Genomic DNA, 72,089 nt, shown 5'->3' with positions numbered 1-72,089 from the left:
TAATGGAAATACATACTTGTGATTAATAATGGTGAACACCTTAGCGTCCTGAAGTGCATGAGTGTGTGTGGTAAAAACTGTATGCGTTCCCTCTCTCAAGCCTGCTCACTCTACGTGAATGAAACACCGACTTAAAAACCCTATGTGCACATACTGCCCCCAAGTGGTAACAGCCCAAAATACATTCACATCAACACACAAGCTCCTACTCAGTTAGTTCCATTCCTCAATTCTGATTGGTCAGCAGGTGTGTCATAGGCCTATTCATGATACGGCACTGCTATGACCGCTTCACTCAATGGTTTTGTGTATCATTGAACCCCCTTAGCAACCACCCTTAACAACATAAACACAGCTGCAACTTAATATACATAAATTAATATTTTTTATTTTAATATTTTTATTGTGTGGTAACCATTTTATAAAAGCAAAAAGGTACTTGAGGTTGCAGGCAACGCCCTTCAGCCGTGATTTATTCACGATACAGCACTGCCTCTCGTACCTTATTGCTTAAATACAACAGGCTTTCAATGAAGCAACTCAACATTCCTTCGTTAATAGTTCTAAAGTGACGTTTTGGAATTAGTAACAAAGCTTATGCTCAGCTGACCAACCGTCAAACTTTGATTTGAGTCTGTGGCGGAAGGAATAGTTTGCAAAAAAGAGGACTTTTAAATTCACTCCGTTGTTATTTTATGTATTTACACACTCATGCTGTCGAACTGTTGTATAAATGCAATATCACACTCATAGACTTGAGATAGTCTGTATATTGGCACTCTATGGCGAATCACAACCATGCCGATATACAGCCATATCTCAAGTCTACGAGTGTGATATTGGTCATATATATAGATAGATATATACAGTGGGGCAAAAAAGTATTTAGTCAGCCACCAATTGTGCAAGTTTTCCCACTTAAAAAGATGAGAGAGGCCTGTAATTTTCATCATAGGTATACCTAAACAATGAGAGACAAAATGAGAAAAAAAAATCCAGAAAAAAAATAAATAAATTTATATGTGTGTTTGTGTGTGTGTGTGTGTGTGTGTGTGTGTGTGTGTGTGTGTGTGTATACGTAGTACTCTCTTTAATTGTAAATGAGAGAGACAGAGACAAGAGTTAGTGGTTGTCCAAGCGGTCCTCTTTGTTGTCTTTAATAACATTGTACTGATACTTTGAAACACGGTAATAATACATAAAGATACTTAAATCACAGTAAATCAATCAATCTATAAATAACCTCCTTATACACATCTGGACATACTCATAAAACCAAATAAGTTGTCGTCCCGACATCAATACTCTCAAAGTCATAAACTTCTATATTGTTTCACTTCACACTCATGTAAAGGTACCACGGCATATGTGATGTTTTCAATACATATTCTCTCTCTCTCTCTCTTTTTTTTTTTTTTACATTCATACATTCAATCACATATCATGTTCCTGTTTCAAGGACAATCCTTGTTGGCTGATAATAAACTTTTCTGAATTCAAGTTCAATGAGCTAGTACCCTAAACAGTCCCAGAAACAAGGCATGAATGAATGTTCATTAAGAATCAAGACTACACAGGAAACAATTAAGTTCAAGTGCAGAAAGTACTCCAATCAATCAATCAATCAATTTAACAGTCCATGTTTTTTTTTCCAGCCCAACAACTGTTCATTCTGTAAGAGTTTCACAGTCCCTTAGTTGGCAACAGTTAATGGCTATCAGTCAAGGCAGTTAGTATCAATATGATGGCAGTTTGCCATCTGAGACCTGGTCAAGTGAAAGTTCATTGAGATTCTTTAAATGGCTGGATAATAGATAAGTGAGGGCTGAGAATAATGGATCGGCATTGGCACCCAAGAATTCTATTTAAATATTTGGTGTCCATTTGTGTATGGGCTGTGGGTTAAAGTCATTTCTTGCATTCTGTACATTGGCATGTAGGTTTTCCAAACTTTTCATGTGAACCTCTTTGGTGGTCCTCTTGTTGGACTCAAGATGGTTCCATTACAGAATTCCTCGGCACAGGTAAGGGATGTTCCTCAACAGTTAAGTGTTGTCTTGGTGAGTGCCGTTCAGTTAAACTTTGTTCTTTGACAGGTAAGTGTTGTTCATGTAAACTTTATTCTTTAACAGGTAAGTGTTGTGTTGTTCAGGTAAGCAATGTTCCTCAGCAGGTAAGTGTCGGTCTGTAACAGGTAAGTGTCTTTCTCCAGCAGGTAAGTGTCGTTCTTCAGCAGGTAATTTTAACATGTTCTAGTTCAACTTGTTCCCGTTCAGCTTGATGTGGCAACACTGTCAACTCAACTGTTCGTTCCAACTTCGCTAATAATTGCTCACCAGGAGGTAACGGGTGTGGTGTGGTTTTATTTTGCATCTGGTTATGACTGTTTAAGTCACCATGTGACTTTTTCTGTTGGTTAATACTCTGCAGTTTCTTTTCTTTGTGCTCTCTGTTTTTCGTTGTTCTCCAGAAGGTCGTAAAAGGAATTCTTGAGAAGTCTTTGATGTTCTGGCGATAATAACTTAGTAGACCTAGAATTTTCTGTAGATCTTCCACAGTGTTTGGTCTCTTCTCTATGTGCAGTTACAGCGACAGTGTCTTCAGGGACCATTTTACTGCCTTCTGCAGAAACAATGCGGCCTAAGTAGCGAACCTCATTCTTGAACATCTCACACTTTCGTGGCTTCAGCTTTATTCCATGGGCTTGTAGACATTGCAATACCTTTTTTTTATAGCTTCAAGATGTCTATCAAATGTCTTTGTGAAAAACAGGATGTCATCTAAGTAGGGCACACAAATTTAATCTCTTAGTCCTTCTAAGCACTCATCCATGGAACGCTGAAATGATGCAGTCGTGTTCATGAGGCCAAAGGGGATACGAACCCACTCGTATAAGCCCCATGGTGTACTGAATGCGGTTAAGTGTCTGCTCTCTGAGGACATAAAACCCTGATGGTAAGCTTTGCCCTGATCTAATACAGAAAACCAGACATTACCACCTCTCTGGATAGGCTGGCGATCAGATAGTGTCTTCCTATTGAGGTCTCTAGAGTCAATGCACAACCTAAGGCTGCCATCTTTCTTATGAACACATATGATTGGTGTAGAGTAGGGTGAAATGGTTTTTCTCAATCCAGCCCTGGGCAATCAAGTCATGCAGGTAGTCCTTCATTTCCTGATACAGTAGCTTGGGGACTGAATCGTACATACGGACATCAGGAGTATCGTCAGTGAGAAATACTTGAGCTGGAGACCTTTGATGCACCCAATATCGTCATCTGACCTCGAAAATGTATTGCACTCTTCACGTAGTAACTGTTTTATTTTGTTTTGCTGGTGCATAGGTAAGTGGCTTACATCAACAGTTGGGTCCCACAATTCTTCACTGTTAATTTCATTAGAATCTGTGGTTTTCTGAATCTCACTGATCATGGCTGTTGTTGCACAATGTGATACTGCAGCTGGTAGTACAGATTTTATTAATTACATTGTCACAAGCTCAGTTTTTCCTACAAGCCTTATATCATGGTCTCTGACGTTCTGTACACTGATCTTGACCACTGGACGACATCCTTTTTTGAGAGTTAGTAGGGTTTCCAGAGGTTCCAGACCATCTGGACACTGTTGATTTAAGTGTGATTCAAACAAGAAAAGTGTCTTGCTTCATGTATGGCACTTTAACTTGACATTGTACCTGCATTATTGTACGTTTTGGTATGTTCACAGGGTCTTTCATCGACTTCACCAAATATTCACTAGGATTTTCAGTAGTCACAAGATTAATGAAGGTCTGTATTTTATTTTTCTTCATGCCAGGGAAGGCATACTTGACAATCTTGTGCAGACGTCCTTTACTCACTTCAGTGTTTTCACTTGCTTCACTCTGTCTCATCACTTGTTCAATCACATCTGGAGCTTCTGTTGCCTCAGAGATGTCCTTCAGTTTCATTTCAGGTATGTACTTGTTTCTCCATCATTCATCTACAATATATACTTTGGATCCTGTGTCCCATAATGCCTCAGTTTTTTGTCCTTGTAAGTAGCAGGTTACCAGACATTGTTTGCCAACGAGAGAAGTTGCTTAATTGATCATTAATGTTGAGAAGCTCAGCCATGCCTCTAGCTCTTCTAGTTCTTTTCTTAATAGAAGATTACTGAGAAGATTTACTAAAGTCAGGCAGGTTGTGTTTCCAATGTTCTCTGCAGAAATGTTTAAGATCTGGCAGAGTTCTATGAGCATTCCTTGTGTTAATGTACACAGTCATTCACCTATTTCTTCCTGAAGGCTCTGAAGTGTATCCATCTTTATCTGCAGTGGCTTGACAGTATGATAAAAGTGGATGTTTACTCACTGACTTGACTTTGCTGTCTCTAGTAGTCACTGTACCTCAAGTGCGTGCTCTGCTCAATCAGTTTTGTAAAACCACTTCACTCAGCTGCTTCACACTGCTGCTTGTCTTGTAGGTAAGTATGAATGTTACAGGATGGGGCTCTGCTGGTCAAGAAGATGAACCACCCTATACACATCCCAGCGGTGCCTCAAAAATTGGTAGTACTCTCTTTTATTGTAAATGAGAGAGACAGAGACAAGAGTTTGTGGTTACCCAAGCGGTCCTCTTTGTTGTCTTAAATAACATTTTACTGATACTTTAAAACATGGTAATAATAAATAAAGATACTTAAATCACAGTAAATAGATAAATAACCTCCTTATACACATCTGGACATACTCATAACAACTCGGTAAAGTATTTCAGGTAAGTATAGTACATTAGCGACTCAGTTAAATGATACATGAATAGACTTTCCTCTTAAAATTACACAATTACACAAATGATGAACTGTAACAAATTATTTAAACATTAAAACATGTGAATTAAAGTTTAGTATCAATTTTAATAAATTTAACTATCCTTTAATTGTAAATTAGATGGACCATATAAACATTTTGGATTTATGCTGTTTTTATGTTCCCCATTTACAATCCATCCTGTAGTTACATGTAATCACACTGATCTGTAAACATCTATAATAACAAACATTCTAGTTTCAGCCTCCAGTGTTTGTTTCATGATGAAAGAAACAATGATTACAATATTACAAACATTTAGTATCACAGAATTGGCAGCTATTACGACATTACTGATAAAATAACAAATAATCCAGATATCCATATGAAAATATTTCAAGCTCTTTAAAAGTAAAAGTATTAAATGTTTCTCACCTGTGAGGATAAAAGAGACATAGAACGATTCAAAGATCCTACAGCATTTAGTCAGAAATTAGGGTCTACAATGAGTGTAATTAAAGTGTCATAGAGAACAAGAGAAGAACTCTGTTTATAGCCAAACTCTTAAATGTTTATGACATTAGTGACAGACGGACATTAATTAAGAGTTTTATGACTTTTCTAAAATGCCTTTCAGGCTGATTAGGTTCACTCAAGCACTTCTCTATTTCACACGGTCTTTCATCGCACCACAAAAGCGTTATATGACTCTAACTTTCGTTATGTGTTCATTATATGGGTTCTTACAACACAAATTGAGAACATCAACTTCAACTCTGAATTGACGCACTCTGAGTGTAGGTTGACTCTTAGTTTAGCGCTTACACAACAAATATGAAAGGACGTTATCAATAGAGCTCTGAAATTATGATTGACTATAGCAACAGCTCCCAGTTTTGTGAATGTTACATTGTGTTTTCTTTGTTTCTTTTTAGTTTGACTATTCACCTCTGTCCGGAGAAATATAATACAGATGGTGGTTAGTAAGATACATGCATACAATGTATGCAGTACATAATTGTGCATGAATCTATTAATCATTTTGAGTCTAAAATCATCCCATAGAAAGGTTAAGGTTAAGTTTTTTTTTTTTTTTTTTTAATGTGTGATTAAAGATTATGTATTTGTTACAGTTTGTTATTTGCCTAATAAATGAGAATAATCATAAATAATAATCATAATAAAATTACAAATTCACTCATCTACACTCTAATTGGTTAATTGGATAATTGATTAGCAGTGTTTGTTTGGTACACCCCCCTGGATTTGCTCAATTGCCCATATAGTTAATCTGCCTATGACTCTTGCAATTCTACACAAGATTCTCTTCTTAAAATTGTAGTGGATTTTTATATACCATCATTAATACTGATACCAGGCTATAGTTAATAAAAAAAAGTAATATGATTATGAGTTACATAATCATTATAGATTATAGTGGGCATATTAACATTTAACATTATTAATGTCACGAGGAGGAGTCAGAGACGTGCGGATCCATTTGCAAGGCTTTATTGAGAAGTGTCAACATGCAGGAATAATCACCAGAAAACAGGAACAACGTAGGTAATCCGGGAAACAGTTCAATAGACAGGCAATGGTCGCAATGGCAGGTAGCAGGAATCGTCAACGGGGTACACAGTCCAGAGTCATACACAGAGAATCCAACACAGAGATAAATGCTTAGAATTACGACCATGGGAACAATAAGACTTCGCAAGGTGGCTGTGTGTGTGAGTGGCTTAAATGCAGACAGTGTGATGAGTTGCAGCTGTGACCAGTAATCAGTAAATCAGTAGTGAATGCAGTGATTAGAGCAGTGGCTTGTGGGAAATGAAGTCCATGATGTGTGGTGCAAGAGTTCATAATGACAGGATAGACCAGATACATGACAATTAACATGTATTATTAGAATATATTTGAAATTTGTGGGCAATACATTATACATATAAATTCATTTGGTATATATTCATTATATATTAATCTTATATTTTAAATAAGAAGTTAATTATTTTACATTTTGTATATTTGAAATAATTAATAAATTATTTGTCATGTCATGTTAGAAAATAGAAAAGGGTCCTGTCCAAACTGTTGAATGAAAATTAGAGTTTGTACTCATGGAATTTACTCTAAACAGTAGTCAAAGTAGAAAAAATAAAGTAGTCAAACCAGTTCATTAGAAAGGGGTGCCCCAAAACTTCAGTATAGTCAATATAGTGTATTTAATAAGGGTCCTGCTATGGTGGGGAATTGCGTGTATCTCACAGTTTTGACAGCTTTCAATGAGGGAAATTCCTGCAAACATTTATTCAAAATAGTGGGGTACAATGAGGCTAAAAGCACACCTTCACTGCGCCTAAAATGTATACTTGCAGAAAAATATATATATGTGTATTGAACATTTATGGAACAACAGATTTTGTGTGAAAATAAATCGTACAATTTGTTTATTTTGTTTAAAAATCTTATAAATGTATGAGGAGGCAAGGGGTCATAGTTTTTCCTTGTTTCATTGTTTTGTTTAATTTGATACTTTGGACTGCTCACTTGGATTTTGAGCGACGCCTGTCTATTGGATTACTCTTTTGTCTTGCCCTCGTGTTACTGTTTGTTTGGATATTGACCTTGCCTGTCTGACCGCGATCTGTCTAATAAAGCTTGCGATTGGATCTACCACGCTGTCGTCGAGTCCTGCATTACAATCAGTTTACAGGAAAGTAATATAACATTGTACCCTGTCTAGGTGAGATGAGTAATTCAGACCAACTAAATTTTATTAGTCATTTTTAAAACCGTTTGAGTGATTCATTTGTACCGCATAAGCCTAGGTCATTTGGGAAATGACTAAGAAAACTAAACTACACTAGACTTGTAACCTACATCATTTTACTCAGAACTGCCAAATTTGTGAAATCTACATAATCTGCAATATACAAGGAGGACAGATCTAGCTAAAACTGAAACGGAATCCTGATAAATTAAGTGAATTTCCAGAAGTGGAGTAAAAGTCTGAACACAAAAAAACATCTTCACCCAGGCTACTGGCTTTTGCTGTTGGACCAGTGGATGTTTCTTACGTTAAGAATTTTATATCAAAAAACATCAGTTTAGAAGTTACCAGCTATTATCTGTCCCGTTTCTAACCCCTTCATCTGAACGCTATATGTTTAAATTGGTGTGGCGGATTGTAGACTTGCCAGTAAACGTCCCTCACAGATCAAAACATAAATATTCAGTACACATCAAATAATCTGTAAAAACAAAGCATGTAGCGACTACTGTACATGATAGAAACAGTTGGACAATCCGGCACCGAAATGTGCCTTAATGTAAATGAATCCATGGTAAATCAAAGAACCACATTCTAACTGATGTGGCCTGGAACTGCATTAAAAATAAAATTAATCAAATAAAATACAATTTATCATTTGGTGTCTGTGCAGACCTGCATTTGCCGCAGTTACGACTTGCTCATTTATTTGAAAGACATGAAAGAGGGATCAAATAAACAAAAAATACAGTTTAGGTTTACAGTTACGTACACCTTACAGAATCTGCAAAATGTTAATTGTTTTACTAAAATAAGAGAGATCATTCAAAATGCATGTTATAGTTACCTGAATATTTCACATAAAAGATGTTTACATTAAATCCACAAGAGAAAATAATAGTTTTAATTAATTTTTAATTTATAAAAGATAACATGCATTTGATTCTTAATACTGTGTTTTTACCTGAATGATCCACAGCTGTGTTTTTTTTTTGTTTAGTGATAGTTGAGTCCCTTGTTTGTCCTGAACAGTTAAACTGCTTTCTTTAAAAAGCAGGTTTAAACTTCTTTTTAAATCTTGACTAGAATGTTGTATAAGACAACGAGTAAGAGTAAGTAAGTAATTTCTGAGGATATGAAGGGTACGAAACCCCTGCGATTGTGGACAGGTATTTCATGGTACTGTATATGAATGTAAATTTGAAGGGTATGAAACCCCTGCGATCGCGGACAGGTATCTGGAATTATATAGTATAAAAAGTATTTGACACAAAACACCTGCGATCATGGAGGTATCTGAAGCAAATGGCTTTTCCCAAACTGCGCATGATCGGTGAGGTATGCAAATTCTCAAACAGACCACGCCTGCCTGGTGATGCAGTATCGATTAGACTGTTCTGAAACCCCTGGAAGTGCATCCCCTTCAAAATCGCTCTAAAGGAACCTACGGATGATGTCACGGACTCTCCGTCCATATTTTTTTTTTTACAGTCTATGGCAGAGACAGATAGACCGCGGGAATCCCCCCACCCTCTGAATATTGTGTGTTATAACAGGTGTAAATGATGTTTGTTTTTACTTGGAAAACTTTTTTACTTGTTAAAAAAGTCACCGCTTGCCACTGACACTTACATGTTTTGTGTCACTTCCTTTCATGAAACAAATAAGAGCACACATTACATTTTTTTTTTGACAAAAACCACATCAGTTGTGTTGAGCAAACTTTCTTCCACAGCAACCAATGTGGCGCTGACGACATTAAGTGGGTCGACCAAACTGTAAGCAAAAAAGCCCAGAAAGTAAGATCAGATTCAAACAAACTCACTTCAGGCTTACCATCATCCCACCATCATCTATTAGACTTGCCTGATCATTAACAGAATTATATTGATCATTATTACAATACAAAGTAAGTATGTAGCCTACATATGAATTATCAAAACTTATGAGCAAAATGCCTGCAGAATGCCAAATCTGTCCCCCATATCCTTTTATTTGGAATGTCTCAACTTTCTAACTTGCTCAATTCTGCTTTGGTAAATTTAGATTATTTCCCACTATTCGGGTTAATAGTTGTTAATAATTACATGGGATCAGCACTGCACAGTTAAAAAACGAGGCAATTTTATTCTTAATACGAATTTTTATTGTTGTCAGTCACTTTAACATTGTAAATGGTTCAAACATTAACACTGCACTGCGCTTACATACAGGTAAAAAAAAAAAAAAAAAAAAAAAACTTGTCACCGTACACCTTGTCTCACAGCAGCTTTTAGACATTTTTCTGATTTTTGTTATAAGTCAGAAATGACAAGCAGGCAGCTTCTCGCAATATAAAGTCAATGGAGAGCATTGGACTGTTTCTTCCGCTGGGCGTGGTTTTCAGATTATGACGCATGTCGCTCTGTCTCTATACAGTGATTGATTGATTGAATAGATATTTTGATCAGGTGTAGGCCTATCTAATAAAGTGAGCTGTGACTGTGTGTTATTCAGGGTGAATCAGACACAAGTTAAAGTGCAACACAGATGAGAAGTGAACATAAAAGTAATAGTAAGTTTGTTCAAGCTTACATTTTTTTAGGATATGAAAATGGTAAGTTTAGTTAGACATTCAATAATTTCCCTCTAGTGGACAAAAATGATAACTGCATCTTTTTCCATTTCGGTGTATTACAACAAACACAAAACACTATTACTGATGCTTTTATTTTCTAGTGTCTTAAATTCTATTTTATGAAGTGTCAAATTAAATCAATTTTCAGAATTTGTAAATTGTGTATCTTTGTTTTGGCTGTTGAACAGAAAGAATGAATGGAAATAAAATCCTTATAGGGTATTTCCCTGTCAAGCAAACTACATTTCAGAAACTTCCCCATCTCAAATGTTTGATTTCATCAGTAATTCATTCTGATAAAAAGATAAACATGTATGATAATAGCCAAAATGTTAAATGTCACGGACGTATATAATCACTGAGTAATCCACTATTCTGGTTAAAAGAGGTCAAAATGTAATTTTCCACCTGAGATTTAGAACCAAATTACAGGAGGGTGAAATGACTTGAGCATATTTTTACACATAGATTGGTAGGTCTGTTAGTAAAATCTGTTGACTTTTGCAATCTTTGTTGCGTTATATGCTGGTGATGACAATTCAGAAACACAAAGCTTTTTCCCCACAATGTTTGCATGTAACCTGAGAATTTTTAAAGATATATATTATATGCCTATTAACATTTCTATATGATCAAATCTGCATCAGCTCTTCATTCCTTTAAAAAAAAAGTTTTATGAAGCTGATTATATGACACTGATCCTGTAATATGATTCAGAAACATCAGATGTGTGTGATGAGAGTCTCGTTATGCTATGTGTCCCTTATGATTCACATTCCGCTTCAGAGCTCTGATTTCTCTTCCGGTTTGAAAGTCTATTTGCGCCACTGACAGATGAATCCAGAATGAGTTTCTGGTAAGAACACAAATCATTCTCTTCATTTACTGTGAATCTGGAAAAACAGAGAGGAGATATGTGTGAACTGAAAGCTAAAGCACATGAGAAAGCTGAGAATCAAAGTGACTATTCTTGTCAGAAACAGCATCAATACACAAAAGCACAGGCTGTTTTAGGAGATTAAATACTGAGCAAGGGTTAAGAGTGAATCATTAACACAGAATTGACTGGAAATGAAAGAGATCTGGGCCCGTATTCATAAAGAATCTTAGTGCAAAGAGTTGCTCCTAGTGACAAAATTCTAAGAGAATTCTTAGAAAAGTGGGCATTTTCCCTTAAAATTAAAGAAAAGATCCTAGTAAAGAAAAAAGTAATTCAGAAAGAATCTTAACCCATAAAAGAGGTCTTAAGGTCCAAATTGTTAGGAGTAGGGAAGAGGACTTTTAAGAGGCTTAAGAGTTTCTTTAGCAGTGGATAACACTGACAAAACATGAGGAGGGCAATGGAATATTTGCACACAATGCATGACAGTGATTTCATTGATGCTACACATGAGATTGTGCAGAGATAATGTTTGTGACTGATTTTGTTAGAGACATGCTAACATCTCTGACATAGTGCAGAAATGGAAGAAATCACTACATTTATTACATGAACTTATTTGGCAACTGGAAACAATGCAACTATGCAGCAGTAATAATTTGGGTATGTTCACAACCTTCTATAAGCAAAGAGATCACACAAACAATTACAGCACTTTCACAACCTTAATGTGCTGCTGTTCATTACCTATCAAATACATTAAATACAACATTAACAGCATGGTAAAAAAAAAATATATATATAAACATATAAAATATATAAACTTATATAATATGTGTGTTGCGGTAAAACAGGAAAAATGATGCCTATAATTTCAAAGTGAAGGCTTAAACTAGACCCTACACTTAAAAGTACTCTTTTATTTCCTTCTTGGACAACCAACCAATCACAGTCTTTAAAATGCTGTGTCATCGCTAGCAACGGGATCGACCCCGCCTCCACACTAAGATAAAAGTTTTTGTCTTTTCTTTGCTCAGAGTTGCTCTTAGATTGATCCTGAATCACTCTTAAGCTAAAACTCCTACGTAGGAGTTTTTAAGCTAAAATAAAAGCTTTCTGAGAGGATTCTTAGAATCTTCATGAATACGGGCCCTGGATTTTATTGAACCATTCGAACCTTCAGAATACTTTAAAGAACACCAGAACTAATTGATAATCAGCAAACTTTTTCACATCTTACATTTCACTTCAATAATGTTTAAAATTTAAATGTGATTTTAATCAAATTAACTCTGTTACTTTATTAAATAATACAAATAACATCCATATCAGCTGATGAAGTGAGATCTGTACATGTGTTTCATTGCTGTTGCTGTAAAATTTATTTCATTTTTTTTTTCACATTTGTGTAGTATTTTTACAATACATATCATTTGAAAGCAGGAGCCTTATTGTAAATTGCTACTGAACAATAGGTCTATAAAGTTGACTTTTAAAAGTTTATATAAAAAATATTCTGTAGCCGTGAGTTAAACTCATAGACCTAAATATACTGTATCTACTCTAACAATACAATACTTTTATTTGTAGCGCTATTTAACACTAATAACTTTTTAATAAAAAATTGTATGTTTTTGACACTTGGTTACATCAGCCACAAAATATCACTTTTAATTCAGTGTTAGAAATGCCAATGAAGAGGAGTCGGACTATAAAGTATAAAATACTTTAACTTTTACCTCCAAACTCTCTTTGCTGAAGTGTGTCAGAATGTGAGATGTTATCATGGATATTAAGGATTCTCATGACTGTAATACACTTTGTTTGTTTAATATAATGGTTTTTAAATCAGTATAAATTAAAGATGGGGTGTAGTAATTATTCTAAGGACCCAGCATAATGGTGAAATTGATGAAAATCATGTTAATGTATATTACTGATTTATTCACCACATTTTACTGATTTCATTTAATCTCTTCTAAAGTAGATGAATGTTGTGAGCTGTAATACTGCTGATCTCCAATCTTCACAGTTTCAGACTGAAATATCAGTGACTCCACCAACCAAACAATCAAACTCCGTTTTCCAGTATAACCTGCATCATATAAAGTCATGAATGTGGGAATGAGCGTTCAATGAAAAGGATTTTATTTATTTATTTTAAAATGGACGAACAAATGAATCATCAGCATCAGTCAGTTTGTTTACATAAGAATCACTTTCTGTGTCCAAAACCAGGAGTTTTCTGTTTCAGAGACTCTGTATCTCTGTATACTCTGTATACATTTCACAGAAAGTCATGTTAAAATGTACTGTGTGTAATTGGAGAGGCTATTCACACTGAAGCCAAAAACCAATGGATTCTATTTACACTGTTAAAAAAGCAGGATTTTCTGCTATTTATGCTACTTTTGGCAATTATAATTACATTATAAAACAGTACGTAGTAATAATGTTTTGTGCGTGTTTTATAAAATATATTCAAATTATTAAATGGATGCCATCCCACTGGGACAATATAAGCCCTCTCTACTTACACTAACCCTACACTTATTTTCAACTTTTCAATTATTTCAGTTATTTTTATATGTGAAAAACTTACTTTGAGTAGCAGTTTTGTGGGTTATGTTGTGAAAACCTGGCAACCTTGACTTGGGCCATTGTAAGACTGTTGTCGTTTGTAGTGTTGACCAGCCCAATCACATGTTGGCGGGCTATTTGCACTTAGTGTAGACACTTCAAATAAATAGGTACATAAAATGTAAAATTTAAAGTTTTACATGATCACTCATTCTAAATACTGCTCAGAAATGAATCACATTAATCACACTTTAGATGTTTATCTTCAGGTTTATACATCAGCAGTAACTCTAATTGTGGATAAGATCCAAACTGTATTCTTTAACTGCAATTTGAATTAATCTCAGATTTAACATCTTATGCACAGAAATGATTACATCATTTTTCAGAGGCTGTTTATTAAATTCTTCAAACAGTAGATTATGGACATTTGCTTGATATAAAACACCATCATCATCCAACCCGGTATCACGTCAAAGCGTGTAATAGACACGTTGGTCCATTCGAGGAAACGTGTGAGTGTCACGTTTTGCCTCCTCTAAACGTGAAAATAACACGCATGTACAAAATGGAGTGATCAATGGAGCACCACCAGGGACAAAGCTAACTTTTGCGTCCCATATAAAGAAAGTTCAAGATAAATGTAAAAAAGGAATAAATATTTTAAGATGTTTAGCAGGGGTAGACTGGGGTGCAACCCGCCAGGCATTACAAAGAGTATATTGCGCAATGAGAAGACCAATTATTGATTATGGTAATATTGCTTAAAGTTCAGCATCAGAATCTTTGTTAAAAAAAAGTTAGTTTCATTCAGTCTCAAGCATTAAGGATAGGAAGCGGGGCATTTTGCACATCGCCAGTCTCAGCAATGCAGGTGGAAATGGCAGAGATGCCATTAAAATTTAGGACACTTAAGCTAAAGATGACACACTGTATTGGAATTCTGTAAGGGGGCATGGAGACACCCATCCAGTCAAAGAAGTACTCCAAAAGTGTTGGGAACATGAGCACACTAAGTACAGGAGTTTTGGGTGGAATGCAGATATGGAGGCCAAGGAAATAGGAATTGATTGTATTAAAACAAGCCCAACTGTAGTAATACCTGTTATACCTCCTTGGTTGTTTCAAATGCCGGTAGTAGATCTACAGTTGCATAGTAAAATCAATGATAAGAATAGGTGTATGACTAAAGAGGAAATAGTTGATCAATATTTGCAACAAAAATATTTCAATTGTACTCCAAATATATACAGATGGGTCAAAAAAATCCAGATAACGGGGACACAGGAGCAGCAATATACATTCCATATTTCAAACATAGTGTTGTTAAGAGGTTAAGTAATAATGTATCCGTATTTACAACAGAAATGATGGCAATTTTAATGGCAATGCAGTGGGTGGAGGAAATTCAGCCCATAAGTGTGGTTGTATGTTCAGACTCATATTCAGCCTTAAACAGTTTAAAAAGTGGGTCTTCTGCATCAAGACAGGATATTCTGTATGAAATTTTGCTGAATATATATAGAATCAATCAAATGGGAGTAAGTGTAGAATTTATATGGATCCCTGTAAGGATAGAAGGGAATGAGGAGGTGGATAAGTTGGCCAAAACCGCATTGAGGAAAGAGGAAAACTAAGAGACCTGGAAATGAATGTCATCTCAGTCAAAGATATATTCCAGAATGCACAGAAACAGTCAAAGGTATAGAGTAAGATTCATTGAGTCACGAATCCATGTGTCTTTTATTGTAAACCGTATTTCATTCATTAAAATGTGAAAGCACCCAGAACAATCTGCCAAACTATGTATTGACTATTGACAGTAAAGTGCAGGAAGTGTTTCAGCAAATATACATGGATATTATTACAGGGCTGTGATTATAAACAGATATTCTTTGTTTGAAATTCTGAAGCTCAGATAGTGAAGCTAGTGATTCGGGCTGATGCAGGAAGGACGCTGATGCAGAGGATAGGAGACAACAATCTTGTGTCTTGTGTTTCCTGAAAGAAAAAACTGGTTGTATAAAACACAAAATGTGATATTTGGTCTAATTCGCTTATGCCATTTTGTGTATTACTACTTAAGCAAACATAAACATGAAACATAATTGAGTCAACAATCAAAAGTAAAAGTGCTAAAAGTAAAATTGGATTCTGGGGGTAATGTGCTTTACAAAACCTGTTTTTGCAAAGGAAATTCACAAGGGCACTTTTAGGGGGGGAAAGAAGGGGAATGGGGCAATGGGACTTCCTATGGTTATAATTCAATAACTTCCAGTTAGAAGCTGCTATATGACAAATTCTGTTTTTCTGGTATTTCCTGAGACCTAGTGGAACCAAACAATATAAGTTGCAAACATTTCACTAAATACATTCTCATGAATTTTCTCATGTATTTCTCATGTACATTCTCTCACATTTCTAGAGGATGTGGGTTAGTGTGAGTTTTGACACAAACATTTCCCGCCACAGTCATGGGTTGCTGAGACCTGTTAAAAGTGGGTCGACCAAAAAGCAAAAAAGTCCAGACAGTAAGGTCATATTATCTGACTCAACGTCAGATCATCATCATATATTAAACTTGCCGGATCATTAATAGAATAATATTGATTATTTTTACAATAAGTTGTAAGTGAAGTATTAAAGTAGCCGAATTATCAAAACTTGGATATGAGTAAAATGCCTGCAGAATGCCAAATCTGTCCCCTATCGCTTGTCAGTATTGTGTCCTGTTATGTCATGTTTTCCTAGTGTTTTCCCCCTGTGTTTCTAGTGTATTTGTTTTGTTCCTAGTCTCCCCCTTTTAGTTTAGTTTAGTTTGGTTCAGTCTTGCCCATACTTGTACTTCCCCTTGTTATCTTGTTAATGTGACCAGTCCCCGTTGCCTTTGTATAAATAGTGCTCTTTTCCTCACTCCCCTTGTTGGTGATTAATGTGGTTTATGTTTCTTTGTATTGCTGCTTTAGTTTCATGTTCCCGTTTTGCCATTTATACTCCGGTTTCCTTCAAGTTTCTCCTGGCTCCACTCCATGACAGTTCTGACATTTTTTTTTATTTTGGATGTCTTAACTTTAAAACTTGCACAATTCTGCTTTGACAATTGGAATCAGCTCTGCACAGTTAAAAAATGAGGCAGTTTTATTCTTAAGAATATTTATTGTGGTCAGCCACTTTAACATTGTAAATGGTTCGAACATTAACACTGCACTGTGCTTACATGCAGGTAAATAAAGTTAAAATGTGTTGTACCTAAAAGTTAAATAAAAAAGTGTAGCCTACAGTAATTAAAATATATATATACAAAAAGTTACTCAAATAAAGATTAAATATTTAATTCAGTGATTCTTCTGAGTGCCACAATCACAATCCAACGCTCTCCATTGACTTTGTTATTTTTTTATTGATTTATAACAAAAAAAAAAAAAAAAAAAAAAAAAAAACAGAACAATGTCTAAAAGCTGCTGTAAACAAGCTAAAAACACAGAACTATATTTTTATAAGCTGTCGACCTAAAAAAACGAGTGTTTAAGGACACAAGTTGTAGATGTCGTGGTATTTCACGTTGGGCCATTCAGATAATTTCTCCAACAAAAGGAAGGTATGGAAAAGGAGCACTGACGTAGTTCCTCAATATATCTCCTCCTTTTCCTTTGTCATAATCCTTTGACATGGTTAAATAATGAATGTTTACTGTCACCGCTAGATTTTTGTTATAAGCCAGAAATGACCAGGAGTCAGCGTCTGGCAATACAAAGTCAATGAAGAGTGTTGGAGTGTTTTCCTCCGGTGGGCGTGGTTTTAAGATTGACGCGTGTCGCCCTGCTGCCATGTGATTGGCTGATTAGATATTTTGATCAGGTGTATCATATTAAGTGACCTGTGAGTGTTATTTAGAGTGGATCAGACACAAGTTAAAGTGCAACAGAGATGAGAAGTGAACATAAAAAAATAGTAAGTTTGTTCAAGCTTGCTTTTTTAATGATATGAAAATTATAAGTTTAGTTAGTTTGTCATTTAATAGTTTCCCTCTAGTGGACAAAGATGATACAACTGTTTCTGTTTCGGTGTATTACAAGAAATGCAAAACACTATTACTGACGCTTTTATTTTCTAGTGTCTTAAATTCTGTTTAATGCAAGTGATGCTATGAAGTGTAAAATTAACTAAATCTTTAAAATTTGGTTTCAAATAATGTTGTAGTTGTGTATCTTTGTTTTGGCTGAAAAAAATTAATAGAAATAAAATCCTTATCGGGTATTTCCCTGTCAAGTCAAATAAATTTCAGAAACGTACCCAGCTCAAATGTTTGATATCAGTAACTTATTCTTTAAAAAGATAAGCATGTACGATGAAAGCCAAAATGTTAAAGTCCCCCTGAAATCAAAATTAAAGTTTTTTGGCTTTTAGTATGAATATATTAGCCTTAAGATTATCTATAAGCTAGTGTCAAAGACTATAGAATACCCAAGACATGTCACTCGTGTAGTTTTGAATGGGGAAAAATGCAAAGGTCATCATGGCCGCAAAGCCCCGCCTTCTTAGTGAAAGAGCCAATCGTTGATGAGTAAAGTCAGCGTGTCGCTGCAGCTGCAGTTAGAAGTCCCGGTTGCTATAGAAACAGTCGGCGCTCTGACGATGCGTTCACACCGGACGCGACTTGCGCGGAAAAAACGCTATATTAGTTTTATTGAGTTTTACTATTTTAGTTTTGGAGAATTTGATGTTTCCCCATTCAAAGAGATAGGAGCTGCACTTGAGGGGGCAGCCGTGGCCTAATGGTTAGAGATTCGGACTTGTAACCCAAAGGTTGCAGGTTCGAGTCTCAGGTCCGGCAGGGATTGTAGGTGGGGGGAGTGAATGTACAGCACTCTCTCCACGACTGAGGTGAGTCCCTTGAGCAAGGCACCGATCCCCCAACTGCTCCCCGGGCGCCGCAGCAATGGCTGCCCACTGCTCCGGGTGTGTGTTCACGGTGTGTGTGTGTTCACTACTGTGTGTGTGCACTTGGATGGGTTAAATCCCCCCCCCCCCCTTTGTATGCCCGAAAGGCGTTTCAAAGATGGCCGCCGAGTGACATGACTTGTCTTAAAAGGACTTTGCTAGTGTGCTTCAAAACAACGACAAAATTCGCTTTTACAAGATATGGGCATTCAAAACTTACTAACGTTCTGTCCAATCAGATGCTCTCTAGAGTCCGTGGCGTCCCGCCCCCTACAGAGAGACGCAATAACACGAAGCAGATCATATGCGCGAATGGCTATTCAAAATAAGTGGGCGGGGATGGGCGATATGTTTTTGTTTCAGTTAAAAGTACATCACCACATAGAATAACGCTGCTTGTTTCAAGGCACTTCAGTGGACTTTTAAATATGTCACAGACTTATAGACCTTTTTCATGAGTAAATGATGAGCGCCGCCATTACGAATTCTAACGTCAGATTGAATGCTTTTCTGTTCCGGTTTCCATAGGAACCCATTCAAATAGCATCCAACTGTTTTTAATGTAGCTACCTTCCGCTGCTTCGTGTCATCTACACACTTATTAAAGTGAGGCACTGACAAATGTCGACATTTGTCAAAAACAAATTGCGACATTGCCAAGTGATGGCGCCATGGAGCCTATGTGCTTTTTAAAAACATTTTAATAGGTTTAACATTAGTTTATTAGCTCGGAATATACCCTAATTTGACTAGAAACAATGCAGACCGGAAAATGCAAAGCATTTTTTTTTCAGTTAAGAGTCGGACTTACTTTCGTGTTCAGGAAAAAGGTCTTATGTCATTGAGTAATCCACTATTGTGTAAAAGAGGTCAAAATGACAACTTCCACCTGCAATTTACAGGAGGTTGAAAATGACTTGAGTTCTGTTATTATTACACAGAGATTGGTAGGTCTGTTAGTAAAATCTGTTGCAGTCTTTATTGCGTCTTATACCAATGATGACCATTCAGAAACAGGGAAAGATACTTTTCAAGCTTTCCCCACAATGTTTGCAAGCCTGTAACACAAGAAGTATAAATATATATTATTTTATTTTATCAAATCCGTGTCATCAGCTCTTCATTCCTCTCAAAGACCAGTATAATGAAGCCATTCAGCTTCAGATCTCTGATTTCTCTTCTGGTTTGAAAATCTATTTGCGCCATCTAGTGGACAATAATAACTAGTTAATATCCAATGTATTGTGATAAATATGACACATATTTACTGAAAAGTATTTGATTTACAATGCCTTAAATTCTCTTTTTGTATCAGTACATGACAATCGTTCATGTTAATTTAATGAATGTCATTCAGTTATCTATTTGACTTCTTTCTGTAGATTTTAAATGAGGAAAACATAATAAGACACAGTTTATGACTGAACTGTTTTTGCATATATTGTTCAATCAGGAGATGGTGGAGATTTGCTTGATATGAAACATCATCCTCATCATCATCATCATCATCAGCTGACAGATGAATCCAGAAAGAGTCTCTGGTAAGAACAGAAATCATTCTCTTCATTTAATATGAATCTGGAAAATCTGTGAAATGAGAGATAAAGCACATGAGAAAGCTGTTTTAGGAGATGAAATACTGAGTAAAGGTTCGGAGTGAATCATTAACACAGAATTGACTGGAATTGAAAGAGATCTGGATTCTGATCGAACCATTCAATCCTTCAGAATACTTTTAAAGAACAGCAGAACTAATTGATTAATAGCAGCAGTTTGACTTACATTTCACATGTTTTTCACATCTTACGTTTCACTTCATTAATGTTTAAAATTAAAATGTGTGTTTAGTGTTTTTTTTAAAGAAACTCTGTTACTTTATTAGATAATACAGATAACATCCATATCAGCTGATGAAGTGAGATGTGTACATGTGTTTCATTGCTTTTGCTGTGAAAAACTTTGGTTTATTTAATTTATTTTTTCACATTTGTGTAGTACTTTTTACAATGCGTATCATTTCAAAGCAGGAGCCTTATTGTAAATAGTTACTGAACAATAGCTCTATAAAGTTGACTTTTAAAGATTTATATAAAAATATTCTGCAGCTGTGAGTTGAACTCATAGACTTAAATATACTGTATCTACTCTAACAATACAATACTTTTATTTATAGCACTATTTAACACTAATTACTTTATAATAAAAAAAATGTATGTTTTTGACATGTTTAGCTTTAATTCAGTGTCAGAAATGCTAATGAAGAGGAGTCGGACTATAGAGTAAAAAATACTTTAACTTTTACCTCCAAATTTTCTTTGCTGAAGTGTGTCAGAATTTTATTATGGATATTAAAGATTCTCATGACCGTAATATACTTTGTTTAAGAAATATAATGGTTTTTAAAATTAAAATCAGTAAAAATGAGAGATGGGTGTAGTAATTAATCTAAGGACACAGTATAATAATGGTAAAATAGATTTTTATTAATCTTTTCTAAAGTAAATGCTGTGATGTAGATGTGATGTTGTGAGCTGTAATATTGCTGATCTCCAGTATAGAGCGACACTTCAGATTCTGAAATAGACTGAAATATCAGTGACTCCACCAATCAAACAATCAAACTCAGTTTCTCAGTTTAATCTGCATCATATACAGTCATGGACGTGGGAATATGAGTGATGAATCAAAATGGATTTGTTTATTTATATTTAAATAGACTAACAAATAAATCATCAGCATCAGTCTGTTTGTTTACAAAAGAACCACTTTCTGTGTCCAAAACCAGGAGATGTCTGTCTCAGGAACTCTGTATCTGTTGCTTGGTTAAACTACATATTTTACAGAAAGTCATGTTAAAATGAGAAGCTATTCACACTGAGGTCAAAACCAATGGATTCTCTTTACATTGTTAAAATTGCAGGATTTTCTGCTATTTATGCTACTTTTAGCAATTATAATTACATTATAAAACAGTATGTAATAGTAATGTTTTGTGTGTGTATTATAAAATAAATTCAAATTATTAAATAGATGCAATCCCATTGGGACAATATAAGTCCTCTCTACCTACACTAACCCTATCTAACACTTATTTTCAACTTTTCAATTATTTCCTTTATTTTTATATTTAAAAAAATGCCTTCCAACAGGATGAGATTTGAAAGGGAGAAAAAAAATGGCAAAAGGTGGATTCGAACTCGAGTCGATCACATTAAAAAAATGACTACAGCACACAGTTTACCATCTAAACCACTGCGGCCAGAGTTGCCAAGTCCACGAATTTCCTGCAGAATTGGGCTGTTGTTGGTTGTTTGCAAATTGTTGTTCATGACTGCGGGTTGAAGTGGCCCAAATTACGTAATATTCAGCCCCTGAAATGCTAATGCCAATGGGAGACCACATTCAAAACGCGATTGGGTACTTTTGGGCTTACTTTGAGTAGCAGTTGAGTTGATTTCTTTGTGAAAACCTGGCAACCTTGACTGGGGCCATTGTAAGACTGTTGTCTTTTGTAGTGTTGACCAGCCCAATCACATGTTGTTTGCAATTACTGTTGACACTTCAAATGAATAAATAGGTAAATAAAATGTAACATTAAAATTTTTACATGATCACTCATTCTAAATACTGCTCAGAAATGAATCACATTAATCACACTTTAGATGTTTATTTTCAAGTTTATACATCAGCAGTAACTCTAATTGTGGATAAAATCCAAACTGTATTCTTTAACTGCAATTTGAATTAATCTCAGATTGAACATCTTATGCACAGAAATAATTACATCATCTTTCAGCAGCTGTTCATTAAATTCTGGACATTTGCTTGATTTAAAACACCATCATCATCTGATGAATATGATTGAGCTATTGCTGTTTTCTTAAAGTACCTGAATAAAATTACTAAAAATAAAGATTAAAACCTTCAAAATATTACAAATTCAGCATAACCAGTCTATTTAAGCAGGATGTTTAGACAACAAGCAGATATTATTTTTAGACATTGCATATTATTTCAGCATAATACATTTTATTTTATAATTTCAGTATCCCAGGAAAAGTTAGAGATTTGCCACTGATGTGATACCCAAAGGTACAAAAACTACACTTTTGTACTTTATTTACCTTAAATGCTACATTTTATTATCTTAAATGTACATATTAGTATTTTATAAGTTACATATTGCTACTGTTTCAAAGAGTAATGCCACAGATACAGCTTTTGTAACTGTTTTCAATTAAGTTACGCAAAACAACATTTTTTAATAACTAAATATGGAAAGTGTCCAGATGAAATATACTAAACTACTCCAAATATAACAACAGATTTCTGTCTTTTTTGTCGCTCTACAGGTACAAAGTTGTCTTCAAATGTATGTAAAACAGTTAAAATATAGAGTCATATTTTGATAAATATAAATATATATATATACATAAATACTAAATAAACGCAAAACATCCCAGTCATAAATATGAGGCGGTGCAAGACTATTGTCTGTTTGATTGTGATCAGATGAGTCTGTAAAAGAGTCCAGGAGCTCAACAGACTGATGTTCATGTCTTCATGTGAGACTAGAAATCACAAATGTAAATCAGATTATCCTTATTGTTTTGGATTTATGTGGTTTTATGTTTTCAGTCTAGAAATAATACATACGTAACACTTACAGTCTGGTTTTATTTTCCCCATGCTTTCCCATCTAATAAGTCTCTGTGTGATTTTCTCTTGTGATTCACTCATTAGTCTCTCGTTTCTGCCCTCCATTTTTCTCTCTGTCCTGTTGGTTTTTGCACTCCATTTTAGGCAGTAACTCTGACATCAAAGTCAAGGTACAGTAAGTTCCGGGCCAAGTTGACGCCAGCGACAGATTCAAACTTTAATTTCAAGTAATGGCATGTTAAACAAACGAACGCCAAATACAAGCAATATATACAGCACTCCTATGTAAATAGCTTACCTTCACTTCTGCTGTTTGATGGCAGCCAGAGAGAAGATCCAGCGTCGCCCTGCCCACACTCACTCAAAAACGCGGGCTGACGCATGTGCAATTTAAAGCAAAAAAACAACAAAAAACTCACGGTTTGGGGGTATATTTCACTGCATTTTTCTATGCGATGGTTCTTACTGTTGACGAATGGGTAGCATGTAGAATTTACCCATTACTTTAGAATTCTTTGGCTGGCTGCAATAGTCATGTAAATTTTATATGGTTTCCACAGATTATATTTACCACTCTCCAAAATCACTTTTTTCAGTGTACTGAGCAAAGGTTTGGAGAGAATCATAAACACAGAATTGACTGGAGATGAAAGAAATCTGGATTCTGATCAAACCATTCAAACCTGCAGAATACATGAAAACAGAACTGATCGATTAGAGTCGCATTTCACATCTTTGTGTTTCACTTCAATGTTTTTCTTTGTGATTTCTCAGAAACTCTTGTTACTTTATTAAATGAATCCAGCAGATAACATCCATATCAGCTGATGAAGTGAAATCTGTACTTGTGTAGGGATGGAACAATGGTTCTATAAGAGGTTTGCAGGGATTCATATAGTTCACAGACACAGAAGTGCCAGGGAGCCCTGAAAATTCTAGTATAACAGACCTTGTGTAAGTTATATTGGACAAAAAATATTAAACAAAAATAAAATTTGTTTTTAATTGTTGTTTGGTTTTCTGTACCAAGCTGGATGGTGCAACCTCAAAGTCCAAGGCCCCGGGGCACCTGGTAGTGAATGGCTCTTTGTAGTGAAGGGCTCCTAGTAGTGAAGCAATTCCAAGATGGCGACGGCCGATTCCCACCCACTATGAGCTTCAAAATCGCTCTTCAGAAACCTACTGGTGACGTCACGGACACTACGTCCACTACAGTGCTTCAAAGAGGAAAAAGATGACATGCAAAATTAAATAAGTTCACTAAATTATTATTATTATTATTATTATTATTATTATTATTATTGTTATTGTTATTGTTGTTGTTAAAAATCTGGAATAGAAGCATTTCGACCTAGTTGTCTCAGACGTTTGGCTTTTGGAAATTGTTATAGATTTAAAATCATAGATGCACAAAAAAATACATACCTTGGCCAATGACGTGATGCTAATTTATCCTAAAATAAGAAATGCAATGCATGCAGACAGAAAACACCTGAATATAACTCTTCTGTGATGAACTAGTTTAAAACACTATTTGTAGTTAAAAATGATAATAATAAAACAGTATCATGCTGCTTTAATATAAAATTCAAAGTCAAAGTGAAAGTAACAGCTGTGGCTCGATCCGCTGTCGCCATCTAGTGTTTAAAACTGGCACCTACATCAGAAAAAGATCCCATGAACAGGGCTCACAGAACTTTTCTCAATTAACATTTTAAATTGTATACATTTCTAAAATTAAAAAAATAGATTAATATATGTCTGTTTATTTAACGTCCCTATGTGTTCCATGTTTACCACACGATGGCGCGTCTATACTGGTAACATCCTCAATAGAAATCTGAAAACATGTAAATATTTGTTCGACGTTTGTTTTGAACTGACTCATTCATGGCTCATTGATGTGATTCATTTTATCCTTAAAAGTTGACTTCTTCCGTAATGAGCTTTTTTTTACTATTAGTAGTAAAATAATAAATAGCTGTTTTAACTATTCTAAAGTTATCAACAATTCAGCATGTTAAAACTAAATAAAGATAAAGTGAAACAACATCATCTTAAGATAAACAGAGAAAAATGTCATTTTAATAATTATTTCCGATAAACTTCCTCTCTACCACACGGTGGCGCATCATAATCAATAACATACTGCACACATTTTGACGGCACATGATAAAAATGATTCCACATCAGTTTTTTTTTTTTTTTTTTTTTATCATTTTATTGATAAAACGTTTATTGATACAATATTTTCTCCAGAAATCATGGGGAATTAGGATGTTCAGTTTCATACATCAGCAGTTAATCTAATGAAGGACAACAGTGTAGCCATAATATTTTACACACATTCATAATTATTTTTTTCATATAGTATAAATAAGACAGATGCAGTAATAACAGTGATTACAGTAAAACTGCAGCGACACCGACTGCTGCTCTAAAAAGAGAAAACATTCTGTCAGAACTGTCAGTATAACATCAGATTTCTACATCAGTTTGAATTATTAATATCTCACCTCATCTGTGAATGTCTCTCTTTGAATCATCAGAATGAATCCCTGCAGGTCTGTCTGAATCATGGCAAACTAGAAATCACAAACATCTGATATCTGTCTTAATTTACAATGAGTTCAGGATTCAGATAACAGAGTTGAGGATGAAATAAAGACATGTAACAGTGCTTTATCATAAAGATCATGAACACTCACAGTTTGGTGTGATTTTATGAATGCTGCTCCGTCTGACTCGTCTCTTGCTCTGTTTCTCTCTTGGTTCAGTACATTGTCTCTCGTCCTCTTTGCTGCTCATTTTCTTGATTCCTGCAGTTTCCACTGATGTTCTGTCACCCATTTCTGTTGTAAAATCTGCAATTTAGAGTTAAAGTGGAGTTTGACATGTATCAGTGATTTTGGTGTTAGTTTCACTAATACAAACATCAATTTACAAATGAGTTTAAATTATTTGTAAAACAAATAAAGATGCAAATGCTTTAATGACCTTGTGATGAGCTGGAAAGAGTCTGCTGCTGTTGTGTTTGAGATTGACATCTTTACAGCTTTACAGTGACACCCTAAAGCGATTTCTTTTGAACTAATTTGCCTATATTTGCACGATGAACGGTCAAATGAGTTATGATGTTGACTTACGTTGTTGAAAGCAACTAATAGCTGCAGGGCACTTCCTGTGGAGCTTAGATGCCTTCAACAGCATACATTGTTTGTTTGAAATGTAATTATAAGTTCGAAAGTCACCCTGGGAATTCTTGTCCCTTATTTGATTATCTATTTATTTAAATTAAGCTAGATTTGTTTATATATTTGTGCATTTGTTTGTATACTCAACGTGTTTAGGCTACAGTTTTTCATAGATACCATTAAGTTGGATTTAGCTGATAATGCTGGTTTAGTCATTTAAATATTGATTTAGTTCACACATGAATGTTCTGTTAAGAGAAGATGTTCTTAAGCAGAGATTGTGCTGTCATTGTCTGTAGATTGTTGACTGACACACATTGCATGAAACCTCAAATATTTTGGCACATATTCATGAGACGAAGCTCATAGTGAACACCTCTGGCAGTTTTGACAGACGCTGTAAATAAAATGTACATGAAGTCACTTGATTGCTTATGTATTTTGTCATGTGATCTGAATAGGAGCCAGTGGATAGAGTTTCAAGAGAAAGAGAAAGTACAACGTGAAAATAAACACAAACAAGCAGTTTATGTATCAAGATTTTTTATTTATTTTTTTCTGAACATTTTAATCAGGTTTAATCCCGTCTTTCCTGGAGCACTACATATTTATTACAGTCAAATTTATTTCATTACAAAATAGGAAAAGTGCTGGCAATTGCAAAATTACAGAGATGAAAACTCTGATTTGATTTGAAATCTTTATATCTCCAATAAGGATCTGTCTCTGAGTTGTTTTCGGTGATGTTTTGATATATTCCTGTGGTCTTTGTTCCTTTGTTAGATATAATTTTCATAAATGAGATTATTATATTACATAGTTTGATATTATCACTGTTACATTTTCTCTGTTTGTTTGCATTTATGTTGACTTTTTTTTTTTGCTTGCTTTTGTGGAATTGTTTTGTTTTATTTTTTGAAGTATTATTATTTTTTTTATATTTTTAAATATATTTTTAATATATTTATCTTTGAATATATTTTGGAATCTTTTTATCTTTATATTATTTATTTTTATATATTTTTGTTATTTTTAATTGTTTGTATTTTTTCAAATATGTTTGGTTATATTTTGTATTATTAATTTTTTTTATTCTTTAATATTATTGGTTATATTTTTGTATCATTATTTTTTGTAATTTTTTTATGTTTTTGGGTATACTTTTTGTATCTTTTTAGTATTTCTTTTTTTTTTTTTTCATTTTCATTCCATTTTTTGTATACCTCTGTATACTTATGGATTTATGGATACATTAATAGCTCAGTCAATTATGATTATAATTATGATATACTTTATGTCCTATTGTCTCTTATGATGCTTATGGTGATCAAATTTTCTTTGCACATTGCAGTTATTTACACCTTTTTGGACTCTAAATCAAATATTTTTGTAAGAAATCCATGTTCTTATTTTGGTTTTGAACACATCTATGAACTTGACAGTTATTGATATAGCTTATAATAATTTGAATATATATGTAATAATGCTAAAATAAAAACAATAGAAAGTATACACTGATCAATTGTTATACGTTGTGCTGGTCAGACGAGACGGGAGACTGTATCCAAACAAATATAATCTTTTAATTAATATAAATCTTCAGAATGAACGGGAAACTTCCACACACACACTTTGACAAACTTTATCGACAGACAAAGGACTTCAACTCAAAGACAGACTTATAAAGGCAAACTAATAATTAAACACAGGTGACGGGGATAACGGGGTAATGAGGGCAAAACCAATAATCACAGAACAATGCAAAGGACAAGACAGACAAGAACACATGTAACATTAATATTCTCAATTCAACGACTGAACATGATGAAGAGTGTTCTGCTGTTTGGATCAAAGGAACCGCAGCTTTCTAAAGAGAAAACAGACACAACTTTTAATAAAACATCAGATTTCTGCATCAATGGATATTCTGTTCATCTGCATATTATCAGTAAATATTTCACCTCATCTGGGAATGTCTGTCCTGGTCTGTCTGAATCATGACAAACTATAAAACCAAAAACAGGCATTGCAAGTTAAAACTGATAAATCTTTATTCATTTAAAGAAGGATAGTACGTTGTAGGGGTGTAACATGTCCTTGATTTCTATAGTATTCGTGTTAAAAACATGTTAAACTGTTAAAAATCATCATAAGCATAATGCTGTTAAGAATTCTGTCTGGGAAAGAGACGTGCACTATTTTATCAGATTTGTAAGGGAAATAATTTATAAACCTACGCAAACATGAGAGACCACATTATTATATTTCTCAAATATGCTGTTCATCGCGGTTTCTAAATAAAAGTTTTGATGTCCACATATTCAAGAAATTACAGTGCCTAACCCAAACCCTAAGCTTTTCTATCATCAAGAAATAAAGATAAAGTGGACATTTGACATTTGAATTCAATTTTATTGAGTCAATATTAAAAAAGGAGATCACGCAGTAAAATGTAAAAACAATCACCAGGTCTTCAGTCATTTGTACAATAGTTCAATTGTTCATAATACATTGTGCATTTTAACAGTTTTGTTCAAATTAACCCTGATTACTTGCTTTTTTTTTTTTTACACAATTTATATTAACTAATTGCCTCATTTCTATTATGTATTTTAAGTCATTTTTAAGGCTATTGTTTACTATTGTATTACTACAAAAGATTAAATTATGATTATCTGTACTGGACACATTACTCGATTACCAAATAATTGTTAGTGACAGCCCTAGTACTTTGCTATTAGGATGAAACACAGCTGGTGATGAAATATTATTTTATACATAATAAATACTCACAGTTTGGTGGTCCACTATGAATGCTGTTCCGTCGAACTCGACTCGGTGTCTGTTTCTCTCCCGATTCATTAGATTGTTTCTTGTCTTCTTCCGTTGTCATTTTTAATGTTTAATTCTCCTGTGGCTGGTGATGCTCCACAGAACATGCACCATGCATTTATTTCTCTTCCTCCTGTTTTTGCATGTTATCTGTGGCCAAAAATTGGTGAAAAGCAATTTAGAATTGAAGTTTGGCATTTGTTAATAACTGTTTTTCAGTACAGTTTTGCAGTTTCATTTGAATAAAATATAATAAAGACATTACAGTTTTGTTTAGGTTTAAAAACGATGAAGATGAAATAAAAAAAATGTTTTAATCACCTGATATTAAGCTGAAGTGTCGATGTTTACTCCAGCAGAGTGAGTTGAGTCTGAAGTTAGTCATAATCATGACTAAACACATAAGACATAAACACACGGTCAGTTACTCTTCTGTACTGAGCGTTCTGTCTTAGATCATCGTCTTATCATCTAACACATTTGCTTATCGAGCAGCTGCACGTTTTGCTGAAATGTTTCTCCACCCTGCTACCGTCAGGATATACTATCCACATTTTTCTGTACAAGCAAGGTTCTCATTTCTATTGGTTGACCAATGTGTGTTTTTCAGCAACTGATACCAGATCCTAATATATCCACCAGTGACTGATTTAATGCTGATATTGTCATTTAATGGTGCCAATCAATACACAAATGACTGAAATTAAATTTACACACAGCAAACAGTCTTGGCCCAAATGTGGCCCCAAGATGGCACTGCTGGCCTCCTGTTGGTTATGGCATGTTCCCTTTCAGCCAGAGCTGGGCTATGTGTGGCAATGATGGGAGGAGTGAGGCCCACATCAGGCTTGTGACATGACAGCATTTTATGTGACCCATGATAAACAAGTTAAAATATTGCATGGTAATGGTTAAATGATCACAGAAATTATAGTGAAATGTAGGATTGTTTGAATTTATTTGAAATGGCGAGTCAAAACCGAATGAAACATTATCTTTTTATAATTAAGCATATTAGTCAATCAATCAACCACATTGAACTGAACTTAATTATAATTAAATTATATTTTATATTATTATTCTCAGTACAAATAATCTTAGAATTCTTACACACAGAGAGAGAGAGAGGTCATTTAACTACAGTATTATAATGTGATATTTATTTGGTTTACCATGGGGCACATACTTTTATTAGTATGCTGTCATGCACAAGCATTAAATAAAATGAATTATAATAATAAATTATAAAAGTGTTTTATTTTTTATTTAAATCCAAGATATTCATGTCATGTTTTGTGAGGAAAACAGATCCGAATTCAAAGCATTCATCCCGATATGCATCTCCTTCCTCGGTAGCTTTAGTAACTATTTAAAAATTTGCCGTTAAGATGTTTTACGACAAGTTTTACAGCTTCATTGGCTCTCGCCGGTTTCGTCACAGATTGCGACATGCAGTGTTTCTGGTTTTGAATGAGAAACGTGCACATTTACAGAGTGTATCGGGATAGTATTTTCAACATTTAACAGCTTAAATTATGCCCTGCCTCTCACACTAAACTAACTAAACTAACATTTTTAATGCAATACATTTTTTATTGCAAAGTTTTACCATTTGTGGATTTAAAGGCAGATTTTCTATTCAGTTTAATGTGCTTTATTGGCGTAGTTTGTGTGTGGCACTTTTCATTTTTCAAATGTTCAGACAACATTTACTATGTGAGTACTTTATTAAATGAATCCAGTCGATAAAATCTATATCAGCTGATGAAGTGAAATCTGTATTTTTCTTGAGCAAGGGCGACAGCGCACCACATTAAAAGAAATAAACATTAATGTTTCCATAACCACTGCATATTCATTCATGCATTCTAAGTTTTTGTTACAAGGAGTTGTGAACATTTTCTTAGAGACCAGGAGACGTTTTGGATATCTGGAAGCAGAAGTTTCTCTTTTTGAGATCCTAGCTGTTCATCGCTGCAGTCATCAAAAGTCGTCTGAGTAATTAAATTGACATTACAGTTTATATACCTTTCCAGTGGAGGGATACATAGAGGTGGCTAAACAAAGCATGCAAATGTGGTACAGATAATCAGCCTCGTAAAAGGATTTTTCCCGGCCTTGATCTATTTAGACTACAAGTGTCATTCAAATGCAAAGGTGCTAAACAAAAGGACACAGTTGTACTTTGAGCTTAGAATTCACACTTAACTTGGGAAACCTGCCAGAGGTTACAAAAGGTTTCTGTTTCAGGGCCTGGGCTGTCTGCTCTTAGAAATCACAATATACATAACTTTTTCCGTTCATGCTGTTATAACCCATGTTTAATCTTTGATCAATTTGAACAGATTCTAAAATTTGTAATCCTTCAAAGGCAAGCAACACAGTCTCCAAAACTCAGAGTAATTACCTTTATGTAAATGAGTCACTTTTTGGGACACAAAATACACTCACAACTAATAGTGTACTGAAAGTGCAGCATCTTAAATTCTTCCTCTTCTCAAATTCCCTTCCCTTTTCAACAATGAATACACACTAGGATGACCATGTTAGGTTTTTTCTTTTTCTTTCTACAGTCTGTTCCATTCATTCAGGTGTAACTGAATAACTAAATTATTTGGTTTAAGGGCTCTGATAATCTTTCCTCTTAGCACTGATAATATTCAAAGCTGAAGTGATTGTAACTTTCTCTATTTAAATGTTCAGGTTAAATCCTGCATTTTTATTAGTTCTAAGATTGAATTATGGCAACATTAATGGAGTCACATTAACTCTATTTATCAGATTAATAAACATAGTCAGAAAAATAATCAGATCTTTTGAACAGGTCTCTGGTCTAAAGGCTTGTTAGTTTGCAGTGATAATCTAGTTTCGCCACCTGGTGGTCTTTTGCATGAAAAGTACTTTGACACTTATTTTATTTTTTACCGCTGTTTTCTTTTTCTTTCTTTCTTTCTTTCTTTCTTTCTTTCTTTCTTTCTTTCTTTCTTTCTTTCTTTATGGGGTTTGAATCAACTTTGTATTCGTTCTTATTAATCTAAAGATAATATTTTTATAATGTTTGTTGAAAATTGACATTTTCAGGCTGACCAATACTGTACTTGACTACATTTATTAATGTCATTTAAATGACTGTTAAAAATTGGTAATGAACAATAAAAAAAATGAACAGAGTTCAGGCCACCAAGAGGTGTGTATTTAGAGCCATTGTTTTGGTGGATTGGATTACATTGTCTTGAACTCTGATCTAAACTGATTTTGCACACAGTGACAACTCTTGAATGTTTTTTTTTTTTTTAAATGAACAAAGCAACCAAAAAGCATTGAGATTGTGTTTCTAAGCGAGCTAAACAAAGTCCCCAGTGAAGGTCAAAGGTGGTTTGCGTTTCATACTCTCTTTACTGTAAACCAACTCGTGAAACTGTAACAAAGTAACAAAAATAATGTAAAGATATTTTGTCTAACAGAAACACACTGCATAACACATTCAAGTACTTAAGCCATACCTTTCAACAAAATGTAAAACATGTAAAGCAAATACAATATATTGTCAAGTTTTTAACCTTTGATTGGTATTTTAACCATGGCATTTGTAAACAGTTCTCAAACTACTGTTAAATGTTACAGTTCTAAGAGTGGCTACTAGATGTCGGTATTTAACGATAAACTAAAACATAAGGCCAGAATAGTTTCAGTGATCAACGGAATTCAAATGAATTGTGAACAAAGAAATGAGTCTGGTTCATCGTGAATGGAAGCCTATATCTTAAAGTGATCATGTCTCTTCAGAAGACTTTGATTAAAACACTTGATTGGATTTATTTTTCTTTTTTATAGTTTTCTGTGAGTAGACTTTTTAAATGGAGGTATGGATTTTATAAAAAATAAAATAAAGCCATCCTTCCATTTAAAATGTCTACTCACAGAAAACCAAGTCCAAACCCGCATACAACTTTTTTTTGGGGTGATCTGTCCATTTATTTTTTAATTAGTTCTGCATCTCAGGCTCTTTTTCTGTCCCCTTCATCCTCTTTGCTTGCCATTTTCCTCTTTCTCTCTTGTCCTGCTGTTTAATTCGTGATTGATCTGCTGACATAAAGGAATTTCTCTATATTTCTGTTTTTGTATTTTATGGGGCACATACAGTACACAAAAAATCTATGTATATATCTATCATTGGAGTCTGTGTACAAAACAGATTTACATTCATTTATTAAAAAAAAAAAATTAGTAAAAAAAAAAAAAAGCTTTTTACAACAAAATGAAAATGTTTGTGATGAGCTGAAATCAGAAAATCTCTGATGTTGTTGGGTCAGAGGTTCACACCATTTATCTTAGAAAACCGGTTTGTGCACACTATGCTGCTGTCACTTCACGGGATATTTCCCAGTACTGTAAACTATAGGAATTGGCAGAAAAAGTTATGGCTGTGCAGTTAATTGAATTTCAGTTTCAATTTTGATTTCTGCTTCAAATGATCATGAAAATGCAGTAATCGAGATGAAACGGTTATTGCACCCCCTTTCCAGCGGTGCACTTTCACTCCTCCATAAAAGCCTAATTTCACACGCAAATCAGTTTAAATGATCAAAAAGTTGATAATGAAAATACGCATGTATCAGTATATCGGATCCGTGTGGCTCTTAAAGCAGCAACACATAATATCCCTTCTGTCATCTCTGTGCCTAATATGAATAAAACGTAAAAATACAAAGAGAAAAATCCCTCACTGCTCTTGAATGAAGGAGGTTTGTAGTTGTAAGAAGAAACAAAGCATGTTTAACTATTACAGTGAAGATGATGTTTTATTTTACATTCAAATAATTACATTCCATTTCTGTAGTATTGTTAGGCTACTTTAGACTTGCATAAAAGTATTCAGAATTGTTTTTTTTTTCTCTTGCTGTATTGCTATCTTTAAATTAATCATTATATAAAGTTTTGGATCCTGTCATAATTGTTTAAATAATTGTGATTACAATATTGACCAAAATAATCGTGATTATGATTTTTGCCTAAATTGAGCAGCCCTAGAGAAAGTTTTCATTTGGTTGACCTATGTTATTTTTAATGATAATATTAAATGTTATTAAATCTTATCTTGTAAATCCAAATTTGTAAAATTTAGCAGATTATGATAAAAAGAGATACAGTTTTAGTATTACACCAGATATTAGTGTAAATTGCAGGATTCAGTATTGAGCTTTTCTTGCAGCAGTCTGTCATCATGTGAGTGTTAAACAAACCTATAGATCTGTCTGTCTGTCTGTCTATCTATCTATCTAATCTTCTCTCAATAATTTAATATTGTACTAAATAACCCAATAAAAGTGTTCCATCTTCATGAATCGTGACAAGGTTATTTACTACATACAGCAGATTCCTTAGTGAATGGGTGACACAAAAAAGCAGAAAGTGAAATATATGTACAACTGAACAGCCCTTCTCTCTTGTACTGAAAGCATCATCAGAAACGGTGCTGTGTGAAATGTTTGAGTCATTGATGAGAGCAATAAGAGTTCAGGAAAGCAGCTCTTGCTGAGTGTGTTTGTGCTCAGATGAGCTTCCAGATGACAGGAGGTGAACAGACTGTAGGAGGAGGATGATGATGATGATGATGATGATGATGATGATGATGATTAGATCTCCAGCAGCTGCTGATGGACATCAGTAAAGAAGGGATTGACGCGAATCTCACCTCACTGTTAACATCAGAATGAAGCTTACAGGCCCGTCTGGATCACACTAGAAATATACAATTACATTATTAATTTTGTTCTTAATTTAAAAAATCTTGTCAATTACACAATCACACGGCTGTGAAAAGATAAGGCAGGTGCAGAAAGTCAATCAGATTAATCTTTTTAAATCTAACAAAACTAAAATATAATAAATAAAATTATACAATGAACAAACACTTACGATTCGGCTTTCTTCTCTTCATACTGTCACGTGTAACAGGCTTTCCGCTGCTTTTCTTTTGTGATTCAATGGTTTGTTTCTCATTTTTGGCCTCCATTTCTCTCTCCGTCTTGTTGGTTTTTGCTTGTCTGTGATTTCTGATGGAGCAGGAGTTTTCTGTCTGTGTGTTTTCTTTTCTACACTCCATTTGTATCTGCAATCACACAAATACAGTTAAAATAAAGCCAGCAGTGTTAAAGTGATGATATATCAAATGACATCAAATCGATTCCTAATCAATTAAACATGAACTCGGTGCAGTTACCAAATGTCTTATTAAAACCAGATAATTCTAACTTAAACTAGAGAAAAAAATATTATGTCTGAACTGATAACAGATAACACAAATTCAACAGAAAAAAATAAAATAAAAGCCTTTCCAGGTGTTTTACTCATGTTACGGTAATAAAATGTATTTTGTCCTCAATTAAATAATTTAATACACAAAAAAACTAGATCATGATTGGTTTTCCATGTTTAATTAGTCAGAATCCTCGCATCAGGACACATTCATTACTTGCATCACCATTTATTTTATAATAAAAGTCATTTTCTTTCCAGTTTCCATTATATTGTGCAATAAAAAAAATATAATACACACACATATATATATATATATATATATATATATATATATATATATATATACACACACACACACACACACACACACACACACACACACACATTTTACATTCCTGATAATTAATAAATAATTCAGTGTAGAATCAACTGTTCAAATTACATTTTGACTACACATGGGTGTATCACATATATTCCTTGCAAACAAGTGATGAATTTTTGGCTATCAGCCCACATAAGCTATAACAAAAGACCATTTTGTAAAAGCAATCAGTCTCATGAGGGACCCTGCTAAAAATGCTTCCAATATTCAGAACAAATATTACATCTTAATCATAATTCTTAATCAAATATTTCATTAAATAGTGGGCTATATTTTTTTTTGATACTGAAAAAGGTAAAATCTGTTCACCATTTCAGCAGCCTGTTACTATTTAGCTATTTTTGTTGTCAGGATTTAAATGATAATATTTGTAATAGTTTTGCACTGACGAACCTTAAAATATAGTGCTTTATTTTGTTTAGATACAATCAAATATAAATTATGGCCTAATCTTGTCTTAGTTTAAGCCCTGTCTGTGAAACCAGGCCCAGTGCTGAGAACTGATATATTGTTGATTTAATGATAACATACAAATGACTTAAATATCATTTGTACAGACAGTTCAATTTAACTGTAATTTGATTACAAAGTTCTTTTGAATATTGGTGATCAAACAATACAGATACAGTAGCTACATGCAAACATGGAATTTGCTTTCCTTCTTGTGGCAAAACTAAATTAGTTAATTCCTGTCAGGAATGAAAAACACTGTTTAATATAAAATGTACATTAAAAAGCATTAAAGTTGTGCTGCCCTAGTTTAGAAGCACTCCTTTTTCATTTTTGTTCGCCAGGTATTCCACATAAAATAAGTCTAATAACTATAAAATAACAAAAAATTAAATATTATTTTTTAATCACCTTGTGTTGAGATGAAGAGAAGAAACATCCATCACAACTCTGAGATCTCTGCCGATGTTTGCCGTCTGAGGTTCGGAAAGGGGGTTTGTATAACCTCATGAGAAGATGCCCATTATGAAAGTATAGGGTGTTGGTTCTAATACAGAAAAAAATAATATTCTCCAAAAAAAACTAAAAAGGATGTGATCTTCGTACTAGCGAGGCTCCTCTTCTATTTTGCAAACAGCAAAGGGTTTCTGTTTTTAAGAACAGGAAATGGAGTAGGTGTGGTTTTATTGGTTTGTCAGCTCTGTGATCATACATCTTACTGCAGAGCAACAACTTCCTCCTTGTGTCATAGGGAAATAACATGCAGAATACCTTGACATATAAAACCTACAATGACAAAAACTGATACAAAAACCAGATTTAGACATCCTCTGACTGAAATAAAATGAACACTGGCATTCTAGTTATGTTGCTGGCATGTGGAAGGGATGAAAGCACTTTTAGTCAGACAGATGGGCAGTTATTAACGATTTCAGTTATTTCAAAAGTCCTTACAGCCTTTGCAGCAAAATAACCAAAACCATAGGATAAGTTACGTTTTATGATGTACGGAAATCACATACTTTTTTCTCCCATGCAAATGCACACACATAGTCTACAGTACTAACACTAGGTAAAACTTGAATTTGCTAAAAAAAACTTACTTATTTTTCGTTCTAATAAATAGCAAAGGTTATACACTATAAATACACTGATTAAAAGTATATTTCTACTTCAGTAGTACTTAAGTGCAATTGCAAAATACCACTGATATTTGAATACATTTTTAGTGTATCATAATAAAGTGTACTACCGCAAAAATATATGAAGGACTTTATTAGTGTATTTCTTAAGAGTGCTTTGAATGATTAAAAAAATTAGTTCAGTGTTAGTACACTTATATAGTTATCCTAAATTTAAATTAAATTGATTATATTTAAAATATATCAATTTAATAGATATAAGTGCATTTTCCCAACTGTGCTACTAAAGTACACTTAATATAATTTGATATAAATTGATTTTAAGTGTACTCGAATAAATTACCAGAAGTGTTTCTGTAACAATAGTGCACTGAGACGGCAAGATGTGATGAATCCAAGTGCAGTTTTATTTACAAGTGTGTAATCCAAACACTGACATAATCCAAAAACAGAAGAAGACTTGACTTGGCTTGAACAGACTTGATGTAGACTTGACATGAAACAGACAGCAGTTTTACAACATTAATACGCGACAGGGGACCATAGAAACACAAGGCCTATTTATACAAGACAATGAGGGTCACATGACACAAACAACCAATGAGAAACAAGGAACAAGACTATTGCAACCAAAGACAACCAATGAGAACATGACACATGGATCTAAAGGACTAATGGTAGGAATACATGAGGGCAAGGGAAGCAAGACTCAACAGCATGAAACAAGTACAAATAAAAGATATGAAAAAATGAAAACCCAAGACAAATCAAAACCCCATGTTACGGTTTCATAATTGCATTACTTAAACCTGTGCTACGATCACTTTGCATAACATTTTTGTGGATTTTTATGTCACTAATTTCTGTTTGGATTTTTATTAAAAGTAGTAAAGTAAAAGCCTATAGGTTACCGTGCCCAGGCTATAAATGTGCTAAAAAACATATGATTGGATTATTCATTCATATGTGTTTAGATGTGTACCAAAACAGTATATTTTTTTATTCTAAAGTACTTGAAGTGCTATATTTTAATGTGGAAAAAAGTGCTACTATAATGACATAGTAATAGTGATCTTGATTGTACTGTTTAAAGACACCATAAATCTGTAGTTTATGTATTAATATATATAGTATCATATAAAGGGAATGTTAACAATTACAGTACATTACAATACATTTGAAATGGATTATTTAATCTATAAAAATATGTGGGCAATATGTTATAAATACATTTTGTGTATGTGTGTGTGTGTGTGTGTGTGTGTGTGTGTGTGTGTGTGTGTGTGTGTGTGAATATAAAACAATTTTTTAAATATATAAAAAAATAGTTTTAGGCCCTTTTTTTTTTTTTTTTTTTTTTGCCACGCCTGCCAAGGGCCGGTCACGTGATAAAATTTACTGGCCAAAACCTTTTTTTTTACCGGCCTGATTACTTTACCCAGTCAGGATACATTTTTCTGTAATTACCTGTAAAAAAAAAACTCCAAATGAATGTATAAACAACAAAAAAAGTATATTTTAAATATGTGTTTAATGGCATCATTTTACTAAGTAGCCAATACCAATACTGCTACTGGTGTCTCTATTAAGTGCATTTTTTCCTCAGTTTTACCTATTAATTATAGCCATTAAACATTACAGTCTAATTAAAAGCATTTTTTTTTTTACATTTAGGCTCTGAAATATATAAACAATAAATATAAAACAACTTTTAGTTTAAGTGATGTGTGGGTTGTGTTTCCAAACACAATCATTCCAAATTGTTCTGATTTGAATGCTTTTATCAGTTTTGATATGATTTACAGTTTGGCCTGTATCGCTGAATGTGTGAAATGTGGCTTCAGTATTGAACAATGCTTGTTAGTAATGCTTCCACTCTTCTTTTGCTGTTTTTGTGAACTTTCCAACTGCTTATGGTGGCCACAGAAAATCTGCCAAATTAGGTTGAACTCTGTGCAACAAGTGAACAATTTAAAATTATGGAGTTAAAACAATGACAGCCGTGTTGCAGTTGTGCTTAACTTTTACTTTTTTGTGTGTTTAGGGTTTTGCATCACAAGTTCATAACATTCCAAATTGTGTTTTAGTGAGTGAGAATGTGTTTAGGGTTTTGCAAAAAGAGTTTTCCAAAAATAAAGAGAGGTTTATTTGACAAACTGGTTTCGGCTATTGAGACTTTGGTTCAGAGAATGGGTTTCTTAGCACATGTGGACAAACTGTAAATTGATGTTATGTAAAATAGTCATGTAATAGTTATATGTACATTTAATACACTTAATATAAATACACTAATTAGCACTAACACTTAAATTGATTGTAAGTGTAGTCAGATAAAATTCATTTCTTCAAAGTGTGCTACGATTGCTTTAGTGGGTTTTTATATATACTATCATTAAGTTGTGTTTGGATTTTTATTAAAAATACAGTAGAAATGTATCAAGTAAAACCCTATAGGTTACTGTATAATATAAATGAACTATTAGCACATGATTGGGTTATTCATTCATATGTGTTTAGATCAGTGTTGGGGAAAGTTACTTGCACAAGCAATGCATTACAATATTGCTTTACTCCCTAAAATAGTAATTAATTACTTTAGTTACCTTTTATATAAAATAATGCATTACATAAATATTGTGTTACTTTTTGCTAGTTTGTTTTTACTATAAAATGTTGTATTTTTGGCAAATGTTAAAGTGCTTTACACCTAAACAAAATAAATAAAACCTCAGGTGAAAGGAAATGTAAATTCATGTCTGTAGAGCAGAGTGCAGAAGAAGAAAGTTCAACACTCCTCAGCAATAAATAAAAACGAAAAAAAAAAAAATTAATAAAATGGTTGCTCAACATATTTGATTAATACAGTTTGCATCATATTCTGAGTTTGCTTTTCATTTACTGATTTTGATGTTGATGTTTAGTCTAGAACTACAATGACATATTCATAAAGCACTCACGCCTCTGCATTTCTGATTTTTCTCAACATGACAACACATGAGCTGTCAGTCATGGGAAAATTTCTAAGGATGAGTCACTTGTAATGCTTTACAAGGGAATATTATTAACATATTAAAGGGGTGCTATATGCTTTTTCACTTTTTGAACTTTAGCCAGTGTGTGGTGTGTACGTTTGGGCATAAAAAACATCTACAAAGTTACAAATCCAAGTCCACTCCAAAGGAAGATATTTAGTTTTTAAAAAGTCCCTTTTCAAGAACTACAACGAACGGCTCATTTGGACTACAGCCTTTACATCAATACTGTAGCGGTTTATTAACTCACCTTTCAAGCATCAAAGGTGTATATGACTTACTTCTTTCAGACGAATGCAATCGGAGTTACATTAAAAAATAATCCTAGCTCTCCCCAAACTTTAGAACTGAACGGTATAGACGAGTGTTTCTCTCCATCAGTCCGAAACAATGCGATCCATAATAAAAAAAAGTGCCTCACATGGCTCCAGGGCGGTCGGTAAAAGCCTCCTTTAGCGATCCGATGTGTTTTTGTAAGAAAAATATCCATATTTAAAACGTAAGAATCTAGTTTGCTGCTTTGGGAAGGGGCTCAGCAGGGCGGAATGCCGTCTACACTGTTTGCCAATCGCAACGCAGTGGGACTGCTAACCAATCACAACACATTTGGTTTTTCGGAAGGTGGAACCAGATACTAATCGAGCCGTTTGTGTAGTTTCGCTTAACTTGTGAATTGTTAAGTCCCACAAAAAAAGTGCATCAGTTGCTTTTATTAGGGTTCGTGTGCTCATGAAAAACCTGAAAAGCTTTGAAATTTTAAAACGGCAATTCCCAGGCCTGGAAAAGTTTTGGAAAAATCATGGAATTTTTTTCCACAAGTCTCTGTATAATAGTTATACATTATATTGCCAAAATTATTGGGAACACCCTCTTCTAATCAATAGTTTGGACAGGACCCTTTTCTATTCTAACATGACAATGTCTCTGTGTATAAGACAAGGTTCACCTTGGAGTGACTTTACATTTAGACCTTGAGCCAAAAACTCATCACTAAACACCAATGACTTGTATGGGTAGTCATTTTAGACACTTTCAGAATTGGTGCAACAGAGATGGAAATTTTACATGAATACAAGATACATGAATCAAATTTTCATCTTTGTTTTCACAATTTTGGAAGTTCTTTCTCTGTTCTAAAGAAGGGGGTGTATGGACAAGTCATTGTTGTCTGGTGATGAGTTTTCGTCTGCATTTAAAGTCACTTTAGATAATTGCAGAAAAATATCTATGTTTGTTTTGAACATTTATGGAGCAAAAATATTTTTATTGTGTGAAAATAATTCATGCAATTTGTTTATTTTTTTTTAAAAATCTTATAAATGTGCGAGGAGGCAAGGGGTCCTTTAGTTTTACCCCATACGGCGTTAAAGGGACACAGTATTACAAATACTTTAGCTAAAATAGTGTTCTTTTTTTAATCACTTTAGCAAATTTTGTACTATTTTCTGCTTATTAAAATATTATATATATATACATAAAAAAAAAATCAAATAAGGAAACAAAATCATTTTAAAAAGTAACAATTCTGAAAGCATTGAAGGAGATCCCATAATAATTTAATATAGATTTACAGCAGTGACAACAAATTATATTTTATTATATAATATGATTAATAGCGTGTTTATAAATATGATGGCTTCATTCTAAACATTGTGATTATCTTTAAGATAGACACCCAACATAATATTTTATTTACATTTTAATATTTATATTTTATTTCATTTATCTGAATCTAACAATGTCATGTCAACATTTTATTTATTTATTCATCATTTATTTAACCAGGCAAGTTAATTAAGAATTAATATCTCCTGAGAAACATACAAACATAGCCTATATCACAATATATAATACACAAAAGAAAAAAGGTCAAAGCGCCTACTATTTTTTTTATTATTTACATACTCGAAAATTAGTCTCTAATTTCAATCATTTTGGCAGCAACTTCAAAAGTGGAACGACCATAAATAGTTTTCTTTCTAGGAATAGCCAAGGAAATATGCAACTAGTATAACTAGTTATGATATGATCTAGTTGTATATATGTATTAAAATGAGGTTTCAGCAACTTTTAAAGATATTCAGGTAATAAGCCAAGCAGAATTTTCTGTCTTGTATGCAGTCATGTTGCATTCAAAATCATTAAGAAGACCTTTGTCTCAAGATATATTAAATACTTTTAGTGATTCTCGTTTGCTACTTAAATCTACAACATTTTTAAAAACATAAAATATTAGATGAAGTAAGCACAGAATCGGCTTTGTGCTGCTGCCTGCGATCACGCCAAGGATCAGACAAATTTGCACATACATTTTGAAAAGCAAATGTTTTGAAAAGTGCTACCATCTAGTGGTTTACAGGAAATTAATATCCTGGAGAACCCACGGGGTCAAATTTGGCCGCTGTTAATTGCTGCTACCCAAAATGAACAAACAAAAACAAATTTGTCAAATTTAACTTCAAAAGCCCAGAGTGCCACTTGTGGCCCCTGCATAGAGACACCTAGTGGATGAATATTGAACTCACAAGTGCCAGAGTGGTAGTAACAAGATGGCTGACCACATGCTGTTTTGTTGAGCTGGAAACCTACCCAAACAAAATCGTCTTCTCAGCAAACCAGCGGTTGGTAAAATGGTGTATTTTTTGTTAATCTATTTAATATTAGCTTGCAGAATGCCTAGAAGTATGTTTTATATTCTTTTTGGATAAATGAGGGACTCTGAGCTAGTTCAAAAAACGATGGGCCAAAAATGACCCTCTGGGTGTATGGGTTAAAAAAATGTCGGGTCAAAAATGACCCATTGGTTCTTTAAGTGACTTTGATGAAAAATGGTGACAGTCCTGTATTTGGATAAAGCCTTGAAATAATTTAATTTGTATAATATATTTTAATAAGTTACCTCAGTAGTACAGGGCCAGAGACTAATAAAGTAGTATATCATTTCAGGGAGTATGGCCGCTCCGATGTGCTGTGTGCAAAGACCTCAAAACTGAAATGCACTGTGAAAAATGTGTAGTTCTAACATGCAACAAATAAAGCAAAAAAAAAAAAAGCATTGTTAAATAGCTGTGTGGTTGACTGATTATTTTCCTAAATTTAAAATAGTTTGCATTGACACTCTTTGTTCTTGTGATTCTTTAATATGCTACGCCTATACAGCCCAACGGGTCAAATTTGGCCCTTATCCTAAATTAGGGAATAAAGGGTTCAAATTGAAAAAGTGGATATTTTGGTGTTCAGTGACCTTATAGCAGTAATTTAATGCATACTTCATAATTTTCCAAAGAAGAAAATGGTTCTTGGGTAATCCAGGGTTAAAGGCACCTTTTACCACGTCCGGTGCGCCTTAAATCCACATTGTACTGTGTAGGTTAGATGAGTAAGTAAATGCACACAAACTAGATTAAATTAGTCATACCTCCAAAATGTGTTTTCTCATGTGCAGTTAGTCATTTGGGGATTCTCTAACCAGTAAACTCACCACATATGATCTGTGATCGAAGTTTTACATTCTGCTGTGTCTTCTTTGTCTCTGTGGTCACATACAAACTCGACTTGGTGCTTTTCTTTGCCTTGTGAAGTTTTTCCATTCACAGAAAGCTTTGCTTAGCAATTGTACCAAGTATAAAGGGTCGTCCAAGCAATAATTAATTCTAATTAATAATAATAATAATTAATTTGTGGAGCTTTCACACACTTACATTCTCCTTTCACATCCATGCATGCATACATTTTGTCCTCTTACATTCATACATTTCAACACACACACTTAAAATATGTATTAAAAACATAAACATGAGAGCAAAAGTATTTAGAGGAGTACATGACTCTGTCCAGCAAAATGTAGAACAAGTTCTGTGTCACTTTGTCACTTCCTCTCATGGTACACAGTGAACGCGTTTCATCTGACAAAAACGAAAGCTGGTGCAGAAGATGAGAAAACTCTCTTTCCACTGCAACCAGTGAGGCTCAGGAGACGTGGGCCGACCAAACTGTAAGCAAAAAAGCCCAAACAGTAAGATCAGATTATCAGACAACAGACTCACTTCAGCCCACCATCATATATTAAACTTGCCTCATCATTAACTGAACAATATTGATTATTATTACAATACAAAGTAAGTAAAATAATAATAAGTAGCCTACATATGAATTATCAAAATTTAGGGTTGAGCAAAATGCCTGCAGAATGCCAAATCTGTCCTCTGTAGACCTGCCTTTTATGTGGGATGTCTCAACATTCAAACTTGCACAATTCTGCTTTGATAAATTTAGATTATTTCCCACTATTTGAGTTAATAGTTGTTAATAATTACATGGGATCAGCTCTGACACAGTTCATACTTAAAGGGATGGTTCGGAGTAGAATTGACTTCATTGCTATGCACTCCGAAGCCCATCTAAATACCCCATCCGAAGTTTTTTTTACCTTAGTCGAACATTTATGGAGATATTAGAGTTTTTCTAATTGTTTGTTACAGGAGTGAATGGTACATGTGATGTATCTGGTAAATTGCACCACTAAACGTGCATGTAATCTTACCAAACTTGTACAGTAGTGTAAATAGGTTATGTACTCACAAAACGCTGCATCAGAACATTTGTAAGTCCACCATGAGTGTTTTAAAAACACGTTTTTACCCGAGAACTACTAGTCTCAGAAACTACAAGTCGACGTCACTTCCCTGGTTTGATAAAAGCATGTAAAAGTCCTCCTACAAGTTGACATGCAGACAGATGTAGGAGGACTTTTACGTGCTTTTTTCAAACCAGGGAAGTGACGTCGACGTGTCGCCATTTGTAGTTTTTGAGACTAATAGGGATCGGCTAAAATGTGATTTTAAAACACTCATGGTGGACTTACAAATGTTCTGATGCAGCGTTTTGTGAGAACATCACCTATTTACACTACTGTACAAGTTTGGTAAGATTACTTGCACGTTTAGTGGTGCAATTTACCAGATACATCACATGTACCATTCACTCCTTTAACAAGCAATTCGAAAAACTCTAATATCTTCATAAATGTTCGACTAAGGTAAAAAAAACTTCGGATGGGGTATTTAGATGGGCTTCGGAGTGCATAGCATTAAAGTCAATTCTACTCCGAACCATCCCTTTAATAAGAATATTTATTGTTGTAAGCCACGTTAACATTGTAAATGGTTCGAACATTAACGCTGCACTGTGCTTACATACAGGTAAATAAAAAAAGTGTTAAATTAAAATGTGTTGCACCTAAAAAGGTAAATAAAAAAACGTACTGTACTTATATATAAAAAAAGTTCCTCAAATAAAGATTCAATGAAAATGTATTGTTTTAAAATGACTTTATATTTAATTCAGTGATTCTTCTGAGTACCACAATGACAATCCAACTGCTCTCCATTGACTTTATATTGAACGTTTACTGTCGCCGTTAAATATCCCTCCAGTTGACAAAGTTCTCAGAGTAATATGACATGTTGCACTCTACTTTTGTGTCCTTAAACGCTCGTTTATTAGGTCGAGAGCTTATAATATATCTGTGTTTTTTTGGCTTGTTTACTGTACACCTTGTCACAGAATCTTTTAGACATTCCAGAAGACATTAACCTGTATTATATTCTAGTCGCGCAGATGGGGAAAGTTAAGAGTGTGCTACAATGTACCCCGCTGTTATTAAACTATGCTATTGTATGACATTAGCGATGCAATTTTCAGTTTACTTTTATGGATTTTAATGAGAAACCACAAGAAACAGGTGAAATTATTATTTCAGGAAATGTAAAGCATTTTGGCTGGTTTATGTGTGTGGTGTTCTATGAGAGCTGTGTGTGGAGGGAGTGGAGGGTTTTTCTGAATGTGTTTCATCTATTTGTCCACATTGTTTTGAACTACTGTACAGCTGTGTGTTGCGATCAGGGCCGTTCCTGGCATGGTTGTGATCCGTTCATTGTCATGCTCCAAAATTAGATTATTTAGATTATTTAGATTGATAATTTAATTTTGGAATATGTTCATTGTAACATTCCAAAATTAGATTATTGCCCTATGGGGCATGTTGTCACATTTCTTGAAAATTGTCTATTACTTCAAAATTTTATTGTTTTTGTTTTTTGTTTTGTTAAAAAAATTGTTTTCCTTCTAGGAACAGTAATTTAAAACAAAAAGCAACTGTGTAAATTTAGAACCCACCCCAATGTAGACCTTAAAAAAAATTATATATATATAGACCTAAAAAAAAATTATATATATATATATATATATATATTAGATACATAATAATAAAAATAAATTGAAAGTTAAAAAAAAAAAAAAAGGTAATGCTGTTTCAAAGGGCACATGCTTTTACTGGCAATGAGCAGCATTGGACCCGATCGATCAGTGTTTGTCTAAAGTGTGTTTACAAGCAGGTCATTGACTACCAAAATGATTTAGTTATTTTTGCTTTGTTTCTTGATCACTGACTGGAACAACAATGTTAATAACCCCTGATTTTTTAGCTAACTGATCTGAGCTCGTTCTGTGGATAAGACAATTTTCTCCTTCTCACAAATTATTATAAAACCTCTTGTTTAATCTTTTCTTATGTTTGGTTTCTGTTTGGTTTCTGTTCTGGTATGTCTGCTTTTTTTGGAGGTTACTGTGCTGAAGAGTAGAGCCTACAGTATGGTTTTCCCTACACACACTAAAACTATAGACTGCCTGATTTAAACAGCAATAATTGTAGTTGTCGATGCAGTAGTTCTTTTGGTTATATGTGTTGTTACTAAGTAGACATCTAAAGCACTTAATTTATTGGATTAATACTTGGTCTTTTTATGGCAATTGGTTTGCATGGTTTTAACAAATAAGTCAGATCAGTTTGCTGTTCAAGTAAATACCACTGAGAAATTCCAAGTTGCAATTTTGTTACATTAGTTAGCTCAACTTAAATAATAAGGTGTTTGGATTACACACCTATTATATAACTTAAAATGAATTAGTTTTAATTAGAATTATTTTTAAGGCGATCGGTTTGCATGCATTTTAAAGTAAGGTTAATTAATTAGATTTACAGTATGCATGAATATACTTGTATGATACTTCAAATCTCCTCATGCCTCTTAAAAGAAAGACAGTCATACAGGTTTGGAACCACATGAGGGGGATTTAAATCACAGATTAGCAGTTTACTTTAACACTTGCTTCCTTGCAATCACTCTTATTAAATTGAGGACAAGCAATAAATGCAATAAACCTGTTAGCAAATGCAAAATCAAACAAGCAACTCAACATTTTATAGGCATTTTGCCAAGAAAAACAGTTTTCAAGGACACTAGAGATTTTGCTGGATCAGTGTTTGTATTTTTGTGTTTTCAGCCAGATAAAGGTTATTTACCTGTGCTCCTCCTGGCTGCTGATTGGCTAGAACCAGGAAATTAAAATATTGATAAACCATATAAATGTATTCTGAAAAAATCAGGCATATTCTGTGGACAGGCTGTAGTCGGCTCAGGTTTTCTGTTCTGGAATTAAAGAAATTGTTTCTTTGAGCAGTTTTACTGACCCTGGATCAGTTTTTGCTGTAGAAGTCTAGTAGAATTAATTTTACCTGTATTTTACTCCATCAGGCCAGCGCTGCAGCCATGCATTACTTTATTTCTTTACTGTTAGTCATTAATGGGCTGCATGTGAGCATTCAGTCGGTTACAGTAAGAGTTTCTAAGCCAAGAAATTACACATCAGAGCTGACTGTGTCCAATGGGATGGACTGGGGGACGTGGGGCTCTAAGGAAATCTGTCCAACTGGAATGTATGCTGCTGGGTTTAGTCTAAAGGTAAGTCTGGCATTGAATCATAACAGTAACGTGTAAATACTAAAGGACCCAAAGATGAAAGTTACTATGGGATGGTTAGAGTTAATGGTAATACTTTATTTTAAGGTTACACATGTTACTGACTATTATAATAATTAATTATGCATAATCACATGCAAATAACTCTAAGACAAAACCAAACCCTAAAGTATGTACATGTAGTTAATTTATATTACCCATAGGGAAGAGTGGGGACAGTTGCAACATGGCTTATTTCTTAAATCAGGAATAAGATACAGAGATGATATTCATACTGCACATGTTTTATCGGCCCATTATACTTCCTGGAAGAAATCAGCCACATGTGAGCATTCCTTCTACAAAAAATCAATTTCATGGTAAAAAAAATTTTTTTTTTTGGAAGATGAGATTTTTGGTCAAAGTGTCTAAGTTCTGAGCTTCTAATAGGTATAGCTAGTGTTATTCAATGATATTGTCTCAATCTAATATGCCGATTTTATCATGGCTATCAGTGTAGGGACATCCCAAAATGCTGCCCTTATCACAACATTGATTTAAAAGTTTGTCATACCATTACATAATTGTAATTTAATAATGATAATAGTAATGAACCCCTTTAATTGTTAGGTATCTCTCCTCTTTTTAAGTGAATAGGTAAAAAACAGCCAATTTCCCTTTGTTAAAGACCCTGACTGTGAACAAATAAAATAAAGGAAAAGCAAATGATATTTAAGAATGATTTAATTATAATATATATAATTATGTATATTGTGGGGACAGTTGCAACATTTCACTTGGTCTATAAGTGTAAATTGTGCGTATATTATCATATGTACACATGTTGCAGCAATATGGGGGAGTAGCTGACAGATAAAGCTTAATTGTCTTAAAATTTCTATAAAAAACTTAAGGCAATGCAAAAAGTGTTGCAACTGTCCCCACTCTCCCCTGCTTAAATGTATAAAAGCATGCTAAAATAAAGTGTAACCGAGTTAACTTGAAAGAATTGTTTGTAGCTCTTTCAAATTTAGGTTTGTTGTTTTTTCAAGGTGGAAGAATTGTCCTTTTGGACCGATAACACCGCACTCAACGGGATTCGCCTTCACTGCGTCGATCCGACTAAATCCCTATCAGTCACGTATTACGACTACGCCACAGTTCACTCAGATGTAGGAAGGTAACGAGTAGTTATACTAGTTATAGCGGGTTTGTGTTATTATGAATTCTATTAGAAGCAGCTTCTTTAATAAACTTGTAATGAATTTGAACTTTCAGTATTAAACGTGCTTTTTCTTCAGCTGGGGTCAATGGACAAAAATCCAATGGTGTCCTTTTGGATTCTTGACTGCTTTTCAGCTGAGAGTCAAATCCTCAAGAGGTTTTGAAGACGACACGGCCGCAAACAACATCAGGTGAACATGTGGTCATCATTCACTTTGAGATATGCAGAATGTGCAGAACTACATTTATTAAAAAGCAGTTTTTGCATTTTGGTTTAATAAATGCAGTCAGTTTGAGATACTCCACATATATATACTTGTGTATATATATATATGTGTATATATATACCTACCTTTTTCCAGATTCAAATGCTCTCTTGGGTCTTCGCTGCTGGGTGGTGGCACAGAGTGGGGCGAGTGGGGCGAATGGAGCTCAACATGTCAAAGATTAGGGATTTGTGGCATCATTACACGGATAGAAGAGCATCAGGGAATGGGAGACGACACCGCTCTCAATGATGTGCGCATGATTTGCTGTGATTAAATTCAGAACTCTTCTGCTCACTTTGAAGTCATTGCAAAACTGAAATCTAGGTCATTTTTAAGTTTGGTCGAATTAGCAAAGCAAATAAGTCAATTAAATGTGGCCAGTTGGAGCTTGATGAGTAATTTCTACTTATTTGTTTTAAGTTAGATCTGCAATACTACATTCACCCAATCACAGTTAATAAACTGTACTCAAACACTGTGGCACTGAAAAATGACATGCTGTAAAAGGATGTTGTTCATTTACAAAGACGTACGTGAAAGCAGACAGCCTGTTATTCCTTTTAAGATTATATGTCCACTCAATGTAAATATTACCCAAATCAACGCCTTACTGTTTGGCACCTCATCACACAATGATGGTAACAATCAGTGGAAAGTGTTTGAGTACGAATGGGTCATTTTGAGTAAAAAAATTAATTCTAGATGTCACAAAACAGTAAGTTACTAAAACTAACAACAAAAGCAGTTAACATTTTTTTTAAATACCTTTTTAATTATTCATGTCCCAGTGCATGATTGGAAAAATGCAATCATAACTTTAATATTTACTTCGAATCCTTGTAAACATAATAAATAATTCCAAGTAAAAAATGCTTTTAAATTCAAGCTTTAATTACAAGCTTAAACTGAGTACTAATATAAAATTTACTCTTTGTTTTTAATTCTTGCCTGAATTAAATTATTTAATGTAGAAATTACATTTGTTTTTATGTAGTATAATGATCTTCGGACTCTGGCCTTCTCGTTATCCCTCTTCAGAACAGATCTCCTTTTACACTGTAAACTGAAACTAAAGGCATTTGAGATTGCAGTGAAAAATCTACTTGCGCCATCTAGTGGGCAAAGATGGAAACAACTGTTTTCATCGTCAATGCAGTACAATAAATATAAATAGTATTACTCACACGTTTTTATTTACAGTGCCTTTAATTCTATTTAATACAAGTGAAATGTTTGATAGTTAATTCAGTGAATGCCATTCAGTTATCAGCTATTGCATTTTGCATTAAATGTCCACAAACAAAATCTTAGCTGCTTATGCTATAATAGACACTGTTCTGTTTTAAACAGTAGACCTTGATCTGAATCAGGTTTGTTTCATCACACACATTTACACGTTAAAAATGTGTGAGATTTGAAAGTCTCCAAACAATATGACTACATCTAAAATAAAAAATTCGAAGTGCTTCTCTTGAATAAGTCATTACTTCACAGCCATGTTCTACATACAGTAGTATGACTGTATCAGTTTAATTTCATCTAAGAATAAAACACTTCTTCTGTATAGAAATAATTGCATTATTTTACTTTATTTTTTGTAGCTTTGAAATGAAGAAAACTTACAAATGAAACAGAGATGTGTGTGAACTGAGGGATAAAGCAGATGAGAAAGCTGAGAATCAAAGTGAGTATTCTGTGAGAAACGGCATCAATACACAAAAGCACAGCTGTTTTAGGAGATGAAATACTGAGCAAGGGTTTGGAGTGAATCATTAAGACAGAATTGACTGGAAATCAAAGAGATCTGATTCTGATCAAACCATTCAAACCTGCAGAATAGATGAACTCACATCGATTAGTCACATTTCACATCTTCACAATAATGTTCTCTCTGTGTTTAGTGGTTTCTCAGAAACTCGTGTTACTTTATTAAATGAATACAGTAGATCAGTGTTTCTCAACTCCAGTCCTCGGGACCCACTGCTCTGCACATTTTGTATGTCTTCCTCATTTAAGGCACCTGATTTTGATCATCAGCTCATTAGTAGAAAGATTCATGAACTGAACTGAGTGTGTCAGACTCAGAAACATACAAAATGTGCAGAGCAGTGGGTCCCGAGGACAGGAGTTGAGAAACACTGCAGTAGATAACATCCATATCATTTGATAAAGTGAAATTATATGTGTGTGTTTGCATTGCGGTTTCTGTTAAATACTTTCATACTGTATTTGTAGATCTTTCATTCTGTTTCTGATGATGGCCTGTAGAGGGCGACACATCACTGTATTACAGGGGTCAAAGGTCAACTCAGGCAAGATGTTTGTTCTTGAGAATAAGCTGAGGGTTTTGATGTCAGAATCTCATCTCAGCTTTTAAGTCAGACTGAAAATATTCAGGCCCGATCACATCAGACTAGAAATCACAAAAATATATAGATATTGTTTAAATTATCAAAACAACGCATCAAACAAAATCACACATCTGTAAATATTTAATTCATCTGTGACGGCAGAAAGCCAGTCTGATGAATCTGATTGCATCACTTTATGACAGGAGTGTAAAGGAGATATCGAGCATAAGCTCCATAATCAACAAATACTTACAATCTGGATTTATTCTGTCCAGACTGTTCCGTCTCATCAGTTTGTGTCTGTTTTTCACTTGAGATGCACTGCTTTGTGTCTCATTACTAGCCTCGGCCTTTCTTTTAGTTCTCTTGTTTTTGGATTTCAGTTTGTGTTTCTTCAGTCCATTCATATCTGTAATTACAAAATACAGTTTCATTAAACTCAGCAGTGTTAAAGCATTATATCATAATTTCATGTGACATCAAATCAATTCCTGATCAATCAGCTGCATGAAAAATTAATTAAAACCAGAACATTTCTAATAAATCTGTTAAAGTACAGTAATGAAGTATTTATTAGAAACTGTTTTTTTTTTCTTTCCTCACCTCATGTTTGATCTTGTTTGATACATCAGAATAACGCTCTACAGCTCTGTCTGGATCAAGATACACTGCAAATGAAAAAATAAAAAATTGTATAAATCTTTAAAATAATTAGGTGTACATTTTCAAAAGTATTAATACAAACTTCCAAACTGATGACACTTCAAAACATGATCTCCTGCTTTCGTTTCAGTCCACATAATCACCCAGCTGGCATTCAACTGACCTTAAAAGTTTAAATGTGGTTGAAATACTGTCAGTTTATGAAAAAACATTCATTCAATGTCTACACAACGTTGAATACCAAATGGTTGAAATGGTGTTGCTTACTAACAATGGATTCAACAAAGAAATATAAATAAAATTTGAGTTGTACGTCAAATCAACATTAATTTTACAACCATGACTTTTAAACATTTTGTTGAAATATATCAGTAGAAAAATAACGTTGTTCCAACATTCAAACCATGCTGATCAATTAACTGTTGTTTAGATTTGCAAATCTAAACAAAATCCAACGGTTATCCAACACTGACATCTGACAAAGTGACGTTGATTCAACGCTGACCCCACGTTAAAATGCCAGCTGGGAACTGAAGAGATGAAGTACCAACGTGGAGCTGGGAATCTGATGGGTTTGGAGAGATTTATATTACATTTTTAGGGCAATCTGATGATTAGAGTTTTTCTCACTTGCTTTGGTACATTTCTCAAATCATATAAATCCTCTGTATTATTTGCAAACCAGTAGTGCTCTTCTTAAAAAGCACACAATAGGCAAATTATACACTTTCAGGAAAGGTTCAAATGCTGTCACTCAAAAAAATGATTCTTTAAACTAACTCAATTCAATTATAGACAGTGGTTCCAAACAACCAAATTGTTTATTATTAACATATAAGGATTTTTTTCAATATTTTCAAAATTATTCTGTTAAGACAACACAATTGAATTAGGAAAATCAAAGTGAAATAGTAATGTCCAACCAAATCAATGTAATCAATGTCCTTTAACTTAAAACCATTAAGTTTAGTCAGCTTGTTTTGGTTTACTAAAAAATAGGCCAAACAGCTCATAATTTATTCATGTCGCAATGCATGATGGGAGTCATGGATGAGTTCTGATTGGCTACAACTTGGTTTTTTGGTGGTCACCGTTGTTGTGATTCTCACACTGATTCTTCATGTCTGTGTGTCTAAAAGCAAAAAAGCTTTTTCTTTCTTTCTTCATCTGTCTCATAAAGCCAAAACTGACTGATCTTTTGTTCACAGTTCTATTGAAATCTGTAAGGAAAACCTAAGTCAAGTACTTAAGTCACTATATGATGATAGCTATTTTAAGTACAGTCAATGCTACTTGATGACTTTTGTTCTTGGCTTGTCTGGCTGTTATAACTCAGTAAAAGCAGCCAAACAAAATCTAACATTGAAGATTTAAGGGTCAAGAGCCCAACTAATGCAAACATTGGCCACTATAATGGTTGCTTAAATTTTTTTTTCCCTCTTTTGGTGATTCTGCTTATTAACATCAGGTGTCTGTAATAATGATCAATCATGACGACGTGTCTTCATCAAATACTTTAGAAATTGTCACATCCCGTTTTTGAATGGTGAAATTAAACCCTTTGCGTTACTTTAACAATTCATAATTAAGTAAAGTGGATAATTAAACAGTTATTAAGTTATTTAAGCACAATGCAATAGTGTTTTGGCGGACAACAAAATATATATATGTTGTTTTAAAATAAAATATTTAAATAAAACCAACAATGGCACAAAACCATTTTTTTGAGTGTGGGGTGGTAACTTTCCAAAAGGTTGACTAGGTACAAACATGCATACAACAGTGCATGTGCAAGAAAAATGCAGAAGAGACAAAAACAATTGTAGAAAGGAAAGTGAACGATACCCGCCCCTTCAGGCAGAACTCTAAACGTAGCACTGGGTGACGTAATTGTGTTTACATCTCTATCCACATTTCTTGCTTCAGTGCAGCACGGAAATACTTCTCATTCTTGTGATCTCTCATATAGCGGTAAGCATCTTAAAAGCCAGTATGATATATTTGATCAACAGACCAGTTGATATGGAGGTTAAACAAGCACTTCTTCAAATTTAAATCGTGATCTGAGAAATGTAAAAAGTTATTTTGTTTTTATTTTCTTTTTTATAAGCTTGGCTGTAATTCCCATGTAGCACACGAACAATGATGTGAATCTATTCACAAAGAAATATCTGCTGTGAAGATTTAAGAAATTCTGCTATTTCTAGACAAATCCCATTATTACTTTATCTTTATCTATCTATGTGTCTTATTGTTTCACTTCTTCTGTCATCAGAACATTGACATGAACAGTCAGGAGTTTACGTTTCTTTATACATGTTAATAATGTCTTAATTGTCACACATGGCCTCTCAGCTATTTTCTGTACAAATTCATCTATTATCATCTATCTTTAGTTTCAATGCCTAGTGTGTTTTGTAAAATACTGTCAAGTTTGTGTCATCAGAAGTTTCCTCTTCTCTAAAGCAGTTTGATGAAGCTGATATGATCCAGACACATCAGATGTGTGTGATGAGTGTCTTTATGCTCCATGTGAAGATGTAGATGGCCATCTGGTGGACTAAGATGATAACTGCAGTTTATATTCTTTATAAAACTCTACTGATACATATTTGTTTTATAAAGTTTTAAATTCAATTTAATACAAGTGCCATTCTTTCAGCCTAATTCAGTGCATGTCATTCAGTTTTCAGCAAGTAATAATGCTGATGTTTCTTTTAAAGTCATTGATGAGCTGCTGATGTGAATCAGGTGTGTTTCATCACACATTTACATCTTCAGCTCTGTGTCGCGAATGTAACCTTCAGACTGAGATTTGAAACTCTACAAACAATATGACTGCGTCTATATCAGATATTCACTGAGCAGGTGCTTCTCTTGAATAAATAATTACTTCGCAACTATTAAACAGGTATTATATATGTTACATTGATATTTTCTAACAGACACTTCAGTACTTTATTTGCGTTATAATGTGGAAAACATAATGAATCTCATTTTAATGCATTAAGGAGATCTGCTTGATATGAAACCTCATCATCATCATCATCATCATCAGCTGACAGATGAATCCAGAAAGAGTCTCTGGTAAGAACAGAAATCATTCTCTTCATTTAATGTAATTCTGGGGAAACAGAGAGATGTCGTGTGTGAACTGAAAGCTAAAGCACATGAGAAAACAGAATCAAGGTGAGTATTCTGTCAGAAACGGCATCAATACACAGCTGTTTTAGGGGTAAATCCTGAACAAAGAATTGACTGGAAATGAAAGAGATGTGGATTCTGATCAAGCATTCAAACCTGTGGAATAGATGAAAACAGCAGAACTGAGGTGTGTTTCCCAAAAGCAACTCAGTTCCATCGTTACCAATAGAGTTGAGTGGAAATAATGACCATAGTTAGCTACCGATGCTTTTGGGAAATGCACCCCTGATTTTATTAGAGTCACATTTTACATCTTTGTGTTTGACCTCAATAATGTTATGTTTGTGTTTAGAGATTTCTCAGAAACTCTTGTTACTTTATTAAATCCAGTAGATAACATCCATATCAGCTGATGAAGTGAAATCTATATGTGTGTGTTTTCATTGCTGTTGCTGTACAATACTTACCTACTGTATTTGTACATCTTTTACTCTGATTCTGATGCTCACCTGTAGAGGGCAACATATCACTGTATTACAGGGTTCAAGGTCAACCCAGGCACTTTACCTGACTGTATAAAGAGGAATATTTTGTAAATGTTTCATCTAAAGCTTAAAACTTAAAAACATTGGACTACAGTCAGAGCTGCACTGGACATTTCTTCTTTTCCTCTCAGTGAGAGATGTGTCTCATCATGTGTTTCAAGGCCTGTTGTCTCTCAGGTCAGAAATCTGACTAATTGTCAACTGTTGATCAGGTTCTTTGGATGTTTATCCGAAAAAAAAAAAAACTATTGTATTTTTTTTTTTTTTTTTTTTTTCAGGTTTTCTTTATGAATGAAAAGTTCAGAAAACCGACATTTAGATGAAGCAGAAATCTTTTGTAACAATTTAACACTGTGACATTAAATGTCTTCATCATCAGTTTTGATCCATTGAAAGCATCCTTAATAAATAAGTATAATTCTATAATATCGTTCCCAAAAATATTCATGCAGGTATCTGATCACTAAAATAAATAAGTACATAAATAAGTGTATACTAGTGTTACTAATATTGCCTTTGTGATTTTTATATTATATGCACACATGCATTATATTTATCATACAGTACAAAAACAACATAAGAGAAACTAAATGAATTATTAAGCGCATTATAAAGATGTTTGAGCAAATAATTACAGGCAGAGTACTTCACAGTAAAGATTGGTCTAAGCATTTTTAGACGTTTTGTATCGTCTAAACATTACTTATATTTTGTAGCCTATTGTTTATAAAACAAAAAACAAAAACAAAAAAACACTTCCTCTATAGAGATACAAAACCTGCCACTGACAAAAGAAAGTGATCTCTATCTACAGATCCAGTCACTGATGGCCACATTGCAATTTAATTAATAAATAAAAATAAATAGAAACGAGGTACACATTACTGAAATAAAAAAACACTTATTTCACAATATGCATTTGGTAAAATAAGAGTTTGATATTCATTATGGACTGTATGTACTGACATTAAGTTGCTGAATGACCCTTGCAAGAAATGGACAGCGTTATTGGCTGATATTCAATATAATCTAATACATCGGTCATCATTATTTATTTCATAAAGCACTTTTTGTGCATAGTCACATCTGGCTTTTTATGTATAGTGCATGTTACATTTGAATTTTGAATGTGAAATAGTACGTAAAAGTCAAAGATAAGGACAAGATTGTTATGGCTGATAGTCTTAGTTAGAATGTATAATGCCTTTTTTAAACTTTCATTCATAAACTCAAATATTGATCTGTTTCTTATTAAAGTACTTCTAATAACGTAAAACTAAATAAGAATAAGGCCTCAGGGATTTCTACCGACTGACTGAGGCACTCCTAAAAAGACACTCATAACATTTGACAAGTCATCGCTGCGTGTCGTCACAAAAGCTTATCAGTTTGTTTTTAAGCTTTGCCAATTTAAACATACCCCTCGGCGAATGCCTGACTTTCTTCAGTTCATGACTCACTTTTCTCACTCAGTGTGCAAATATAATAATTCAACCTCTGCACTTTTCAAATACTGTGACACAATAACTAACATTGTGTTTTAAATGACATTTTCTGAAGCCACCGTTTCCTTTCCTTCTCTAATACTTAATCTGACTCCACTGAAGTTGTATCTCTTAAAGGTAAGGTCTTTCTTTAAATTGATAAGAAAAGACAGGATTTATCCTGAACATTTAGATAATGAAAGTTAGTCACTTCAGCTTCAAACATAATCAGTGCTAAAAGTAAAGATTATCAAAGCCTTTAAAACCGACGGCTACTATACTATGAGCTTGTGCACAATAGAGGAGTGCTGGGGAAAAAACCCTTCATCTTTTGTATTAAGCATGGGTTACCATGTAAGTAAAACCCTTAAGGCAATGAAGGTAGAGAACATTTCACACCCACACAGCAAATTCTGGTCTTTGGAATAAACTCCCTGGTAGTTAAAATCAACTCAATCTGAGTGTACATGCGTGACCATCAAATAGACTCCAGCGCAGAGTTAAAATAACTCCGCTCTTGGAGTTGAATTTTTAACACTCTCTCAGAGTTAAATTTTAACACTTTCTGGAGTTAAAATATTAATAATTTGGAGAGTAATTTTAACTCTAAAATTTAGTTAATTATAATTTAAACTCTTTAACCAGTGTTAAAAACACAATATGTTTTATGTGGAAATGACTACACTGAAAGCCATACTCTCAACTTTCTGCTTTTATTTGAGGAAATACATAGATTGGATTTAGAAATTCCATGCATGTAAACACTTTGAAATTAACTGCTGTCATAAAATACTGTAAAATCTAACAGCAAAACATTTACATTTAATATGTCTGCAGTGCCAACAGGAAATGTTTAGTAAAATTGTATACAGCATAGTCAACAACACATCATTGCATTATATAAAATCAAGCCTGAATGATTATAAAATGAGGTAGATATAAATCAGATGAAGTAACAAGAAAAAATCCACAGTGATACCAGGATACATTCCATGAGGACAGAACTTAACATTTTGCTTAAATAAGAAAATTATTGCTTGTTCAACTGCCTTGCTCTCAGTTCTTTGACTTCAGTTGTACCTATATCAATATTATATACATTTGTCTGTAAAAAAAAAAAAATATATGTACAGGCTGGACAGAGCATCATGATACTTTACTTTACTTGAACAGCTCTTCAACAATACCCAAGGATGTACATGACTGACAAGGCGAAACTTCTCTGTCCAAGACAATGTAAAAGGTGGAAACCTGTGCTTTTGATGTCCCTGAGGCAAGAAGATATGGCTGAGGGTTTTTCTTTAGTGGCCAGGTGATGGTCATCAAGACTTTGGCATGACTGAAACACAAGATAAACATCCCTTTATAAACAATAGGCATTAAAGGAAGAGTCCACTTCCAGAACAAAAAATACAGATAATTTACTCACCTGCTTGTCATCCAAGAGGTTCATGTATTTCTTTTCTTTCTTCAGTCACAAAGAAATTGTTTTTTTAAGAAAAACATTCATTTCACAGCATTTCTCTCCATATAACTTAAATGGTGCTTGCGAGTTTGAATTTCAGAATTGCAGTTTCAATGCAACTTCAAATGGCTCTAAACCATCCCAGCCGGGGAAGAAGGGTCTTATCTAGCAAAACAATGTGTTACTTTCATTAATAAATTAATATTTGTGCACGTCTTAACCACAAATGCTCATCTTGTCTAGCTGTGCATTGAGCATACGTACTTTGTGCACTCTGGTTCAAGACAGTTAGGGTACGTCAAAAAACTACCATCTCAGTTTCATCCATATCTAACTTCCAAATTGTCCTACATCGCTGTAGAAGTACCGACCCAGTGTTTACAAAGTGAACGTGCAAAGATGATCAAATGCCCTTTGCAACAAAAAAAGAAAGAAAAAAAAGGTTGAACATCAATGATAAAATGAGAAGAGTTTTTCGATATACTCTAAATGTATTGAACCAGAGTGCACAGAGTATGCATGTGCATCGCAGAGGTAGACAAGACCAGCATTTGAGGTTAAAAACTGTAATATAAATGTATTCAACCCGTTAAGCACCACAGAAATCCACTATGTTGAGAAAAATCCTGCAATGCTTTCCTCATAAAACACTATTTCTTTATGACTGATGAAAGAAAGACATGAACATCTTGGATGACTGGATGAGTGAATTAATTCAAGCTAAATATTTGGAACATAATAGTGTTGTCTAAACAAACCTTTTCACCAGATGATATGTTGCCTCTTCAAAATTGATCTTCATGGCCTTAATTACTTTCCAAGTGTTCAATTTTTCCAGGATCCTTGTAGCAACCACTATTTCAAGCATCCGTGATAACTCTTGTAAATCTAAAAAAAAAAAAAAACGATAATTGTTCAGACAAATGTAACAATATATATATATATATATATTTTCCAATAAAATTTTGAAATATTATTTAACCCTTACCAGTCCTTTGACATCCAAGAAGCAAGAAAACGTGTAGTACATCAGCTGAGCCCTAGTCATCTGTGATTTTCAGTGTCGTTTTCTGGTATCAAAAACTTCTGTTGGACTACACAATAACATCAACAACATGTTATTAACAAAACAAATCATAAAATTACAGTCACTTACTCTTTATTAACTGATTACTAAACATATAACTCACCTGAATTGAGAAAATCTGAGAAACAAATTTCGTCCAGTTTTACTACTACTTCCCTCCATCCTGCACTTGTCAACATCCTGACAAAGAAGAGAAAACATGTAATTTAAAATAACCTCTAATGTTAGTGTGATTGAAAATGCAAAATGTTTAATATGAAAGCCACGAACTCTCATTAAGACACGAGTCACTACTAAAACATTTGTAACGTTAGCCGTTATGACTCAAAACATTACAGGCATAACTTTAACGTTACACGTTCATGGATAAACTATGATGTTTTAAGCCAGGGTAACGTTAGACACTTCAGTTTACTGACATTGCTAGATATTACCTCGTCTCGTAGGCATTACTTTATGGAAGCTTAACAGAATGTTTCTTGAGCGAGTCACTACTTAAATTTGACAGCAAAACACTCGTTTACAAAAATAAGGTGAACAGAAAGACGTTAGCTAATATTAGCTTGTTCACATCGGGAAAAAAAGTCCGCTCAAAACAGCCATGTTTTGCATCGGAGATTCATTCAACACAAAGTTCGCCGCGGTTATTGGCGTCAGTACACAGTATATAACGTAACAGCTATGTAATCAGCGGTCTGTCAGAAGATAAAGAACATTTTGGAATTAGTTTTTTACCTACCTCAAGACGAAGTAGACAACTTCATCAGTCCTCGTGTGGCACAACCAGGCTCGTGTCATGGCGCGCTCCTGATGTAACGTTAAAACGTGCTCCTGAACACCAATGAATGAACTCCGAAATACAACACAGCCAGGGAGTATCCCGTAACACAAAATGTAGTGAGAGTTAAAAAATAAACTCCAAAAATTTAACACTTTCGCACTTTTTTGCCTAACTCCTGATTTTCGAACTCCAGAAATTTGCTGTGCAGCAGAAGTAGGATTACAGTAGTCAACATTTGAAGTGGATCAAAACCTTTCATCAAAGTTTTCCTAAAACAAAAACAATACCCATTTTTTAACCTAGGACAACTTTGGTGAACTTTTTTGATCCACTTCAAATGTTGACTACTGTATTCTTCCTCACACTCAAACACAAATAGTCATGTGTCACACGTCTCATATATTTTAATAAATAAATGCTATTTACATCTGCACTGTTAAAATAAAATGCTTCTGCATATTTTCCAGTTTACGAAACATTTTAAGTTTTAAATGCTAAAAATCGAAACTACATAAAACCCCTTATCAGCCCAACAAAAGTACCCCAAATGTTGTCCCAACTAGTCAAACACAGCTGTCTGAACACATTTTTGTATTATTGAAATGTTAAGGCTTTGGGAGTTCCCAGCATGCATTGCAGCATAAATTATGCAGTTCTTGTTATAGGATTATTGTTTTGCTGTTTGCTATTTTTTTTATTATTGTTGTTTAGTCATTATTGTTAGTTATTTGTAGTATTGGGATCTAAAGAAGTCAGTGATTTTTGAGGTTTGTGTGCCTAGTTGAGGCTTATAGTTTTCAACCACTTTTTATCTTAGTCTGTAAGATATTTTACCATCACAATGTTGTCTATATTAGACAATAAGTTATCCATTAAAGTTTCCACAACAATTCACTGTTTGTCATTCATAAACAAAACTGATAATGTGGTGATATAAATGATCTCGTCTACAGTAATTGTTTAGTAAGATCAAAGAACACAAACACTTTAATATTTTGGGAGGAGTAAAAATTGTTTCAACAACCAGATGCTTTTACAGTTGTCCAGTTTCATCTGGAATGCAGCCCAGAACACCTCCAGAAGTTGTTTGAGCGATTGCATCTCAAAAGCATTTCGGAGGGCATTTACACCTAGTCTTTTCACAATCAAATAGCTATGCGATCAGAGAAAACGCGTGAAGTAACCAGGTATAAACAGGTGCAAACAACACTGTCAGAGAAGGATGTCATGATGAGTCACGTGGGTAAAACTTTCTGTAAGCCCGAGTCACAAGCAGTGGAAATTGGTCTTTCCAGGTCAACACAAAATAATGAATCACTTTAACTGTGATTAATGTGTTTATTAATCACTGCACATGCTTTAACAGCCAAAATCGCCGAGTTGTAAGGGTGGAGTAGATTGGACAAATGAGAGACAGTTTGGTTTAAGTGATTTGTAAACAAGTAGCAGGATTTGAAACTCAATTCCATAATGAACTGGCAGCCAATGCAATGGTCGCAAAAGAGAAGTGACACGATCAAACTTTGTACACCCCTGCTGCATTTTTAGTTGCATACTTTTTTAGTTGCATACTTGCAACAGAGGGATTTGTGACTTGGATATGATAGAGAGAGTTGCAATAGTCCAGCTGAGACGTAATATAGGCCTGAATAGCAACCTCTAGAGACCTTTTTGACAGAAATGACTTGACTTTACAAAGGGAACAAGGATGAAAGACACTAGAACCTAATACAGCACTAATTTGTTGATCGAATTTTAAGGAGTCATCAAACACCACCCCCAGATTCTGGACATGGAGAGAGATGGAGGAATTTAAGGTCCTGAGATTTGGGGGACTAAAAATAATAATAAAACATTTGATCAGAGTTCAAGAACAGAACATTTTTTGAAAGCCATGATTTTGATGATTTGTTCATTAGGCCTTACCATGCTTTTTACTGTTACTTTTATATATTGATACTTCAGCACACAGTGTAGAGAAAATAAAAAAATATGTAAAACAAAAAAAGTTGATCTATCATTTGGTAAAGATAGATTATTAAATGAATACAGTCAATAACATCCATATCAGCTGATTAGCAGAAGTGAAATCTGTCTGTGTGTTTTTAATTGCTGATGCTGTAAAATACTTTCATAAATGAGCCACCTCACTGTATCACAGGGGTCAAAGATCAATCAAGAATCTTTATCTGACTGGATAAAGAATGATATTAAGTCAGTGTATTGTTTATTTATTTTAGCAATTTACAAGTTGATTTTTGAATGTATCATAGATAAACAGTCATCATCCATTAAAACTTTAATTGTGAATTGAATAAATCGTTTTAAGTAAGTGTGTATTTGATTTTAGTAATTTGCATATTATTTGACATCCTTAAATTAAATTACAGTAGCAGCATTATATCAGCCACTAGTCACTCTTGAATGTGTTACCAGTCTTTTAAACACCATTAGTGAACGTAATCAGATCAGCATGCATCCTGACCGCAGCCGGTTGAAAACTTTCAAAAATGTTCCAATGTTGTGAAAGATGTTTAGAGATCACTATGGAGCTCAATGGCACATCATTAGATTGCATCAGAAGCTTCAAAAAACGTATAAACATCCGCCTCCCAGCAAACATGCAGGGGAAATTTGAGCTTTTTCACGCGACGAAAGGTGTGTCTCTTCACCTTTGTCACAGTTTTGTCTTTGGCCTCCAATCTTGCATGACGTGAATCAGAGACGCCCAACCCTGTTCCTGAAGAGTTCCTGCAGAGTTCAGTTCTAACCCTGATCAACCCTCGAGTAAAGCAGTGTAGACTTGCAGTTGAAAGTCAATGTCAAACCACACTGGATTGTTTTCACATTCATGACATTTTCTAACATGCCTTCCTTCCAGAATCACTTAATTTACAACTAAATAGAAAAACTGCATTACTGTGAAATGATGCATTTGTGTGATCTAAGAAAGACTCCACTCATTAGTCTGTTTGTTTGTGATCAGACGAGTCTGTAAAAGCTGAAAGAGTCCAGGAGCTGAAATAATGTAGTCTGGATGGATGGAGTTTGAGATGAAGTTTTCTGCGGCTGGTTTCTGGACTCTGGGCATTTGTGGCTTAATGGTTAGACCTGAAGATAGTGGTTCGAGTCTTTGTTCTGGCAGGAGGTCTCAGGATTGAATGAGCAGTGCTGTCTTCCACCTTCAATATTACATCTGAGGAGCCTTTGAGCATGAACTGCGGCTGTGTCTTCACTTGGACGGGTGAAATGCACAGCACACACTCAGAGTATTGGACACCATACTTGGCCACAGGTCACTCACTTTCACTTTCACTTTCATGGTTCACGTTCAGGTCTTCAGATGCTGCTATGTGGACATCACTGATGTTCTTTGTTCTTCAGAACATCTGTATAAAACTTTACAGGCTCCTCTGGATCATTTGAGACTAGAAATCACAAGATGCAAGATATTTATATAGATATTTTTATTGTTATAGATTTAAATTTTTAATATTATCAAAATAATACATCGGTTAAACAATAGTACAGTATTTAATTCATCTGTGACTGCAGAAAGCTAGTTTGATAGTTCCACAATAAACAAATACTTACATTGTGGGTTTATTCTATCCATACTGTTCTGTCTAACAAGTCTATGTCTGTTTTTCTCTCGAGATACACTGCTTTGAGTCTCATTTCTGTCTGTCTTGTTGGTGTTTGCTTGTCTGTGGTTTCTGATGCTCCAGCAGTTTTCTCTCTGTGTTTTTTTCCTTTCAACGCTGCATCTGTAATCACACAAATCAGTTTAAAGTCAGCGTTGTTAAAGTGATATAACATCATATCACATGACATCAAATCGATTCCTGATCAGTCAGATGCATGAATTTATTGTGATTAGTAGATGAATTAAAACTAGAGCGTTCGCAATATGAAGTATTGGATATGAATATTGTCTCACCCCATGTTTGATCCGGTTTGATGCATCAGAATGACGTCGTACAGCTCCTTCTGGGTAAAGAGACCTTAAATAAAGACAATTGGTTATAATTTAGCTAGTGTTTTTCTATTTACTTTGGTGTAATTGGGTGTACATTTTCAGAACTCTTAGTACAAAAATCCCAAACTTACTACACTTGTAACACAACTAGCCTTACTTTCAAAACATGATTTTGTGCTTTATTTGACACATTTTCTGTCTGATTATCATTTCAAAACCTGAGATTATTGTAATATTTAATGAGAACATTTACTGTTTCCCATATCAGAAATTGCTAACAAGTGCTATAGAAATTGTATCTATAAAATCTAGAAATATACATGCAACTGTTTAAATATCAGACGTATTAAACTGAATGAGAAGAGATGCAAATGCACAGTTTGATAGTAATAGCATTATAAATGGCATTTACTGTGAATAAGGCATTTATACTGTATACAACACTTTTTTGTGTGGAGGAAAGGATGCTTTGTGTTTTTTTTCTTTTTTGTATTAACGCTGAACTGAAAAAAATGCCCTTTTGATGTTCTGTTGGGATATTACTACTAATCTGATCATTTAACAGTTAAAAAAAACTGCACCCAAATTTAAGAAATGGTAAGAGTGTCTGAACTGATGCTGTAAATTCAGATCCTGCACACTTTTAACAGATATGAATTAAACAAAAATATTTAAAAAATAGAAACACATTTCGAAGCTTCTTTGTAAAGAAGTCAGATGCAGAACAATCCAGTGTTTATAAACTCATGCTGTATGTAATATGTACACATAATATGATCTACTTCTGAAATGGCCCAAATGTACTGTTTGTGCATAGATCTGCTTTAAAAAATACAGATTTAATTTATAGTGAAAGTTTACATTTGTTAGTGATTATTGTGCAATATAGATGCACTGTTCAGATTCAATAATGCTTAATATTGTACACTTACATCACTGTTAAAATAATAAATACTCTTCACAAAATGGATAAGATAAGTGTTCAAATACCTTCGATGAGCTGAGAAGAGGATCTCCGCTGCTTGTGTGACTCTGAGGTTGAGATCTGAGTTATAACAGAGAATGTTACCACCCACTGTTTGTTATACAGGTGTAAGGTGTCACTTAAAGTTCACAACTCATTCTCAAATCAAATGTGGGCGGGCAGGTTTTGTGGCTGTGTGTTGCTTGCACATTAGTTCTGTCTACAAATTGTTCTTTTTCTCAAATAATTAAGTAGGGGTTGACCAGGGATGAGAGTAAAAATGTTTTGTTTGAGCATCAGTAACTCCGTGGTTGTTTGTGCTAGACATCTCAAACACTGATATATGGTAGCCACATTTGTCTACTACAAATAAAACTCACTTAGATGTGTACTGCATAACGACAGATTATGTGAGTTAATATATATCAAATACAAGTTTCGTTATTACAAACTACTGAATTTGCTGAAATAAGACCCACACTTCTAATTTACGCAAAAACATGATAGAAGACCAAAGAATAATCAGGTTTTTTGAATAAAGTGAACCATTTAAAGTGACAAACATACTTTATTCATTTTAGGACAAAAACAATTGCTGTGCGGGTGTGTGTGTGTGTGTGTGTGTGTGTGTGTGTGTGTACCTGGTATTCATCACGTTATGGGGACCAAATGTCCCCACAAGGATAGTAATGCCAGTAAATTTTGACCTTGTGGGAACATTTCTCAGGTCCCCATGAGGAAACAGGCTTATAAATCATGCACAATGAGTTTTTTTGAGGAAGTAAAAGTGTGCACAATCTCCTGTGAGGGCTAGGTTTAGGTGTAGGGTAGGTGTAGGGTGATAGAAAATACGGTTTGTACAGTATAAAAACCATTACGCCTATGGAATGTCCCCATAAAACATGTAAACCAGTGTGTGTGTGTGTGTGTGTGTGTGTGTGTGTGTGTCGCTAGCTGTGTTGCCATCTACCATTGTTATGTGAATTTTGGAATATCACATAAAAAAGGCTGGATGGAAATGTCAAGATGCACATAAATTCTAAACATGCACAATAATGCTTTACATGCAAACACAAACGCTTCTTTACAGTGACCCGTTGTCTTGCAGTAAATATTGAAAGATTATAGTAAAATTGTTACTGTCCACATTTCATGTTTTCATTCCTAAGCTTTCATTCTATTCGACATTGGTCAAATGTGCATAATCAGCTCCTTTCTCCATTTTTATGTTCACAAAGCTGATTATTGGAAACAAATTGGGAAAGAGAGGCACAGAATGGCTCTGTCGGTCACTTGCGCTTCTAATAAACATGCGGTTAACACATGTTTTTGGTTAATATTTTAAAATTATTATTTAGTTTGTTTTATTTAATAACAATAATCAGAGTTACTAGTCTTATTGATATAAAAAAAATAATTTTCCGTTAAACTCTGCAGCCCAACAAACTTGTTGTTCTTTTTCATTTTTGGCAAATAAAGAAAAAGTCTTGTTACTGTTCAGATTTTGGAATTGACTGGATATGGCCAGAATAGTCTCCTCACACATCAATGCTATTTTTAATCAATTTGAAATTAAAGAATTTTCTTTATGTTTATGCTCTTATGTTATTTAGTTTTTGTGTATGGACTTATATTCATGTTATATTTTATAATAATGTATTTTATTTATTTGTGTTTCATGTATTAACTTTCATCTTTCTAGTTCACTTGCACTCCTATTTTTTTTATCTCTCCATTTCTGTCTATTTTACATTTTTCATATGTATGTTGGATGTGTTACACTTAACAGACATTTAGGCTGAAATAGTCATTTAATGTGCTTTCTCTTTACTCATCAAAATGCTATGACAGTTTTTACACTATAGTGATATAAATAGATATAAATGGAATTATCGACTGTATATTATTTATAAACATTACAACACTATTTAAATGGCTAACTCAAAATTAATACTTTACATTGCACTATTTATGCTCGTTTGAGTCTGGAATGAGTTCTGGACTAGAAAGGACAATTCTTAAATGTTGAGTGTGAAGAACCATTTTATAGTCTAAAGAACCTTTATGTGCTATATTGAACCTTTTATGCAGTGGAAAGGTTCTTTCGATTCCATACACCATAAGAAGAACCATTTGAAGAACCTTTTTTGTTATTTTGACTAGGACCCCACAACCCTAAAGGCTGGCACTGTCCATATTGCAGAAATGTACTTTCCTAAGATTATACACATCATGTGAGCGCCATCCTCAGGTAGAATACTGCAAAATAATTATTCAGCCTGAGGGTGGCGCTCTAATGTTTTAACAGGCTTGTGCTGCAGTTCCTTTTTACTGTGTGTATGAACCATGTACAGTAGCCTATATGAACTAGATTTTTAAAGCCACAGTTTTAAGTTTGGTGTGTCTTGAAAGGTTTAACAATTGAAGTGTAAGGAGGAAAACTCTGCATTATAAATGATCAAATTTAACTGGTTTTCAAATAGTTTCTTATAAATAACACCTTAAAGTTGTAGTCATTTTTAACAAACCTGCATAGTCAGTATTAAGTCTGTGGATAGACTTTTTATTGTTTGTGTTATGTAGCTATCTTTGGTTTTTGATGTAGTTTTAAGAACAAAGGATTTAAAGTACAATTTTAAGTCCAGAGGTGGATCATGATGTGAAATGTTGTCAGTAAAGTGCAGCATCAGTGCAATTAAACACAGTCATCAGTTATCATAGAAAGCAGCAGTTCCTTAGTCAGTTTGTTTGAGACTCTAAAAGAGCCCAATTGCTCAACAGTCTTTGATGTTCATGTTTTCAGTCGCTGGGACAGTATCTGAACATCACTGATGTTGTGTCTCCTTGAGAACATGCTGAACAGCTTTTAACATCAGGATGAAACTTGACAGGCACATCTGGATCATCTGAGACTAGGAATCACAAATAAATATATCAGATTATCCTCATTTACATTGTTTTGAATATGTTTCTAATGTTCTCGATCAATAATACAATAATGTCAAAGCTAAACAAGCACACAGCTGATTCATAGGGGACTCAAAGTCAGTCTGATGAATCTGTCTAATGTGTCATTTTATGAAAGGAAAGAAAACATAACAGCAGAATTATAATGCCATGAAGTGATGATTAATAATAAACACACTTACAATATGGCTTTAGTTTCTCCATACTGGTCTGTCTAACAAGTCTTTTTTTCTCTTTTGATTCCCTGGTTTGTGTTTTGTTTCTGTACTCCATCATTTCTCCCTCTGTCCTGGTTTTGCTTGTCTGTGTTTTTTCTCTTTTTTTACACTCAATTTGTATCTGGCGAATCATAGATTAAATTAATATAAGTCCAGGTACAGCAATGTCAGCTCACATCACACAACAACATCAAACAGTCCAGCTCAGTGCGATTAAAGATTTAACTATTGATAACTCTTGGTGTCTATTGACTCTTATTTCTAAGCAGCTCCATCTGACAAACTTCACAAGGTTTAGTTTTTAAATTTGAACAATAAAATAAAGATGTAAAAAAAATGATCATTATGTTAAATAACATTATTGAAACATTTATTTATTTATTTACAGGTGGCTGCTATTAAAACATTTATGATAAAATAGCAAATAATCCAGTAATCTGTATGAAAATAAAGCTGCTCAGCAATGCAGGCTATAATAATAATAATAATAATAATAATATAATTTACCTGCGAGAAGAGAAATGTAGAATGTTCATATCATCTAGCTGAATATACATTAAGAAAAAATCATGCTGAAATAAATATCCACAGTGAGTGAGAACCCTGCTGTCCTGGTCAGCAGCAGCTGAAGAGAAGTCTGACACACATGCTCTCGTGTTTGTCTCGACTGTTGGTAAGAAAAGATAGAATAAGAACAGGAACAACTTTAAAACATCACTTCTTTATTGTACTTCCACATTGCGCAGAGTGGAAGCGGGGCCCCTCACCGCAAAATTAGATGGGGGATACACCTTTTCATTCAAAATCGTGAATTAGTACTGTGGAATTAAATAGTATGCAATTATTTCGTATTTATATATTAAGAACTTTTCACACAAAAAGTTTTAGTTTAGAAAAAGATCTCTCGCCACTTGCCACTGTACGTTCTAGTTCCCCCCTGGAATTCGGGCCCTTCCTCTAAGCCCAGCTACTTGTGTGTGCAATAAGAGGAGGGAAGTGTGAAATGCGGCTGGAGGGTGTTACAAAACTGTCAGTCATTGTGTATTGGTTTCTCCAATTGTCTCTCCCTGTTGATCTGTTAGCTTTGGTTTTTGCCTCATTAGAGAAATCCCCTTGACCTGTCTTTGATTAATCCACCACCCTAAGTTTGTCTGTGTTTTCAGTTGGCTGTCGGTCTTAATGTTGTTATACATTACTGGATGTATGTGTGTGTTCCTGCTTCCCTATCTGTGGTTTTATTAAAGACATATTGCCTTTTTAAACTTTGTCTACAAACACTTCCTGTTTACTTAATAGCTTGCAGTGATTCATCCAGCTCCAAACGTTCACAATGGAGCGGTTCATAGAGCTTTATTTTGAACTAAGTATAAAGAAGTCAGTGCTTCATTCAAGGCACGGTTTTGGGACATTCTAAAACGCTTATTATTATTATTTCATTTTGTTTTGATGAACGAAAAAATGAAAATTAAGATTCAAAAATTAAACGTAGGCCTACCACTTGTTTGGATTCATACGAATTAAATAAACACAAATTAGTTTTCGATAGTTTTATTTAAGTAGACCTTTCAAGCTGTCTAGAGATAACAAAGGCAATTTGTAACGTTTTGTTGTTGTTGTTGAAGTAGACACAAAATAAAAACATATTTCTTTCCTCTGTTATCACAATCGCGCCGGCGCCACCGACCCGAGAAGTGCTGCGCTTTATGTGAAATTTATATTTGCAAGAGATTATTTTATGCAACAGCCAAACAGTATGAAGAAACTATTTTGTGGCTAAGTGTCTGAGTGAAATTATAGCATTATATTGACAGATTGGAGATTATTCCTAAACATGCCGCTACAATAAAACCCAAAAATACATTTAAAACACTGTATTTCTATCCTCCTGCAGTAACTTTAGCAGCAGTCCCATTAAAAATATTTTATTATCCTACATGACACCCATGAACAAAAACGGGTTTATGATGTTTGTAGTTAATATATTTTGATGCCTTGATTCACCCTTCACCTATTGGACTAATGTATAAAACAATTTCACTGGAGGCCCAAATTCGGCATTAATAAATACTATTAATACTAATAACAATTTAATAAACTTTTTAATATTAATAAAACAGATGAAAGCAACCAGCTAATGTGCGTTAAGCTTTTTCTCCCCAATAGAAACCGTTTAAGTAAACGAAGAATGTAATAGGCCTATAAAGAGACCAAATCTGGTACACAGTTTATTGATAAGTTATATTACGCACAGGAAACAGACGAGCCAAATATCAACAGAACATGCAAAGTTTCACGTGTTTAACGCAATACCGTAATACCTGCAAAGGTGTTTACAGCCCACAACTGCATATGAGCAAAGACCATAACACCCACATTTATTATATTCTAGTAGGCAGTAGAATATGGATAGCCTGGCGAGCCAGACTTACATCAAGATGTTTAGTCTGGAAACTCTCCATAGACGCGGCTTACTCCGAGGGGCGGGATAAACGGTTGTCTCTCAAAATCCCTATGCACGCAATAGGATAGCGCTTCAACCAATCAGACTCCCGTATAGCAACTGACATCGGCCGCTTCGAATGTCCCCCTGGTCGCCTTTGCCAAGTTGCATGGCCTT

The 72,089-nt window shown here is 34.1% G+C and overlaps 1 protein-coding gene and 3 long non-coding RNA genes across 5 annotated transcripts; 1 reads left to right on the top strand and 3 right to left on the bottom strand.

The window, feature by feature from the left end:
• Positions 1-27,996: 27,996 nt before the first annotated feature.
• Positions 27,997-29,742, bottom strand: LOC141348205 (uncharacterized). Its single transcript, XR_012357527.1, has 4 exons — positions 29,587-29,742; positions 29,227-29,415; positions 28,395-28,438; positions 27,997-28,300 (listed from the first exon to the last, which is right to left on the bottom strand). It is a non-coding gene; the product is annotated as an uncharacterized lncRNA (long non-coding RNA).
• An 18,252-nt stretch (positions 29,743-47,994) lies between these two features.
• LOC141347003 (vitelline membrane outer layer protein 1-like) lies at positions 47,995-52,634 on the top strand. The gene is made up of 4 exons (XM_073852333.1): positions 47,995-48,334; positions 49,384-49,511; positions 49,633-49,746; positions 49,918-52,634. The coding sequence occupies exons 1-4, from the start codon at positions 48,143-48,145 to the stop codon at positions 50,096-50,098; spliced, it is 615 nt and encodes a 204-aa protein (XP_073708434.1). The 5' UTR covers positions 47,995-48,142; the 3' UTR covers positions 50,099-52,634.
• A 6,234-nt stretch (positions 52,635-58,868) lies between these two features.
• LOC141326549 (uncharacterized) lies at positions 58,869-60,678 on the bottom strand. The gene is made up of 3 exons (XR_012353917.1): positions 60,465-60,678; positions 60,235-60,364; positions 58,869-59,350 (listed from the first exon to the last, which is right to left on the bottom strand). It is a non-coding gene; the product is annotated as an uncharacterized lncRNA (long non-coding RNA).
• Positions 60,679-63,568: 2,890 nt separating this feature from the next.
• Positions 63,569-69,297, bottom strand: LOC141346026 (uncharacterized). 2 transcript variants are annotated; one of them, XR_012357232.1, is made up of 4 exons: positions 66,314-69,283; positions 65,285-65,348; positions 64,939-65,111; positions 63,569-64,772 (listed from the first exon to the last, which is right to left on the bottom strand). It is a non-coding gene; the product is annotated as an uncharacterized lncRNA (long non-coding RNA). The 2 variants fall into 2 exon arrangements; XR_012357207.1 differs by lacking the exon at positions 63,569-64,772 and having other exon boundaries at positions 64,797-65,111; positions 66,314-69,297.
• Positions 69,298-72,089: the final 2,792 nt, after the last annotated feature.

Source organism: Garra rufa, chromosome 1 (genome assembly GCF_049309525.1).
Source record: "Garra rufa chromosome 1, GarRuf1.0, whole genome shotgun sequence".
NCBI lineage: Eukaryota > Metazoa > Chordata > Actinopteri > Cypriniformes > Cyprinidae > Garra > Garra rufa.
This window is presented reverse-complemented; position numbering and strand designations above follow the sequence as displayed.

What these genes read in the sequence shown, in the direction of transcription:
- LOC141347003 (XM_073852333.1), top strand. Translation starts at nt 48,143, where the DNA reads ATGCATTACTTTATTTCTTTACTGTTAGTCATTAATGGGCTGCATGTG. An exon ending in CTGCTGGGTTTAGTCTAAAG is followed by an intron (nt 48,335 to 49,383) that starts GTAAGTCTGGCA and finishes TGTTTTTTCAAG; the next exon opens with GTGGAAGAATTGTCCTTTTG. An exon ending in ACGGCCGCAAACAACATCAG is followed by an intron (nt 49,747 to 49,917) that starts GTGAACATGTGG and finishes ACCTTTTTCCAG; the next exon opens with ATTCAAATGCTCTCTTGGGT.